This window comes from Euleptes europaea, chromosome 1 (assembly GCF_029931775.1).
Source record: "Euleptes europaea isolate rEulEur1 chromosome 1, rEulEur1.hap1, whole genome shotgun sequence".
NCBI classification, from domain to species: Eukaryota; Metazoa; Chordata; class Lepidosauria; order Squamata; family Sphaerodactylidae; genus Euleptes; species Euleptes europaea.
Window position 1 is genome coordinate 1298069 of NC_079312.1, and position 70500 is coordinate 1368568.

Sequence of the window (70500 nt, forward strand, 5' to 3'; positions counted from 1 at the left end):
TGGGACTCCTTTGCATCCAGCGGCTCCATCCTAACTCCCTCTCCTCCTGAACCTCAGGACCCCTCCTCAGACTCATGGAGACCAGAATGAGCATCGGCTAGGATGGGGAAGAGTTCGAATCCAGTCTGCCCTTTGCTGCCCTTTGCAATTAAAGCGGAGTGAGGCTCCTTGGGGAAAACGATGCAGCCTCTGGAAGGGCGAAGCCAGCAGGGGGGAGGGGGTCCCTTTTTTTGCCCTGTGCAGAGAGTCAGCCTAAGGGTTAAGGGGGGGGGGGGAGAAAAGGAGTCTCCATTCCTAGAGGGGCATAGAGAGAGAAGGCCACGTGACTTGCTAGGGCTTTTTCCGGCGAAGAGGAGACCAGTCGGAGCATGAAATTTTGGAGCCAGAGGTGAGCCGTGGAGTGGGGTTTCCTTTTGCAAAACGCATCTCCTTGGTTTCCAGCGCGGAACAGCCCGGAGGGGGAGTTGCATTGGGGGGTCTTGCAAACAGGCCTGCAGGGCTCACCCCCCCCCCGCAGACCCCAAAGTGCAGCAAGGATATCCCCCCCCCTTAAACAGGCTGCCTCCGTTTTGCAAAGCCCTTTCCCCTCTTGTGCTCCCCGGGACCGCGCGGAGCCTCTCCTCCTTCCCTCTGCAACCCGGCCTCTCTGCACGGGCGGCGGCGGCTCTTCTTGCTTCCGCCCATCCTGATGCTCTGTGCAAAAACGCCTGCAAAAACCGCCTCCCTTTGGGCATTTTCTTGCAATCCTGCCCATCCGCCTGGCTTCGTTGTGGGGCAGGTATGGTGCCCAAAAGGCCTGCAGGGGTTTCTTCTGGCTGTTCTGGGAGAGTAACCTTCTGTTTTTGGAGGGTTCATTTCTCCACTTCTGCAGCTTGGCACCCTTCGGGTGGCCTTTCCTAATGCAAAATGTTTCCTTGCTGGAAACCTGCCTCTCTTCTAGGGTGGGTGGTCAGGGACATCTGGGACGATCCAGCCTTTTCCCGATGAACCGCCAAGATCTCCAAAGTCAGCCTTGGGTTATTCAGATCAGCCACAAACTCTGAAGGATCTCCGGCTGGCTTCTTGTAGGGCAAAAATATTGATTTGCAAATAGGAATTATGGGAGGCATCTCATTGCCCCCTCCCCCAGTATTTCCTCTTTCCTGAAAGCCCCCATAGCCGCTCCCCTTGTCCGGCTTCCTTCTTGCCTTCTGGGGTTGCCGGCCTCCAGGTGGGGCCTGCGGATCTGGCATCACGAGAGATCTCCCAACTAGAGAGATCAGTTTCCCATTAGAGTTGCAAGTTGTGGGTTGGGAAATTCCTGGAGATTTTGGGGGGGACCCTGGGGTGTGCGTGGTTTGTGGAAGGGTGGGACCTCAGTGGGGTGCAATATCTTAGAGTCCACCCTCCGAAGCAGCCATTTACTCCAGGGGAACTGATCTCTGTAGTCTAGAGATCAGTTATAATTCTGGGAAATTTCCAGGCCCCACCTGGAGGTTGGCAAGCTTAGTTCCCCTGGAGGAAATGCGTGCTTTGGCGGTTGGAGTCTATGGCATTATACCCCTCTCAGGTCCGTCCTCAATTAAGTGGTAGTAAATTGCAACAGACAAATAGCCACAAATATCTAGGTTTGAAATTTCAATCTAATCTGATGTGGAGTAATCATTTAAACCTTATGAAAGAAAAGGCCTTAAGATCATCCAAAAGAATTCAGAGTTTTTTTCTTTTCTTTTCTAGAGGCAGACAACATATTCCTTCTGCTATTACGCTTGCTGAAACAAAAATAGTTACCCGGCTTCTTTACGGTATTCCTTTGTAGGCGAGCATCTTGATGCTATTCTGCATAGGTGTCTAAGAAAGCTAATGGGTGCTTCCTCACTGCATGGCTGGGATTGCTGTGAGAGCCGAGTTGGGGATTTGTTCCCTGGAGGCAAAAGCTGCAATTTATTACCACTTAATTGAGATGGGGAGGGACCTCAGAGGGGTATAATGCCATAGTCTCCAACTGCCAAAGCAGGCATTTCCTCCAGGGGAAGTAAGGTTGCCAACCTCCAGGTGTGGGCTGTGGTTAAGAGTGGGGTTTGGAGCAGTGGAATCTGATCTGGAGAACCGGGTTCAATAACCCACTTGTCCACATGAGCGACAGAGGCAAATCTGGAGAAACAGGTTACTTTCCCCACTCCTACACACGAAGCCAGCTGGGTGACCTTGGGCTAGTCACACTCTCAGCCTCACCTACCTCACAGGGTGCCTGTTGTAGGGAGGGGAAGGTGATTGTAAGTCGGTTTGATCCTTCCTTAAGTGCTAGAGAAAGTTGGCACATAAAAACAACAACTCTTCTTCCACCAGGTGGCCAGGCCCCCCTCCATACAAAGTTAATGGTCATTGACCAAAAAGGAAGGGGAGAGGAGGTAGGGAGGCCATCTCTGATGGAAACCACTACAGGGATGGCGGAACAGCTCCATTTTACAGGCCCTGTGGAACTCTTTAAGGTCCCGCAGGGCCCTGATCTCATTTGGGAGGGAGTTACACCAGGCTGGGGCCAGGACCGAAAAGGCCCTGGCCTTAGTCGAGGACAGCCAAACACTCTTTGGACCAGGGACCACTGACAAGTTGTTATATGAGCAACATAATGCTCTCGGGGGGGGGGGTACCAGGAGAGTTGGTCCCGCAGGTTGTGTAAGGCTTTAAAGGTCAAAACCAACACCTTGAACCTGAACCTGCTGCTGTCGTACTGCCCTTGTACAAATCTATGGTGAGACCACACTTGGCATACTGTGTACAGTTCTGGTCACCACACCTAAAAAAAGGATATTACAGAGCTTGAGAAGGTGCAGAAAAGTGGGACATGATATTGTTTTAAATAAATGGGAAAGATTATGGTCCAAAGATCTAAAAGGAATAAAAGCACAGTCAGTGCGAGAAAACATTTATAAAATGATGTATAGATGGTACCTAACACCCAAGAAAATTGCAAAGATTTATAAAACGATGTCCCCTACTTGTTGGAAATGTAACAAAGAAATTGGTTCCTTTTATCACATGTGGTGGACCTGTGACAAAGCCAAAGACTTTTGGGACATGATTTATAATGAATTGAGATTAATACTACAAAAGAATATACCCAAAACACCAGAAATGATGCTATTGAGTATGATTCCAGACGACTTAGTAATACAAAGAACTTTTTTGATTTATGCCACAACAGCTGCGAGACTGCTTTATGCAGCGAAATGGAAAGGGCTAGAAACTCCTGAGAAAAAAGACTGGATTGTCAAAATGTTTGAAGTGGCAGAAATAGCAAAACTCACAGCCATTCTAAATGAAGAAAATGACGTTCGGTTTTTGGGGGAATGGGGGGCGTGGATGCATTATTGTGAATATGAGTTAAAAATGGGAAGAATGGAAGAATACTTTCTAATCTGATCCAGAGGATTATTTCTGATCTTTTTTATAATGATTAAGTATAAGTATATTTACTAATAGACTATGATTTTTTTTTCTATATATAGTATTGATAGTTTATTAAGATTAGATTACCTACGACGGGATGAACTTTTTATTAAGAGGCAGACAGAGGTGAAGGGGAAGTCTAAAAACTTTTCCATTTTTCTTTTTTCTTTTTTTATTATATGATATGGAATTATAACAACTTTAAGTTAGAATTGAAATTTGATATTGTTATAGATGTTGTTCAATGTAATGGAAAACTTCTAGTATAAAACCTAATAAAATTTATATAAAAAAAAAAAGAGAAGGTGCAGAAAAGAGCAACCAAAATGATTAGGGGACTGGAGCAACTGTCCTGTGGGGAGCGGTTAGGACGCTTAGGGCTGTTTAGCTTGGAAAGAAGGCGGCTGAGGGGAGACATGATAGAGGTCTATAAAATTATGCATGGTTTGGAGAGTGGACAGGGAGAAGTTTTTCTCCCTCTCCCATAATACTAGAACACGGGGTCATCTGCTAAAGCTGGAGGGTGAGAGATTCAAAACTGATAAAAGGAAGTATTTCTTCACACAACACATAGTTAAGTTGTGGAACTCCCTGTCCCAGGGTGTGGTGATAGCTGCCAACTTGGAAGGCTTTAAGAGGGGAGTGGACATGCTCATGGAGGAGAGGGCTATCCATGGCTACTAGTAAAAATGGATACTAGTCATGATGCATGCCTATTCTCTCCAGGATCCAAGGAGATTGCCTATTATATTCGGTGCTGTGGAACACAGGCAGGATGGTGCTGCTGCAGTCGTCTTGTTTGTGGGCTTCCTAGAGGAACCTAGTTGGACACTGTGTGAACAAACTCCTGGACTTGATGGGCCTTGCTCTGATCCAGCAGGGCTTTTCTTATGGTCTTGAAGGTTTCTCACTGGCCCAAGGTCACCTAGCTAGCTTTTGTGGCAGAGTTGCGATTCGAACCTGCGACTCCCAGATGTAATCTGACATTCTCACCCCTATACTGCTAGTCCACTCCTCCTACTCATCCACTCATTTCTGTGTTTGTCTATCTTAGCAAAATAAAACTAAAGTCCAGAAGACTAACACCCTTGATTCTAATATGAGCTTTTGTGAATCAGAGGTCGCTTCTTCAGTTGCAGGTATCACATATATGTGTGGATGTATCTACACACACAATTTCAATCCAAAAATCAGTCTTTGCTTTGCAGGAGGTGGGAGATTTGGCACTTGCCTTCATTGAAGGATCTGGCAGAGGAGGAAGGTGATCTGTTGGTCCAGGTGAAGGCTGTTTGAAGAGGAAGAGAGGATGAGAGAAGAGCCAGACTCAGCTGTCTCAGAATCAAGGAAGGATCCTGATGCCTCTGAGGCTGGGAGCAAAAGGGAGTTGTGGGAGGGAACCGTGCAGAAGAGCCTGGACGACAACCTCCTCCCGCCAGATGTGCAGCTCCATTACCAGGAGGCAGAGGGCCCCCGAAAGGTTTGCAGCCAACTCCACCATCTGTGCTGCCAGTGGCTGAAGCCAGACAAGCACAGCAAGGAGATGCTGGACCTGGTGGTCCTGGAGCAGTTCCTGGCTGTCCTGCCCCCAGAGATGGGGAACTGGGTTAGGGAATGCGGGCCAGAGACCAGTTGCCAGGCGGTGGCCCTGGCAGAAGGCTTCCTCTTGAGCCAGGCAGAGGACCAGCAGGTGAGAGGAATTCATCATTGTAGTGTTGGGTGGGGGGGACAAAGGATATGATCCAGGATACCCTCGAAATCAACATGGGTTACCCCACATTTTAGGAACCCGTCTTAGCTGATTTCCTGTTCCTTTTCTCATCAGCCTTCCCTTTCTGGGATCCCCACTTCTGTTTCAGGTGCAGGAGAAGATCGCTCAGGAGTGTTACCACATAGCAGCTTTTCTGGGTAAGATCAAAAGGGGTGTTGTTCTCACTGGATGGACTACTCGAGTGTAGGTGGGCTGCTTTTATGTCTCCTGGTCATGTGTGGGAAAGATGCTCCACTCTTGTGGGTGGAAGGCGACAGTCGGGTGCTTTCAAAACTACGTTCTATCTGACTAGGTATTGAGTGTCAGTGTACGAAAGTTTTCTCCAAAAGTCGTTTGGCCATTTGACATTTCTGGCCTTATCATTCTCAATTTGTGCTCCTTATCAATAAAATGATTATATATTTATTATATATATAATATGTATAATAGGTTCCTTTATACTCTGCCTTTTTAACTGGGACTTGATGCAGAATATATGAATGATTAAAAGACACGTCAGTCAATAAGTAAGCAGATTAGTACTATAATGTTGGGTAATCAGCTGATTAGAAGATGAGATATTTCAATTTAACAAAGATTCTTAGTAAGATGCAATAATGTATTTGGACTAGGATTGTAGATGGGGAGGAAATCTTGAAGGCGGCTGGGAAGTGTAATAAAGAGGATGTGTCAGTGGCCCCTCTCACTGTCGCCCAGCAGGGAAGTCAAGAGGGGAAGTCCTTGGTACTCCACCAGTCGCAAGGCTGCCTTTTCCTATATGTCCTGTCCTTGCCCACCATTGTGAGATTTAGTACCTGTGGTTCTGCCAGTGGGTTTAGAAGGGCCTGTTAGTTCTTCCTTGTGATTTCTGGACCGATCACAGTTTTGTATATGATAACCGTATTAAGACTAGATTTGTCAAATAATTATCCAAAATAAGGATGCAAAGATAGTTGCGACCATGAGCCAATACAGGGAGAATCTTATTTCCCCAAGTGGAATTAAAATGCAAACCAAAAACGACCTTTTTATCCTCCCAGGTGGTGCCATGAAAACAAAAATGGCTTCTTTGTCGTCTCTTTCTGGCAGAGAGAAAGCAGCTTCCATTCAGCCTGATCGGGTAAGTTTGGAAATCTGGATCCTGCCCCTGGGTGCTTCCCCCGCCCTCCCTAGGCCTGGAAGAACATCTCTCTGTTTCTTTCCCCTGGCTGCTATCTGTTCTGCTCACTGGATAGAAAATGGAAATGTCTGATGGAGGTTTGAGTCTTGAGTGTCAACATCTTATATTCCTTTTGGATTGCACTTAAAAGGGGAAGAATTCTTACATTATTTCTGAAGACAGAAGAATACTTATTTGTTTCTCTTTTCAGGGCCTGGTGACCTTTGAGGAGGTGTCTGTTCATTTCACCGAGGAGGAGTGGGCTCTGCTGGATCCGGACCAAAGAAGGCTTCACAAGGAGGTCATGGAGGACAATTTTCAGAATGTGGCCTCTCTGGGTAAGGCTCTCCTTTCCCTTGATTCACAGATGCTGAAGGCAAAAGCCTTTCCTTCTCGGAAGGACCCCAGCTCTAACCTGGATGGCCCAGGCTGGCCTGATCTTGGAAGCTAAGCAGGGTCTGCCCTGTTTAGTATTTCGATGGGAGACCGCCATGGAAGTCTAGGGTCACTATGCAGAGGCAGTTAATTGCAAATCACCTCTGAATATTTCTTACCTTGAAAACCTTACAGGGTAGCCATAAATCAGCTGCAACTAGTCAGAACTTTCTACCACCATCAGTAAGGGACCGTGGTAGAGCCAGTGTGGTGTAGTTGTTAAGAGCAGTGGACTCTAATCTGGAGAGCCGGGTTCAATTCCCCACTCCTCTACGTGGAGCCTGCTGGGTGACCTTGGGCCAATCACAGTTCTTTCCGAAGTCTCCCAGCCCTCGTGGAGTCTGGGAACGGCAAACCACCTCCAAGTGTATGTTGCTTTGAAAACCCTATGGGGGTCACTGTAACTCAGCTGTGGCTTGATGGTACTTTTCACCACCGTCCCCTGGGCTCTTCCAATAGATACTCTCAGAGGGGATATGTGGAAGGTCCAAACGCAGGCAAGGGAGGGGGTTCTGCATCCTTACTGGAGTCCATATGTATCAGTGTGAAAGCTAAAATATTGGTTTGTAAAGGAAAAGGAAGAAGGCTCACCCCCCGATTGCCCATGGAGGACTGAGTAGCCTCATTGTTCTTCAGTGGGAACGAAAGCGAGAGTACCGGTGAAAATCCCCTGAAAGCAGTGCAGGAGGGGGATTGTCCTCAATAACTGTTTATGGGGAGTCAGGAGGAGGATATTCCTCAGTAACTGTTTATGGGATGTCAATGGGTCATCCTCAGTGGCCTTTCAGAGCAGCCATGAAAATGAGCATTTTAAATAATAACAATAATTAAAATAATAATAATATTTGCATTTGCACAAAACTTTCCGTATGCATTCTATGAAGTTCTAAAAGATATTTGCTTGTCCCGAGGACATTGCAGATATCCATAGGACTAGAGGAGGATAGGTGTGGGGCAGAGTGGGCTGAGGGGATGAATGGTGGTTTTTCTGCTGTGTTCATTTACCATATTCCAGTGTAGGCTTAGGCATGGCTCACAAGCTCAGTAAAATGTGACGGCAGAGCCCTGAAGAACAAATGAAGAAGAACGGAATTTTAGCAGGGGAAGTTTGGCTCTATGTCATGATGAGCTTGACTTCCTGAATTCCTGCCTGGCAGGCTTCTCTGGAATTCAGTTGGGCAGGTGCTGTTTCCCTGTTCTGGGCTGGAGAGCAAAGAAAGAGAGTGTATTCTGCTGACCATTTTTCAGGTAGAGTGGTCTAAAAATGTTCTCAATACAGAAGACAGATTTATAAGTCCTAAAAATAATGTAAATAGGAGTTTTAGGGCTCCATCACCTTTTCCCATCTTGGAGGGACTGTGGGGTCTCTTCAAAGGGACAGAAGCCCCCTTAGACAGTGGCCCTTCATCAGAGCCACAATGGATGGGGATATCGGATCCTGCTTGCCTTGGGAGGGGGCTAAGAAACCGTATCCTGGTGGCTTTGTCTGGGCTCAGGCTTGGTTTAAAAATATGAATATTTCTTGGAGTTAGAATGTGTGAACAACACTGATATGTTTCTTTCCTCTAAAGAAGGAGTTCTGGTTCCCATACCTGATCGCATATCCTCAGTGGAAGAAGCAGGAGATCCGCTTTTCCAAGATTCAGAAGAAACCGAGAGATCAGCAGGTAGGTGTATACTTATGTGGTGGAAGCGGGTAGGACTCCTCTTGGGCTAAATTTCACTAGGTGGAGAACGGAAGGATTTCTCAAGAGGCAATAGCCTGAGAATGGCCAGGGAAACTTTCTCAAGGATGAAAGAGAAATTAAATGCTGACTTGTCTCTATGTTCGCATGGCGGGAAATGTTTATAGAGTGCTTGGCTTGATTTATTTGCATGCTGCCTCTCCACAGTCTTCCTCAAGTTGTCTCAAAAATCAAAATCCTATATTCTGCCTAAATGATTCAATTTGTGAAAGGCAGAGACACAAGATCATCAAAATAGTCACTCATCTGCCTCAAAAAAATCACAAGCACAGTCCTCAGGTCAGAAGAAGTCCATAAAGGAATTAAATTGATAATCCCCAACGTTAAAAACTGGCTAGAAAGACATGTTTTGGCCTTGCTCTGAAAAGATAGGAAGGTACGCTCCAGTAGACAAGGGGCCACCGCTGAAAATGCCCAGTCTGTAGGCATCACCTGCCTCCACTCTGCAGGCAGGGCCCCAGAACACAGGGCTTGGAAGGCTGAACATACCTGGAGGTGGAGAGTATGATGAGCTTTATGAGTTTGGAGCTCAGATTGGGAGCTCTCACCACACCAACAACTTACAGCATCTTATCATTGTGCTCAGTCTATTAGCTTTGGATGAGTATTCACAATTCCTGATCACACCTTGCCTATTTTGCCAAGACATTTCATTTCCAGTTTGCACCTCCCAAGTCAGTGCAAAAAGGTTAGGGGGGAGTGCGGGGAAGTACCACGTCAGCTATAAATCACGGATGCTCCCCGCCTTTCCCTTTTTTTGTTTTTCCTGGATAGAGTCATTTGTGACGTCTTGCTGTAAGCTCTTCCCCTCTCCGTTGGTGTGCTTTCATTGGTCGCTGTCCCTTCGTGTACCTCTCTTGAAAATGGATGCCACAACCTGAACTGCAATGCAGTTTTTCCTCCTTGCCCTACCTTCCCCTGAAGGGAAGAGCATGTGAGGGTTTACTGGCTGCCTTCTGCTCTTCCTCCCCCATGCTGGAGTTCTCCGCAGTGTCGCTGCCTGTTCCCATTGTCCAGAAGTAAAGGAGAGCAAACTCTCAGGGCATGTTAGAAGATCTTGCATCATGCCTGGTGAAGCTAGGCTGGGAGATCGCCTCGAGCACCACCATCTCCACTCCTCTCCCCCCAAGTGTTGAGTCCCAATCTTCCATGGGAACCGGACCACATTCTCTGGCTCAATGGTCTCCCCTTCTTCTAAATCACCCGGGGAGGTGATTATCCCAACTTTGCCTCTTTTTTGCCGCCTGGCTCCAATCAGCTGCCTGGAATTGCTCTATCAGTTGGGCGCTGGCTACCGGAAATGTCCCCCACCTGGCCACTGCTGGCTGCCTAGAGAGCCAAGCGAGCCAGAGCTCAGCAAAATCTTGACACCGGCAGCGGGGGTTGGTGGGGGGCCCTGCTATTTCTCTCCTTCCCGGTAGGTTTTTTGTCCCTCCTTCCCCTCTCTCGTGTCAGGTTACTGTTTCAAGCCAAGTGGGAGAGATTTGACTGAGGACAATTGACCAGAACTTGTGGGAGGAAACCCCACACTCCCCCCGTGAGTGCAGCAAAGTCCCTTTGTCACCGGAGGAGACTCTTTGGCTGCTGCCTGAGTAAGGGATGGAGCTGAAAGCAGGACCACAGGCAGAGAGCTTATTTTCTGGAGTGTAGGAACCGAGCTGAATGGCTGGGGAGCTTCCTGCCTTTCTTGGGGGGGGGGTGGTGCAGGATTCTGCAGAGCCCGAAGTTGGGTTGCAAGACCTGCTGCTGTTCTGTAATCTAGGGAGGAATAATAAATAATAATAATATACGCTCCAATGTGTAAACATCCAAGCATCTCAACGTTCCTGCGCTACTTCAAATAAACAGATTTTTAAAAATTAAAAAGCAGAGAAATGGTTTGTTGAAGGAAGGAGGATAGAGGGGAAGGGCAACAAAGAGAGTGTGGACAGCAGAGAGATGGACAAATGAATACCAATGAAAGTAACATCTCCAGCTTGTCCGCACCTCAGGCATAGCCGTGTTTGAAATGGCAAAATAAAACACTTCATCATATATGCATTAGTTGATAAGATGTACACAATTGAAAAATGACTTCAACACCAAACGGGAGGAAAAAAGCACAAACATGAATCAATAAAACGTTGCGTTAAACTATTCAAAAAGTTGCTGTGTCCTGGATCTCTGTAGCTCAGGAGTATAGTTCTTCTGCAAACGCACTCTCTAGTGAACGCAGTAAGTTCTGTGTCCAAATCCAGGAAGAGATTGGCCAGAGATCCCTGTAGTCCAGCCTCCCATTTCACTCTGTGGTCAACAAGAGTCCCTGGAAGGTTCTCAAGAAGAGGAACACATCCAAAACATCCTCCTCAGAGAGAGAGAGAGACTGCCTCTAAACACGGAGGTTCCATTGAGCCACCTTGTCTCCCATGGAAGTACCCTCCAAAAGAAGAATCAACAGCAGATTAACACAGGGCAGGATTTGTCTCGCCTTCTAGTGATTTCTGTTCTGTCATTATCAAGAGCAGTGAACGGCTTTCTATTCTTGATTCCGCTTTGCTTGAAAGTCTGACCAGTCTTTTCTCTTTATTCCAGAGGCTGATTGTCCGCAGACGGAGTCCGAGGGAGAACCAGAACATCTCCTGTTGGACACAAAGGAGCAGAAACACAACAATGGAACAAACCAGAAGACGGAAAATGAGTGCTCTGCCTCTGAGGGTGTTGACTTCCAGGTGTTTGATATTCACCAAAGAATTAACACAGGGGAGAGACTTGATAAATGCTCAGAGAGTAGAAGGAGCTTTGGCTGGAAGGGAGACCATACTGGCTATCAGCGACTCCACGGTGGGGAGACACATAAATGTCTGGACTGTGGAAAGAGCTTTGCTTGGTGTTCACAGCTTACTGTCCATCAGCAAACGCGCACTGGAGAGAGGCCATATAAATGCATGAAGTGTGGAAAAAGCTTTGCTTCAAGTAGGCAGCATACTAAACACCAATGTCTCCACACTGGGGAGAAACCGTATGAATGCTTGGATTGTGGAAAGAGCTTAGCTTCGCATTCGCTGCTTATTATCCATCAACGTGTCCACACTGGGGAGAAACCATATAAATGCTTGGATTGTGGAAAGAGCTTTGCTCAGAAGATACATCTTACTAGACATCAACGTATCCACACTGGGGAGAAACCATATAAATGTCTGCAGTGTGGAAAGAGCTTTGCTTGGTCTTCACAGCTTATTGAACATCAGTGTATCCACACTGGGGAGAAACCATATAAATGCTTGCAGTGTGGAAAAAGCTTTGCTTTAAGATCACAGCTTACTAAACATCAACGTATCCACACTGGGGAGAAACCGTATAAATGCTTGGATTGTAGAAAGAGCTTTGTTCGGAGTTCACAACTTATTATCCATCAACGTATCCACAGTGGGGAGAAACCATATAAATGCTTGCAGTGTGGAAAAAGCTTTGCTTCAAGTTCACATCTTACTAAACATCAACGTATCCACACTGAGGAGAAACCATATACATGTCTGCACTGTGGAAAGAGCTTTGATTGGTCGTCACAGCTTAATGAACATCAACGTATCCACACTGGGGAGAAACCATATAAATGCTTGGATTGTGGAAAGAGCTTTGTTCGGAGTTCACAGCTTACTCAACATCAGCGTATCCACACTGGGGAAAAACCATATAAATGCTTGCAGTGTGCAAAAAGCTTTGCTACAAGTAGGCAGTGTACTAGTCATCAACATATCCACACTGGGGAGAAACCATATAAATGTCTGCAGTGTGGAAAAAGCTTTGCTTGTTCTTCACAGCTTATTGAACATAAACATATCCACACTGGGGAGAAACCATATAAATGCTTGCAGTGTGGAAAGAGCTTTGCTTCATGTTTACGGCTTACTCAACATCAACGTATCCACACTGGAGAGAAACCATATAAATGCTTGGATTGCGGAAAGAGCTTTGTTCGGAGTTCACAGCTTACTCAACATCAACGTATCCACACTGGGGAGAAGCCATATAAATGCTCGCACTGTGGGAAAAGCTTTGCTACAAGTAGGCAGTGCATTAGACATCAACATATCCACACTGGGGAGAAACCATATAAATGTCTGCATTGTGGAAAAAGCTTTGTTACAAGTGGGCAGTGTACTAGACATCAACATATCCACACTGGTGAGAAATCATATAAATGCTTGCAGTGTGGAAAAAGCTTTGCTTTAGGATCACAGCTTACTAAACATCAACGTATCCACACTGGGGAGAAACTATATAAATGCTTGGTTTGTGGAAAGAGCTTTGTTCAGAGTTCACAACTTATTATCCATCAACGTATCCACACTGGGGAGAAACCATATAAATGCTTGCAGTGTGGAAAAAGCTTTGCTTCAAGTTCATATCTTACTAAACATCAACGTAGCCACACTGGGGAGAAACCATATAAATGTATGCACTGTGGAAAGAGCTTTGATTGGTCTTCACAGCTTAATGAACATCAACGTATCCACACTGGGGAGAAACCATATAATTGCTTGGAGTGTGGAAAGAGCTTTACCAAAAGTTCAGACCTTACTAAACATCAGCGTATCCACACTGGGGAGAAACCATATAAATGCATGGATTGTGGAAAGAGCTTTCCTCAGAAGATACAGCTTACTTACCATCAACGTATCCACACGGGGGAGAAACCATATAAATGCTTGGAGTGTGGAAAGAGCTTTCCTCAGAATTCATATCTTACTAGACATCAACATATCCACACTGGGGAGAAACCACATAAATGCTTGGATTGTGGAAAGAGTTTTGCTTTGAGTTCACACCTTACTAGACATCAGTTTATCCACACTGGGGAGAAACCACATAAATGCTTGCAGTGTGGGAAAAGGTTTGCTTCAAGTAGGGAGCATACTACACATCAACGTGTCCACACTGGGGAGAAACCATGTAAATGCTTGGTGTGTGGAAAGAGCTTTCCTCAGAGTTCACATTGTACTTACCATCAACATATCCCCACTGGGGAGTACATGTCACTGACACCAAGGAGTAATACATTATCTTATTCAGGAGTAGGTTCTCTGCTCCTCCTGTTCCCTGCGCCATATTTAATGATAGTTTGATTACTGAATGTGAGGTTCAGCCTCCTGCAGGAAGAGCAGTAGCTATGCTAGATAAACTAATGGACAGAGAAATCATCCTTTTCGCCAAACTACCCAAACTTTTATTTATAACTTCATACCCTCGCCTTTTTTCCCCGTGGGGAGGTAAAACGGCTCATAGAATTATAGAGTTGGAAGGGACCCCCAGGGTCATCTAAACCAAACCCCTGCACAATGCAGGAAATTCACAACTACCTCCCCCTCACAACCCCAGTGACCCCTACTCCATGCCCAGAAGATGGCAAAAAACCCTCCAGGATCCCTGGCCAATCTGACTTGGAGAAAAATTGTTTCCTGACCCCAAGGTGGCAAACAGCACTACACTGGGCATACAAGAAAGGGCCACGAGAGCCAAACACAGATGCAAACTTTCCTGCCCACCTTCTCATGATCTGCCTAAAGTCATAGAATCAGCATTACTGACAGATGGCCATCTAGCCTCTGCTTAAAATCCTCTCAGGAAGGAGAAGCCACTACCTCCTAAGGAAGCCTGTTCTACTGAGGAACCACTCTAACTGTTAGAAAGTTTTTCCTAGTGTTTTGCCAGAAACGTTTGATTTCATTTCAACCCATTGGTTGTAGTCCGACCTTCTGGGGCAACAGAAAACACCTCAGCACCCTCCTCTATATGACAGCCCTTGAAGTACTTGAGGATGGTTATCATATTACCTCTCAGTCTTCTCCTCTTCAGGCTAAACATACCCAGCTCCTTCAACCTTTCCTCACAGGATTTGGTCTCCAGACCCATCACCATCTTTGTTGCCCTCCTCTGGACACGTTCCAGCTTGTCTGTATCCTTAAACTGCGGTGCCCAAAACTGAACAAAGTACCCTAGGTGAGGTCTAACCCCTGAGCCAAGTGACACCATCTCTTGGTGCTTTTTTCATCCACAAGTGATAATGTAAACCTTCTTTCAAGTCAGTTGAAATAACCCCCCTTAATAAACAAAGGGGATTTAAGAACCTCTCTCTGTCTGACATTGATGCCTATGTAACACATAGGGTTTCTTTGTTTGCCTTAGCAGCAAAGAAAATAAGATCTAAGGTATCTGAAGTTACTAATTAAGTTTAAAACAGTGAGGGAGTACATTCTGGTATTTGTTATAATATTTTAATTGTTGATCTGTTTTATTTATATTGCTGTTTTACCATGTTTTATCCAATTTGTATGTTCTTACTATTTGTTGTATTACTAAGTTTTAGTTATTTGTGACGGCCAACGGCCATATACAATAAATTCTCTTGGCACTCTTGAAAAAAAGAACCTCTCAGGTATCAGAGGCAGTGTGGTGCAGTCATCAGAAGGTCTGACTAGGCTCTAAGAAATCCAGGTTCAAATCCCACCTCTACCAATGAAATGTCCTGCCTGAACCCTGTGCCAGCCACTCATTCCCAGCCTAACCTACCTCTCAGTATGGTTGTCATTAGGATAAAGAGGAGGAGAGAAGAACAGCATGCCAGAAGATTGGAGACGGGCAAATGTTGTCCCCATCTTCAAGAAGAGGAAAAAGGAGGATCTGGGTAACTACCGACCCATCACCTTAATGTCTATACCGGGAAAAGTTTTAGAGCAAATCACCAAATAGTCCGTCCTTGAGCATTTAGAAAGGATGGATCTGATTACCAAGAGCCAGCATGGGTTTCTAAAGAACATGTCAGACTAATCTCAGACTAATTGAGAAAGTTACTACCTTGCTGGATCGAGGAATGCTGCAGACATAGAATCATAGAGTTGGAAGGGAACATCAAGGTCATCTAGTCCAACCCCCTACGCAATGCAGGAAATATCCAACTACCTCCCGCCTACTCCATGTCCAGAAGATGGCCAAGATGCCCTCCCTCATCATCTGCCTAAGATCACAGAATCAGCATTGCTGACAGATGGCCATCTAACCTCTTCTTAACCTCCAGGGAAGGAGTGCTCACCACCTCCCGAGGAAACCTGTTCCACTGAGGAACCGCTCTAACATTTATAAAATTCTTCCTAATGTCTAGACGGAAACTCTTTTGATTTAATTTCAACCCATTGGTTCTGGTCCGACCTTCTGAGGCAACAGAAAACTCAGCCCCATCCTCTATATGACAACCTTTCAAGTACTTGAAGATGGTTATCATATCCCCTCTCAGCCTTCTCCTCTTCGGGCTAAACATACCCAGGTCCTTCAACCTTTCCTCATAGGACTTGGTCTCCAGACCCCTCACTCACCATCTTGGTTGCCCTTCTCTGGACACGTTCCAGCTTGTCTACATCTTTCTGAAATTGTGGTGCCCAAAACTGAACACAGTACTCTAGTTGAGGCTCACCAGAGCACAGTAAAGCGATACCATCACTTTGCGTGATCTGGACACTATACTTCTGTTGATGCAGCCCAAGACTGCATTTGCCTTTTTAGTTACAGCATCACACTGCTGACTCATGTTCAGTGTTTGGTCTACTATAGGTTGTTTATAAGTTATGTTGTTACTGCTGTAGTACTGTGCTGGAAGACTACCTTCTCAGTGGGTCAGTCTAGATGTCCTCAGGAGGTCCTGAGTGGTAACAGTGCTGTTCTAAGGGTATGACTGAAAGACTGATGTGGTAACCATGGAGAAGCTCAGCATGTCTATGTCTGGTTTGAGTCTGGCTGGAACCCAATCTAAGACCGGGTTTGTTTCCCCACTCCTACACACGAAACCAGCTGGGTGACCTTGGGCAAGTCACGCTCTCTCAGCCTCACCTACCTCACAGGGTGTCTGCTGTGGGGAGGGGAAGGGAAGGTGATTGTAAGCTGGTTTGATTCTCCCTTAAGTGGCAGAAAAAGTCAGCATATAAAAACCAACTCTTCTTCCACAAACTGCCTTCTCCTGCATTGACCCGGGAGCTGGACTAGATGACCTGGAGTGTTCTTTGCCATTCTCTGTTTCCAACCCTGCCTGTGACTGGAGAAGCCCCTGCTCAGGAGCTTGTGGGCTTGAGTAAACCAGGGATGTCTTTGGTGAGGGAGTTTCTTCGATTGCGAAATGGTGTCTTAGAGCCATGAACTAGAAATTAACTGTCTCCTACTGGAGATACTCCTTTGCCCTAAGAAGGTACCCAGGAAGTCGTCTTGATGTCACATTGTAGAGGGTGCCCCAAAGAGTGCAGGAGCAGTAGGGGGGTCTTGGGCTTCAGATATCTGCTTCAGGCTGGGGGGGCTGGATGATCTCTGGAGGGCACTTCCAGTTCTGAAGCTCTGATTCTGTCTCTGCAGTAAAGTGACAAGAAGGCAGCTGCCAAGGAGCACTGAGAGAGATTTCTCCTCCCCCCCCCCCACTGAAATACTGACCTGATGCAAGGGTGTGGGGGAGACGGCTTCTGTGCCCAGGCATCAGGCTGGCCATGGCATCTCAGAGGGCAGCTGCTTCTTGCCCCTCCCTAGTCAAAGTGACCTGGAAGGGAGGGGCACTCTGTGTGGCACATGCAGCCAGCCTGCTGCCAGACTGAGGGGTGGGCTTAGGAGAGTGCATCCAGCTTTGCCAAGCCGAAAAAGCTGCCTTTTAACAGTAACCAAAAAAGCTGGAGAAATTTAGTTTTGTTTTTTTCCAGATTTTTATGGGTCGCCAGCTATTATTATTGGAGGCCAATAAAACTGGACTCCCTCACCCAATCTTTACCAAACTTGCAGGTTCGTGTAAGGAGAGTCTCTAGCACCCACAAAGCCATGACGAGGGTTGCCAGCTATGGGTTGGGAAATAACTGGAGGATTTGGGGTTGAAGCCTGAGGAGGGTGGGGTTTGGGGAGGGACTTCATTTGGGTATAATGCTATAGAGTCCACCTTCCAAAGAGGTCATTTTCTCCAGGGGAATTTATCTCTGTGGCTCTGTGGATCAGTTGTAATTGTGGGAGATCTCCAGCCACCACCTGGAGGTTGGCGACCCTAGCCATGACCCAGGTCTGTAGAAGGGGAGGGGAATGGGGGGGTCTGCCATCTGGCACCCTGGGAATGTGAATGTGTGAAGCGGTGCCATTCGCTGTGTCCCCTACTTGAAAAGGAAACTGGCAAGCAGGCTCTACCTGTCCCCAGACAGTGAAATGGATGGATAGATAACTGGTTCCCTCTTTGCAGCTGGCAGACGTACACCCCAAAATCCAGCGTTAAAGGCTGACATTTAAGGAGCTATACAACCCTCACACCAACGGCTTGGAAACAGATTTGGGAGGAACCTCAGAGGTCATCTAGTTGAGCCCCGAGGTCAGTGAGGGTGGGGACAGTTCTCAGGCCGATGTAGGATTGCCAGGTCACTCTTTGCCATCGGTGGGAGATTTCTGGGGTGGAGCCTAAGGAAAGCGGGGTTTGGAGAGGTGCGACACTTCAATGCCATAGAGTCCAATTGCCAAAGCGAGCATTTTCTCCAGGTGAACTGATCTGTTTTGGCTGGAGATCAGTTGTAATAGCAGGAGATCTCCAGCTAGTACCTGGAGGTTGGCAACCCTAGGCCGATGCCTGGAAACTGCCCTGGATGGCTCAAGCCAGTGAGCCCGGCCAGAAGCAATTATTGGGGAACAGAAGAGGGCATCTTCCTGACCCATGAGCAGTTGGGACTCCTTTGTTGGCGTATGTTAGAAAGCGTTGCAGCTCTACAGGCGAGTAAGCACAGAAGACTCAGCACGTAGTACAAAAGTGCTCTTTTATTCACAGTGACAGAATGCTCCGCTTGGTCATCAACTCTCCACAACCCACACCCCAATACATATATAACACACCTATATACATATCTGGCATAGTCTCTCAGCCAATCACCTGTTGGCTGCCTTGTCTCCAGGACTATCTAGCTCAGTCCAGTACAAGCCAGTTTTTCTGCTCAGTCATTGAGCTGTCATGTGACACCACCAATCACCTGGCTGTCACATAGATCTTTTACATCTGCTTGCCATCTGCTTGCCATGTGCAGTCTCATATTCCAACACTCCTCCTAGACTGACATTGCAAGCCCCAATTTGCTTCTAAATAGTTCAAACTTTTCAGTAGATAAACATTTGGTAAAAACGTCAGCAATATTTACATTTGAAGCACAATGTTTCAGAACCATTAAACCATTGTTTACCGCTTCCCTGACATTCTGGTATCTTATTGTGATGTGTTTACTTCTTGTTCTTATACCTTGATATCCAGCCAATTGCTGTGCTGCAGTATTATCACAGTAAACACTTACAGGCATTTCATATTCAAGATTTAGGTCTTTAGCCAGTTGACACAGCCATTCCAGCTGAATCTCACTGTCGCTTAATGCAGAATATTCTGCCTCACATGTGCTGGTAGCTACATGAGTCTGTTTTAAAGACTTCCACATAACCAGTGCCCCATGTAGAAATAACACGTACCCAGTGGTAGACTTTCCTTCTTCTCTTTCCCCCCAACTGGAGTCACTATACACTGTGATTGTTTCCTCTGCATCAGCCTTTAAACACAACCTGGCTGAAGCTGAGCCTTTTAAGTATCGCAGCACCCTTTTTGCTGCATTCCAGTCTTTCATGTATGGACATGCACATTTCTGGCAAAGCAAATGTACTGCCATACAAATGTCTGGTCTTGTCCAACATGACAGATATAACAATGAACCCACCAACGATTGGTATTGATTTTTATCATGGAATACCTTATCATCCACCTCTTTCACATACCCTGTTGTCATGGGAGTCTCAGTGCTTTTGGCCTCTGTCATTTTAAATTTTTCTAGGAGCTGTTCAATCTTTTTCTCCTGGCACAATTCAAAATATCCTTCTGGGTTCCTGGTAATTTCTACCCCCAGATAATTTTGAATGTCACCAAGATGCTTCATTTTAAACAGTTTTCCAGTTGCCTCCTTAAACCAGTTTAGTTGTTCTTTTGTATGACACAACAAACAAAGATCATCAACATATAAAAATACAACACAGTCAGAGCCCTTTACACATTTGGTAAACATACAAGGATCAGCAACACCTTGCTTAAACCCAAGATTTGCCAATGCTTCACTAATGCATTGGGACCATGCACGTGCACTCTGCTTTAATCCATACAGAGCCTTATGCAATTTTAATACTCCTTGTTTACCCTTGCATTCAAACCCAGGGATCTGCTCCATATATATTTCTTCACTTATTGATGCATTCAGATATGCAGTGGTGAAATCAAAATGGTGCACTAACATGTTATCTCTGACAGCTTTACACAATGCAGCTCTTATAGTATCAGCCTTCACAGTGGGAGCAAATAATTCATCAAAGTCTTGCCCTTCAACTTGGGAATAACCCTTAGCCACAAGCCTGGCCTTACGGAGTATCTTCCCTTCTGGACACTGTTTGACTTTGTAAAGCCATCTGCACCCTATGGCTTTTCTTTGAGCTGGCAGTTTTGTTACAGAGAATACCTTATTCTCTTTCAGGGAATCAAACTCAGTTTGCATGGCTTCTAGCCAGGCCTCCTTTTCCCTGCTTTCCAAAGCCATTACCTCCTGAAAGCTCTTTGGTTCTTTGACTTGTACATGATTTACATCAGTGGTCTCAAAACCATACCTCTCCGGGGGAATTCCTTTAGTGCTCCTGCTTGACACCCTAGGAATCTGTCTCCCCTCTTCAGCCCTTGGCGATGAAGCCCTTTGAGGAGACCCCTCCTGCTTCACCCCATCTGCATCCTGTGAGAGATCTGTCAATGGTAGCCCAATTTCTTTTGGCTCCTCCTGTCCATGAATTCTGGCCCAGTTATTACCCTCACAAAAATTCGCAGCTCTGCTGTAGCTGAGAGAATTATGTTCATCAGCAAACCTGTATGATTTCATGCCAGACTGATACCCAAGGAAGGTTAGTTTTTTAGCTCTCGCTCCTCCTTTCCTTCTCTTGGATATTGGCACATCAACCCAGGCTTTTGTACCAAACACTCTGAGGTAACCTAAGCTAGGATCCCTCTGGTACAAAACCCTATAAGGTATGTCTTGTATGGACCTGGTCCAGATCCTGTTGGAAACATAGGAGGCGGCCTTTATTGCTTCTGCCCAGTATGTCATTGGCAACCCTGCATCCTGCAACATGGAATACATTTTTGTTTGTAGCATTCCCCCATGTCGCTCAGCAACACCATTTTCTGCTGGCACCGCCACGTTGGCAACTCTGTGCCTCACACCTTGCACCTGTAACCACTTCTTAAACTCATTTGACATGAATTCTCCCCCAAAATCTGTTTGGAGAGAATCCAAGGTACATTTAAGTTGTTTCTGCACTCTTTTGGCCCAATACTTAAATGTTTCAAACACCTGTGACTTCTTTTTCAAAGGATACACCCAGGAGAATCTGGTGCAATCATCCACCAGAATCAACGCGTAATGGTTACCTGAGTGACTCTCCCTGTAGGGGCCTATGACATCTGCATGCACTACCTTTAATGCAGTGTCTGAGAGTCTCTCACTATGCTTAGCCACTGGGTAAGCCTTAGATTTGGAACTTTTGCATACCTCACAATCCAGGTAGTTCCCACACTCTTTAACTTTTTCCTTCCCCAGTAAGGCTAGCGTTTTCTTTATGGTCTCATAATTTGCATGAGCCAACCTTCTATGTAGCAGATGTATGCAATTGTCATGGGGGCTCTTATTAGTTATCATCTTTGCCTCCACATGCCTATTTTCTACCACATACACATTATTACACATTTTCCCTGTAAGAAGCACTTTCCCACCTTTGGATATCTTACAAGCCTTGTCTGTAAATGTTACAGTATATCCAGCCCTGTCAAGGGCACTTACACTTAGCAAATTATTCTCCAGTTCAGGGACACATAGCACCTTTTTAAATGTATAGTTCAAAGCTGGGAACCACACACTCCCCTCACGTGTCACCTCAGAATTCCTTCCATCAGCGAGGCTTACGTGCGGCAAACTTGAGTCCCGTGTGTCTTTTAAAAGTTCCTGATGCCGGCAAATGGTCTGTGACGCACCAGAGTCTAAAATCCAGACACCGGCTGTGTCACTGTGCTCAGTCAGCACCAATGATGCCTTCTGACCGCTCACAAACTCACGTGACGACTGGTCCCTTCGGCTTTTCTTCCTTGCTTCTGGGCAGTCACGCTTTAAGTGATTTGTAGCCTTGCAGATGTAGCAACGTCTGACCCTCAGAGCCACGTGCTGCTGTAAATCACCCGGCTTTCTCTGCTCCGCATTCCTTTCTCCGCCGGCAAACCTCCGCGTCTCCTGGCTTGGCAGGTTTCCCTCCGGCTTGGCAGGCTTCTCAGGATTTCTTGCAAGCAATCTCTTTTCATGTTCCAAAATTCTTCCAATAACATACTGTAACGTTAGTTTATCAATTTCAACCGACTCCAGAGCTGTAATTAGCATGTTATACTGCTCAGACAGAGAGCTCAGGAGTATATAAACTTTATCATCCTCCGGTAGAGTTTTCCCCCTCTGCTCCAGCATTTGGAAACATTCAGTCAGTTCATTTATATGGTTTCTCACAGGAACTGACGGCAAAAGAAAAGTTCTGTACAAACGCCTCGTTATGGCTATCAAAGAGCCAGCTGTTTTTTGGACGTAGACCTGTGATAATGAGTTCCAGGCTGCTTTCGCTTTCAAAGCTCCCGTCACATGGACAAGCTGGTCGTCAGCCACGCTCAGCACTATACTTGCCAGTGCCTTCTCATCTTTCACCACGTCCTGCGGCGTCTCAGGATCCGGTGGGTTGGAGACATAAATCCACAGTGCCTCTCTTTTAAGGTAGTGTTGCATTCGTAACGCCCACACATTGTAGTTGGTAGAAGTGAGCTTCTCCACAAGCAAGGACATTGCAGCTTGAGCCATAATTTCTCCCGCTCCCTGCTGCTCCTGCTCCGTGTCGCTCTCCTCCTCCGCCTCAGACGCACTGCTGCTGACAGACCTGCTGGGCACCTCCTCTGCTCCGTCTGACTCAACCTCAGACATCCACTCGCCTTCTGCTCACTACAGCCCTTGTTCCACAGATAGTACCTCTGCTCAGAACCTCCAGGATGTAGCGCAGTTGAGCTGTTCTGGGCCCATAACCCTGTTGGCGTATGTTAGAAAGCGTTGCAGCTCTACAGGCGAGTAAGCACAGAAGACTCAGCACGTAGTACAAAAGTGCTCTTTTATTCACAGTGACAGAATGCTCCGCTTGGTCATCAACTCTCCACAACCCACACCCCAATACATATATAACACACCTATATACATATCTGGCATAGTCTCTCAGCCAATCACCTGTTGGCTGCCTTGTCTCCAGGACTATCTAGCTCAGTCCAGTACAAGCCAGTTTTTCTGCTCAGTCATTGAGCTGTCATGTGACACCACCAATCACCTGGCTGTCACATAGATCTTTTACATCTGCTTGCCATCTGCTTGCCATGTGCAGTCTCATATTCCAACATCCTTTGCATCCAATGGCTCCATCCTAGCTGCCTTCCCCCTCCCCTTCTGAACCTCAGGACCCCTCCTTGGACTCAAGGACAAGAATGAGCATCAGCCGGGATGGAGAAGGGTTCGAATCCGGTCTTCCCTTTGCAATGAAATCGAAGTCAGGCTCGCTGGGGAAAACGATGCAGCCTCTGGAAGGGCGAAGCAAGCAGGGAGGTCCTGCCTTGCAAAGTGAAGCGTCAATCTAAGGGTTAAGGGGGGGGGAGGAGTCTCCATTCCTAGAGAGGCATAGATTGAGAAGGCCACGATTGGCTAGTGCTTTTCCGGTGAGGTGGAGACGAGCGCGCGCCAGAGGTTTTGGAACAGGAGGTGAGCCGTGGAGTGAGATTTCCTTTTGCAAAACGCCTCCCTGGTTTCGAGCGCGGAACAGCCCAGAGGAAGAGCTGCATTGGGGGTCTTGCAAACTCCCCCTGCAGGATTCACACACACACCCCGCAGACCCCAAAGTGCAGCAAAAAATACCCCAACCCCCATGCACCAGCGGGCTCCGTTTCCCAAAGCCCTTTTCCCTCTTTTGCTCCCCGGGAGCTCCTCTTTCCGCGGAGGAGGCCGAGCGGAGCCTCTTCTTCCCTCTGCACTCCGGCCTCTGCTCTCTCTCTGCACGGGCTGCGGCTCTTCTTGCTTCTGCCCATCCGGATGCTCTGTGCAAAAACTCCGGCAAAATCGCCCCTCCTTTTGGGCCATTTCTTGCAATCCTGCCCGTCAGCCTGGCTTCGTTGTGGGGCAGGCGGGGGTCCCTAAAGGCCTACAGGGTTTCCTTCTGGCTGTTCGGGAAGAGCACGCTTGGTTTTTTTGGGGGGGGGGTTCCTTTTTCCCACTTCAGCACCTTGGCACACTTTGGGTGGCCTTTTTGCCTGTGCCAGATCTCTGCCTTGCTGGAAACCTGCCTCTCTTCTGGGGGGGGGGGGTCAGGGACACCTGGGGAAGATCCAGCCCCCCTTCTCGATGAGCCGCCGAGATCTCCAAAGTCAGCCTTGGGTTACTCAAACCAGCTGCAAACTCCGAAATGTCTCTGCCTCTCTTTGCTTTGTTGTAGGGCAAAAATGTTGATTTACAAATGGGAGCCCGCAGGGAATGGTGGGAGGCGTCTCATGGCCCCCCACCCCCAGCATCTCCTCTTTCCTGAAAGCCCCCACAGCCTCTCCCCTTTTCCTGCTTCCTTCTCACCTTTTGGAGTTGACAACCTCCAGGTGGGGACCGCAGCCCTCCTGGCGTCACGTCAGATCTTCCGGCCTTTGTTTTTCCCCTAGTAAGTTCATGCTTGGATGGAGTGAGTGACTCTATGCCGATTCACAAGGAGAAAAACAACAGACATTTGAAAAGACATTAGCAACTATTTATTGTACTATGAAGCAAACTAGAAAGAGAAATGCATAGCAAAGACAACCAAAGAAAGACATTAATACTACATTAAACACATTAATAAATACATATATAATTATAGAGAGCCAGCATGGTATAGTGGTTAAGAGCAACGGACTCTAATCTGGAGAGCTGGGTTGGTTTGGGGAGGGGCTGTGGCTCAGTGGTAGAGCATCTGCTTGGCATGCAGAAGGTCCCAGGTTCAATTCCTGGCATCTCCAGTTAGAGGGACTAGGCAAGTAGGTGATGTGAAAGACCTTTGCCTGAGACCCTGGAGAGCTGCTGTCAGTCTGAGTAGACAATGCTGATTTTGATGGACCCAGGGTCTGATTCAGTATAAGGCAGCTTCATGTGTTCATGTCTTTCCCCACTCCTCCACACGAAGCCAGGAAGGGAAGGCGATTGTAAGCTAGTTTGATTATCCTTAAAAGGTAGAGAAAGTCAGCATATAAAATGAATTCTTCTTCTTCTACCATTTCTCTTCTTCTAGAATGTATTTTGTCTCCATACCAAGGCACGAGCAAAGCACTTGCGACTTTTGGCATGGAGCATTAAATAAAGCAATAAACCAAGTTTTTATACCTTTTGCAGTCCATAAATGAGATAACAAATGTCAATAAAAATGCACCTAGTTGGACAGTATCCATGTCTTCCAGGGTAGGGTGGTGTGGGGGATACATACGTCATACAAGAATTATGTCCAAGCCCCTGGCCCTATCTCAAAGGTCGTCAGGTCCCTGTCAGGTCACCATCAAGAATAATCTCTGATCCCGGTGGTGTCTCATGAAAGGTATGTGACACTCTATATAAAATGCCTTTACAAAGTAGGACAAATTACGCACATTTTATAATAAACTTTATTCCAATTATTTTAGGTGAGAATTGCCTTAACACCAGTTCAACAGCTGTATTATAAGGACCCAATGTAACAAAAACAACAACCACCAGCTCTAGATGATGGCACCTGGAAAGATGGTGCTTGAGGATGAAGATCTTGCAATACTGAAAACGTGTATGGTTTCTTCCCTGGGTGAATTCTTTGGTGTACCTTAAGATATGCCTTTTGAGCAATGGTCTTTCCACACTCCAAGCATTAATATGATTTCTCTCCAGTGTGGATTCGTCGATGAACAGCTAGGTGGTCAGTCCGAGCAAAGCTCTTTCCACATTCCAGGCATTTATATGGCTTCTCCCCAGTGTGGACGCGTTGATGGATAATAAGTTGTGAACTGTGAGCAAAGCTTTTTTCACACTGCAAGCATTTATGTGGTTTATCTGCAGTGTGGATACGTTGGTGGGAAGTAAGGTGTGTTTTGTGAGCAAAGCTATTTCCACACTGCAAGCATTTATATGGTTTCTCCCCAGTATGGATTTGTCGATGAGCAGCTAGGCGGTCAGTCCGAGCAAAGCTCTTTCCACATTCCAGGCATTTATACGGCTTCTCCCCAGTGTGGACGCGTTGATGGATAATAAGCTGTGAATTCTGAGCAAAGCTTTTTCCACACTGCAAACATTTATGTGGTTTATCCCCAGTGTGGATATGTTGATGGGCAGTAAGGTGTGTCTTGTGAGCAAAGTTTTTTCCACACACCAAGCATTTATATGGTTTCTCCCCGGTGTGGATTCTTCGATGACCCGAAAGGTTGTCACTCCGAGCAAAGCTCTTTCCACATTCTATGCATTTATATGGTTTCTCCCCAGTGTGGACACGATGATGGATAATAAGCTGTGAATTCTGAGCAAAGCTTTTTCCACACTGCAAACATTTATATGGTTTATCCCCAGTGTGGATACGTTGATGAACAGTAAGGTGTGTATTATAGGCAAAGCTCTTTCCACACTCCAAGCATTTATATGGTTTCTCCCCAGTGTGGATACGTTGATGAGCTGCTAGGTTGTCACTCCGAGCAAAGCTCTTCCCACATTCTAGGCATTTATATGGTTTCTCACCAGTGTGGATATATTGATGAATAATAAGCTGTGAACTCTGAGCAAAGCTTTTTCCACACTGCAAGCATTTGTATCGTTTCTCCCCGGTGTGGATATGTTGATGGGCCCTCAGATTTGTTCTCCAAGCAAAGCTCTTTCCACATTCTAGGCATTTATATGGTTTATCCCCAGTGTGGATATGCTGATGGGCAGAAAGGTGTGTACTGTGAGCAAAGCTCTTTCCACACTCCAAGCATTTATGTGGTTTCTCCCCAGTGTCCATTCGTTGATGAGCAGTTAGGTTGCCACTCCGAGCAAACCTCTTTCCACATTCCTGGCATTTATATGGTTTCTCGCCAGTGTGGACACGTTGATGGATTGTAAGCTGTGAACTCTGAGCAAAGCTCTTCCCACATTGAAAGCATTTGTATGGTTTCTCCCCAGTGTGGATACGTTGATGGATAGTAAGCTGTGAACTCTGAGCAAAGCTCTTTTCACAATGCAAGCATTTATATGGTTTCTCCCCAGTGTGGATACGTTGATGGATAGTAAGCTGTGAACTCTGAGCAAAGCTCTTTCCACACACCAAACATTTATATGGTTTTTCCCTCATGTGGATACACTGATTTTGAGTAAGCTCAGAACTCTGAGCACAGCTCTTTCCACACTCCAGACATTTGTGTGTCTCCTCTCTATGGAGACGTTGATGGCCAGGATGGTCTCCCTTCCAACCTAAGCTCCCTCTGCTCTCCCAGCAGTTATCAGATATCTTCACGGTGTTAATTCTTCGGTGTGTATTAAACACCTGGGATTCAGCACCCTGAGAGATAGAGCATTCATTTCCCCTCTTCTGTTTTTTTTCACTTTTTCTTTTCTGCTGCTTTTCTTCAAATAGGTATTGTGGTTTTCCCTTGGACTTCTGGGGACCGCACGTCTCTGGAATAAAGAGAAAAGACTGGTAAGATCTTCAAGTAAAAGTGAAATCAAGTAAAGAAGGCAGTTAATGGCTCTTCATAATGACAGAGCAGGAATCATATGAAGGGGAGCCAATTCCTTGTATTAATCAGCTGTTGATGCTTCCTTGGAGGGTACTTCCATCAGGGACAAGGTGGCTCAGTAGAATTTCCATGTTTAGAGGCAGATTCTCTCTGAAAAGGGATGCTTGTGAACATTTCAGGGACTCTAGTTGACCACTGAGTGAAACAGGAGGCTGGACTAGGGCGATCTCTGGTCAATTGCTTCCTGTGGTTGAACACAGAACTGATTGCATTCACCAGAGAGTGAGTTTGGAGCAGAGCTTTACTGCTGAACTACGGAGACCCAATCTGAGCTCCAAATTCATAAAACTCACTGAACTCTCCACCCCCAGGTAAGTTCGACCTCCCGAGCCCTGTGTTCTGTGGTGGTGGCCCCTTGTCTGGGAAATGACCCTTCCCTTTCAGAGCAAGGTCAAAACATGTCTTTGTAACTGGGCTTCAACTTAGGGGGTGTCAGGATCTCAGGGTTGGTTAACATAGTTAGGTCTTAGGCGCTTGCTTTCCAAGTAAAAGAACAACTGTTTTCAGATCCGAACAACAGAATTCTATAATATATGATAATAATAGAAAAAATGCAGAACTGACTATAGCAGAACTGTCCTTGTTCTTACTCTATATATTAATTCAAAGTTGCAATCTTCTGAAGCTTTTCTGCCAGCATTCTCATGGGGAGGGGAATCTTCTCTTCTCTGCACTTCAATGTAGCAGCTCCCTTCATGGGCTCCCTTGAGACTGGCTGGAGTCAGGCTGTTCAGGCCTAGCTCTCTCCACACCTATTCCGCCCTCCCTGCTCTACAGTTCTCTCAGGTCTCCAGCTCCTTCCACCTCCTGAGGGAATTTTCTGGACTTCAGCTCTGTTCCGGTTTCCTGACATCCTTCAAAGCTCTTCCTCTGTCTCTGCTTTCTGGCTGACTAAACTAGTTATAGTTTGAAGGGGGATTGAAAACTCTAACTAGTGATTGGCTCTTATCACAGTTTGCTAAAAGGGCCAATATGATCACTACATTCTCCCTGCTGCCTATTGGTCCCTTAGCCTGATAAGAAAAGAATCAATGTGACTGCTCTTATTTTCCTTCCTTCTCTAATTTGTTAGCTTTACCAATCCTGATTTGCATGATTGTTCAGCTTTCTACTACACATAAAGACCTTAAATTAATTCTAATACATATACACTTCTGTTCACAATTATAAATGTACAAATGTATGCATGGGGCCTTTTGATTTCCTCACGGGGGGTTACCAATTTAGCTCTTTTATGGTCTTCTTCAGACCTGAGGAGTGGTGTCGGGATATTTTGAGGCAAACCAGTGGCTATTTTGATGCTCTTCTTGACCAAGCCAGCATTTTGTTCCATATTTTAACTTCTCTTTCACACTTCTCTGGCTGTTGCCACTTGAGAAATCCCTCCAGCTGGTGAAATTTAGCCCAAGAGGAGTCCTACCCACTTCAACCACACAAGTAAGCAGATACCTGATGAACTCTCTCGTTCTTCTGCATCTTGGGTAAGTGGATCTCCTGCTTCTTCCACTGGGGAAATGCAATCAGGTTTGGGAACCAGAAGTCCTTCTTTGGGGGAAAGAAACAGATCAGTCACTTCCAGACATTCCAACTCCAAGAAATATTCAGATTTGAAAACCAAGCCTGAGCCCAGACAGAGCCACCAGGACACAGTAGCTTAGCCCCCTCCCAAGGCAAGCAGGATCCAACATCCCAGTCTACTGCAGCTCTGACGAAGGGCCAGTGTCTAAGGGCTCCTCTCCCTTTGAGGAGACCCTACAGTCCTTCCAGGATGGGAAAAGCTGGTGATGCATCCCCAAAACACTTATTAATTGAGAAACTATTGTTAAGACTTATAAATCAGTGGGAAATCGGGCGGGGGGGGGAAAGCCTTCCTCCGCTGCTATGTTCTTTTAATTTACAAACCAATATTTTAGCTTACACACTGACACTAATGGACTCGATTAAGTACACAGTACCCCCTTCCCTTGCCTGCCTTTGCACCTTCAACATTCCTCTACTGAGAGTATCCACCACAGAAGAGCCCTACCAGGGTCCATATTGGTGGTGGTGGAAAGCGCTGTCAACTCGCAGCTGACTTATGGTGATCTCGTACGGTTTTCAAGCCAAGAGATGGATAGAGGTGGCTTCCATTGCCTACCTCTGCACAGTGTCACTGGACTTTCTTAGTGGCCTCCCAGAAAAGTACCAATCTGGACCAAACCTGCTTAGCTTCTGAGATCAGACTAGCCTGGACCATCCAGGTAAGAGTTGGGGTCCTTCTGAGAAGGACTGACTTCTGCCTTCAATAGCTGTGAATCAAGGGAAAGGAGAACCTTATTTACCCAGAGACGCCACATTCTGACAATTGTCCTCCATGATTTCCTTGTGAAGCCTTCTTTGGTCCGGATCCAGCAGAGCCCACTCCTCCTCAGTGAAATGAACAGAGACCTCCTCAAAAGTAACCAGATCCTGAAAAGATAAACAAATATTCCTCTGTCTTCACAGATAATGTAAGAATTCTTCCCCTTTTAAGTGCAATCTAAAAGGACATAAATAAGATGCTGATATTCAGGATTCAAACCTCCATCAGATGTTTTCATTTTAAGAACATGAGAAAAGCCATGCTGGAAAGACCAAGGCCCATTTGGAGGACTTTGTCAAAAGCCTTTTGGAAATCCAAATACACAATGTCCACAGGCTCATTCCTGTCCACAGGCTTACTGACGCTTTCAAAAAACTCTAACAGGTTAGTGAGACAGGACCTACCTTTACAGAAGCCATGTTGGGTTTGCTCAGCAGGCCTTGCCCTTCTATACGCTTGACAATTCTATCTTTAATAATGCTTTCCATCAATTTACCTGGAACAGACATTAAGCTAACTAGTCTGTAATTTTCTATTCAGTGAGCAGCACCGATACCAGCCGAGGGAAAGAGATAGAATTTTTCCCTGCCCGGGGGAGGGGAGAGGCACCCAGGAGCAAGATCCAGAGTTGCACACTTACCCAATCAGGCTGCACGGAAGCTGCTTTCTCTCTGCCCCAAAGAGATGGCAAAGAAGGTATGGCACCACCTGGAAGGATAAGAAAGTAAGTGGAAGGCATTCGATACTTTCCAAGTACTTTGCATTTCAGTTCCTTGAGGGGGAGGGGAATACGGTTCTCTCTATCTTGGCTCATGAGGGCAGCTATCCTTGCATCTTTTGGGGGGTAATTTTTTGCTTCCACACGTTTGCCCAATCTAGTCTGTCAGTGAAGTACCAGCAGTTCCTCTCTTGACACCACAGCAAGGCCACACATGGGGAGATGCCACTGATACATCATCTGTCCTATATTTGCATGCCCTCTTCTTCCCAGTCTGCAATCCAAGCTCATCTGCATTATTTCATCTGACTAGGAATCTTTGTAGTTAAATTCGAATGTAGCCACCATATCTTGTAATCTGCAAATTTCTGTATCTCCTAATCAGCCTAATGATGGACTGAAGAGTCTTTTTATCATATGCATTCTGCACTGAGTCCCAGTTAGAATGGCAGAGTATAAATGAAAATATTATTACTATTATTAATGAATATAGAATAATTATTAACAAGTGTGGACTCATGAGATGAGTGTGGAAGAGGATCCCATCCCCCCACTTTCTCCCAGCTACCGGCCTCCTCTGCAGCCCCCAATGGGGGGGGGAGGTAAATGTGTTTTCTATGCTTGCACAGAGAATAATCTTTTATTTTGAGGGCAGTTCAACCCACCTAATTTTTTAATTTTTTTTTTTACTATTTCAGGTTTTTCTGGAAACCTGGGAGGTCTCCCAATTTCACAGGAAAACCTGCGTAGTGTCAATTTGGATCCAATCCATGGATTCAGATATCTGTAGATGGGAGACACACTTTACTATTAGATATAACTTCTATACTAATAGCAAAGTCAGTAAAACCTTTTTGGATTCTTAAATCCAGCAACTAGAGCTGTGATCGAGCAAGACAGATCTTTCTACAAACTTGAAAAAGGCCCCCAGGTTTGTGGGGAAATGTGAAATCTAAGAAAAAATGCATTGGTTTTTGTTTGTTTTTTAAACCCAAAAATGATAAAAGGAGCACCTGTAGCTTTAAACAACAGATTTGTTTAGTGGCTGTTGCTAGGCAACCAGTGTTCCGAGGTTCTGCCAGTAAAAGCAAGGGGGAGGGAGCAGAGCCCTTTCCAGGTCTATTTTGGCCTTTGAGGGAGGGCACCTCTGGGCCAGGCCGGACTAGGATTGCCAGCTCCAGACTGACAAATGCCTGGAGATTTTGGGGTGGACTCTCAGGAGGGCAAGGTTTGGAAAGGGGAGAGGCCTCAGCTGAGTATAATAACATACAGCCCACCCTCCAAAGCAGTCATTTTCTCCAGGAAGACAGATCAGTTCCTCTGGAGAAAATGGGGGAGGGTGGACTCTATGGCACTGTACCCCACTGAGGTTCCTATGCTCCTCATGCTCCATTCCCAAATCTCCAACAGTTTCCCAACAAGGAGTTGGCAGCCCTACCCCACCCAAGCCCCACCAGTAGCCATAGAGTCCATCCTCTGAAGCAGCCATTTTCTCCAGAGGAACTGATCTCTGTAGTGTGGAGATGAGGTGTAATTCCAGGGGATCCCCAGGGCATTCTCACTCCCACAAGTCCTTGCGGGTTCCCACTTATAGAAAATAATAACCACAGAATATCATATTCATAGAGAATGAGACCAGTGATGTCATACTGCCAAACAAGGGTATTTACTAAATGATCCAAGACCATTTTTTGGCAAACCTTTTTGTACCCTGGCACTAAATACCTAGTCAGATAGAACATAGTTTTCAAAACACCTGACTGCCACCTTCCACAACCATCCTTTTGAGGTTTGCCAACTCTAGATGCACCTTCCCCTGTTGAAAACTGGGTAGCAAAAGGCTCTTGACTTACAAGTACTAGAACACTGTGCTTTGGTTACTGTGGCATAAGGATTCCTGAAAACCTATGACTTCAGAACTGTTTTTATTGGTCATATACACTGTTTTTGCAATTTTTGCACTATTTTCTCGATTTTTGACATCATTTGAGTTTGGAGGAAGCTTTGTCCTCAATTCCCTGATTGTGTTGGTCCAATTATCTTGCAGTAAAATTAAATCAATTGTAAGTTTTACTTCCCCAAACAGAATTTCTAAACGGAGAAGTTGGAGTGGAGCATCTTTCCCACACAGGACCGGGGGGGGGGGGGGCTAAAACAGCCCACTGACACTCAAGGAGAACATCCAGTGGGAACAACAATCCTTTTATTCTTACCTGGAGAAGCCACTCTGTGGAAACGCTCCTGCATGATCTTCTCCTGCACCTGAAACAGAAGTGGGGATCCCAGAAAGGAGAGACTGATGAGAAAAGGAAGAGGAAATAGGCTAAGGTGGGTTCCAAAAAAGTGAGGCAACCCATGTTGATTTTGAGGGCATCATTGATCTTATCCTATGCCCCCCCCCCCCACTACCTAGGTGAAAACTTCTCACCTGCTGGTCCTCATTCTTGTCCTCTGCCTGGCTCAGGAGAAAGCCTTCTGCCAGGGCCACCGCCTGGGAACTGGTCTCCGGCTCGCATTCCCTGACCCAGTTCCCCATCTCTGGGGGCAGGATGGCCAGGAACTGCTCCAGGACCACCAGGTCCAGCATCTCCTTCTTGCTGTGCCTGTCTGGCTTCAGCCATGGGCGGCAAAGACAGTGGAGTTGGCTGCAAACCTCTCGAGGGCCCTCAGCCTCCTCATAGCGGAAGTGCCTGAATTGCTGCCGCTGCACATCTGGAGGGAGGCCATAGGCATCTCCAAGGCTCTTCATGGTTCCTTCCCTTCTGCTCCCAGCCTCGGATGCATCAGGACCTTTTCTTGATTCAGGGACAGCTGAGTCTGGCTCTCTTCTCATCCTCCCTTCCTCTCTTCACCTGGACCAACAGATCACCTTCCTCTTCTGTCAGATTCTTGTATAAAGGCAAGTGCTGTATCTCTGACCACCTGCAAAGCCAACAGTGATGTGTGGATTGAAAGTTGATGAGCGTGTGTACATACATGCATGTGTACATGTGACATCTGCATCTGAAGAAGAGAGCTCTGATTCATGAAAGCTCATACTACAACCAAGGGGGTTATTTTGCTACCATACAAAAATTCTGAAATGAGTGGATAAATGACAGGGTGGGATAAGAAGCGTAATGGTGAGAATGTCAGACTGGATTTGGGAGATGCAGGTTCGAATCCCCACTATGCCACAGAAGCTCACTGGGTGACCTTGGGCCAGCCACATGCCCTCAGGCTGATATATCTTACAGGGTTGTTGTGAGGATAAACTGGAGAAGGGGAGAGCCCTTTCCAGGCCTATTTTGGCCTTTGAGGGAGGGCACTTTAGGGCCAGACCTGGCAAAGGTTGACAGCTCCTGGTTGGGAAAAGCCTGGGCATTTTGGAGTGGAGTCTCAGGAGGGTAGGACTTGGGGCAGGGAAAGCCACAGCTGGATATAATTCCATAGAGTCCCTCCTCTAAAGCACCATTGTCTCCAGAGGGACAGATCTCTGTCATCTGGAGTTCAGCTGCAATTCTGGGAGATGTCTAGGTCTGACCTGGAGGTTGGCAACCCTAGGGAGAACTGAGCTCTGTAGTTGGGAGATCAGTTGTGCTGCCAGGAAATCTCCAGGCCCAATCTGGAGGTTTGGGAATTCAAACAAAAGACTCGTGCTGAAATCACGTATTGAATGGAGAAAACCAACACTGAATGGCTACCTACAAATCAATATCAATAAAAAAGTATTTAAATAAATATTTAAATAAATATTTGAATATTGAAACTATACCTACAGTAGTTTAATTATTTCTATGCTATTTGTCATCGTTTGTACCTCTGAATATAACCAACTGCTGTAACTACTTCAGATTCCTAGAACCTGAACTTATGTGAACTGTATCTATTATCAACAAATTTCTTAAAGTTCTTATGATTATATGCAATTCCAAAGTTCACATGTAAGGTTATGCCAAAAAATGCCACACACAACAAATACATATGTACACATATGGGTGCCAGTTTAAGCTTCCCAAAATAACATAAGCAGTTTTACAATTATGTTGCAAATAAAGCTGCTGTGATGGGAAAAAATATAAATGTCTGGCAAGGTAATTTTGCAGTCCCCAAAAATTAATATAATCACCAAACCAAGGTGACAAAAGCGAATTGCGTTTCGAAATGCCTTGGGAGAAAGCTGTAAAGTCATAGTTGTATTCACAATGATGAACGATGCTTGTTTCTCCACTGGTAATGAGGAAAACTGACAAGCCGAGTGAGTGTGAAAGCTGTGCTGCGGCAGCTCTTTTGGCCGAAGATTCGCTTTGGTCACCTTGGTTTGGTGATTATATGAACTTTTGGAGACTGCAAATTTACCTTACCGGATGTTTATATTTTTTCTCATTGCAGCAGCTTTATTTGCAACATAACTGTAAAATTGCTTATCTTATTTTGGGAAGCTTAAACGGGCACCCATGTGTGATTGTGTGTACTTGGTTGTATGTGGCATTTTTTGGCATAACCTTGTATGTGAACTTTGGAATTGCATATAATCATGAAAACTGCATAAAATCATAAGAACTTTAAGAAATTTGTTGATAATAGATACAGTTCACATAAGTTCAGGTTCTAGGTATCTGAAGTAGTATCATCATTCCTTTATTGGCATAAAAACATAATACAAAAGGGTACAAAAGGAATGGAGATATTAAAAAGTGCCCTTTATGGCATAGTTAAAAGACAGTTCCTTCAAATAGCGCTGTTTGTTGATACTGCCATGTAATAAACCGTTTGGCAGGCTTTTAAAACAAACTTTAAAAACTGCCACCGTCTCCAATATATGAAGCTGAAGTAGTTACAGCAGTTGGTTAGATCCATAGGTACAAATGATGACAGAGATAGCACAGAAATAATTAAACCACAGTAGGCATAGTTTCAATCTGCAAATATTTATTTAAATATTTATTTAAATATTTCTTTATTGATATTGATTTGTAGGTCCCTATCTGGACCTACAATGGGGGGGGAGGGGGCAATGAGATGTTTCCCCGAAGTCCTTGCGGGTTCCCACTTGTAAGTCAACATTTCTGCCCTACAAGAAAGCAAAGCTTTCTTGGGAGGGGCCATGACTCAGCGGTAGAGCCTCTGCTTGGCATGCAGAAGGTTCCAGGTTCAATCCCCTGCATCTCCAGTTAAAGGGACCAGGCAAGTAAGGTGATGTGAAAGACCCTTTTCTGCCTGAGACCCTGGAGAGCGGTCTGAGTAGACAATACTGACTTTGATGGACCAAGGGTCTCATTCAGTATAAGGCAGCTTCGTGTGTTCATAGGCTACCAGTAACCATGAAACATCCAGACCTTGAGAAGGGGAGGGGCCGTGGGTCAGTGACAGAGCATCTGCTCGGCATGCAGAAGGTCCCAGGTTCAATCCCCGGCATCTCCAGTTAAAGGGACTAGGCAGGTAGGTGATGTGAACGACCCTTTTCTGCCTGAGACCCTGGAGAGCCATTGCCAGTCTGAGTAGACAATACTGACTTTGATGGACCCTCAAGGGTCTGGTTCAGTATATGGCAGCTTCATGTGATCAAGCCAGGCAGAAATTTTTCAGAGTTTGTGGCTGGTTTGAGAAACCCGAGGTAGACCTTCGAGAAAAACGTCTTCGCTAAAGCCACGGCAGAGGGGAGAAGGGAGCCCTCCAAAAGCCCAAGGTTGCTCTCCCGGAGCAGCAAGAAGAAAACCCTACAGGCCCTTTGAGACCGCCTGCCCCACAGCCATGCCAGGCTGGTGGGCAAGGGGGGGGGGAGCGAACCCTGCAGGGCTCTTTGCAAGACCCCCCAAATGCAGCTCCTCCGCGCCCGGAACCGGGGAGGCGTTTCGCAAAAGGAGGCACCGACCTGCTTGTTTATTCCTCAAACCCGCCGTCCAACGGCCCCGCCCCCCTGCCGGCCCCGCCCCCGCCAACGGCATTAGCAACCGCCAACGGCATTCGCCAACCGCCAGGTACCTCAGACAGAGGAGCCGGAAGTGACGGCGGCGAGTCACGCGGCCTCTTCACGCGCTCTCCCTCTCTAGGAATTCGGACACCTTCCCTTTAACCCTTCGATGGCCTCTCTGCGCCGGGCCGAACAGGACCCCGCCTAGGAAGGAGGGAGGCTTCAAGGCCTCGGGATCCAGCTCTCCTTCCCTGCTCCTTCTTGCCATGTGGTTTTAAGGGTGTGTCTGAAAGGCAGGTGCAGGAGAAGCTCAGGCTCTGTCCAGTCCGAGTCTGGCTGGCCGCCCTCCAGAGAATGCTGTGGTCCTTTATGCCTGGGGAATTGGCCACTCTCTAGAGGCACATTTTCCCCATGCAAATTCTCAAAGCTCAAAAATAATGGGGAAGATGTGCACCTAGACTCGAGAGTGGCAAATCCAAGGCAAAACCTCCCAGGTGTGAGCTGCCCCCGCCTTCATCGACGGGATGTACTAAAACGAATGACAAGTCAGCCCATTGGAAGCAATGGGAGAGGCTGCACAGCCCATTGAAGATAATCTTGTCGGGGCTCGACAAGATGAGATGAACATGTGAAACTGCCTTCTGCTGAATTAACAGGTTAATATGGTCACCACTTTGGGGACCCCTTTTGGATGGAAAGGTAGCATATAAATATTTTAAATAAGTACATATGGAAGTAGGTGGTCCTTAAGCTTCGCAAAGGTTCCTACACCATTCATCTTCCAATTGTGCTGTCAGAACAACGCACCAAGAAGAAGTGGCATGTAAGAAGGAACATGAGTATGTGTTGCCGGAAGGGGGGGCGTGGGTTGTCAAGGGTGGAGTGTCCCCTTCTAGTGTCAGAGATATGTCCAGGAATATAGAGGAACAGTTGCTGGTCTTGACAAGAAAGATCATGGAGGATGTTTCTGCTGGCCAGAACTGGCCTGGTTTCACAGCTAAACAGGCCAACGAGGGAGTCTAGAGACTCAGAATACAACAGCCTTGTAGAGGAGGAATGAACCAAGGAGTACCGCAATAATGCGGCCTTTTGTAGATTAGAAACCTAACCGATATCAATGGATATTATTTGTTGAGGCCCAGATGCAGAAGTGTCTGCAAACGGCAAGAAGGTCCAAACTTCACAGAAGTGAAGATAACGTTCAAAGATGGGTGTATTGGTTGAGGGCCAACAGATATTCATAGGTACTAGAAACTTGTAATAACTATTTTTAAATAGACTCGATTATGATAAAAAAGTAGCAAGAATTATAAGTGTTATGTATTTTTAAGATACCCAAGTACAGTTAACTTTGTATGGTGTTTGAAGTTGTGAGATTACCAGGTAGTAAAGAATGGAGACTAAGCCCTATGAGGAAAGGCTGAGGGAGTTGGGAATGTTTAGTCTGGAGACGAGGAGTTAATGGGTTTAAATTGCAGGCAGAAAGGTATTGGCTGGATATCAGGGGGAAATATACAATAAGAGTTGTTCAACAGGGCAATCGACTACCTAGGGAGGTGGTGAGCTCACTGGCAGTCTTTAAGCAGAGGAGAGACAAACATTTGCCAGGGATGCTCTAGGCTGATCCTGCATTGAGAAGTGGGTTGGAATAGATGGCCTGGATTGACCCTTCCAACTCTATGAGTCTATAATGTGACCCTTATCAAGTGGGACAGCCAAACAAAACAAAGAAGACTTTGTTTAGGAGATGATGTTAAAAACCTAGAAAGATGAGAAACTGAATTGATGGGGAGCTTCTTTGGGCATTTTCCTTGTGACCTTTGGGTAAGATGATTTTATGGACTCATGTAATGGCTCTCCTTTATTTATCTATGTAACAGCAGTGGACGCTGTAGTTTTCTTTTGAGTTAGTCACTGTTTTTATAACTCTTTATTTTAAGTTTAAGTTTATTATTTTAAGTTTAGTTTATAACAACAAAATAACAATACAACAGCAGAAGGTTAAACATCCTTGTACAGTCGAGATACGTTTCAATACTTGGTTCCAATATATGTTCCAATATTATACATCAGTACTTTTTACAGAAATCATACCATTAGTTGTATTCACTTGTGTGTGTTAAGTGCCGTCAAGTAGCTTCCGAATCAATTCATCTTTTGTTGCATCTTCCTCTTTTCCTGACTGTCTTCTCCAGTAACTCGTTTTCTCATAATGTGACCAAAGTACGACAACCTCAGTTTAGTCCTTTTAGCTTCTAGGGTCAGTTCAGGCTTGATTTGATCTATAATCCACTGATTTTTTTGATTTTTTTTTAGCGGTACACGGTTTCCATAACACTCTCCTCCAATACCACATTTCAAAGGAATCTACTTTCTTCCTATCAGCTTTCTTCATTGTTCAGCTCTCACACCCATACATAGTAATAGGGAATACTATGGCATGAATTAACTTGATATTGGTTGCCAGTGACACACACTTCAAAAACGTTTCTAGCTCCTTCATGGCTACCCTTCCCAGTCTCAATCTCCTTCTGATTTCTTGGCTGCAGTCTCCCTTTTGATTGATGATGGAGCCAAGGAATAGAAAGTCTTGAACAATTTCAATTTCCTCATTGTCATTCTTAAAGTTGTGTAATTCTCCTGTAGTCATTACTTTTGTCCTCTTGATGTTCAGCTGCAGTCTTGCTTTGGCACTTTCTCCTTTAACTTTCAGCAGTAGTACTTTCAAGTCCTCGCTGTTTTCTGCCAGTAATGTTATTGACAGACTAACACAGCTATTTGTACTTGTCTTCTGTGCTTCCCCAGTAGCTGATTGAGTGCCATACGACCTGGGAATTCCATCTTCCAGCACTAGTAGATGATGCCCAGTAGATACCCTTCAAAGATTCCCCTGCCCCCATCACCACTGGAACTGTCTGCTCTCTTCTGCTGATGTGGCCGTTGGTCCCTGAAAGGGTCTGTGTATGGTCCTAGTCTCTCATCAATGTGAGAGGCAGAGAGAGAGACCTAGACCTCCTTTATTTTGGGCCTGTAATTTCCCAATACTCAGGCTTTTCTCCTCCAGCCTGCAGGTTCGTTCTGGGCAGGGAAGAGCCACACAGGGACGAGACTCACACCTTTGCTTAAATAATATAAACAAGATTATTGGTTTCTGAGAGAGCAGAAAAGAAAATAAGCTCTCACACCGGTTACAGGCAATTTAAAAAGGAAAGTAACAAACTCAAAGCAACTAGAAATCTACTCTACTTACAACGCAGAGCTAGTCTTATTCCTCCTTACTATTAGTCACTGTAGAACAAACAAAATCCCGAACCAAGACCCCACCCTCTGGAGCAACCTCCCTTTTTCACTTAACCGCCGACCTTGGCTTCATGCCTCCTCATTAGCTCCACCTGTTCTCAAAACTATCCCAGCTGTGATTCCCTGGGGGGTGAAACTCTCAAGGCTGGGTTACTCAATGGCTTCTTCCTTACAGGGTTGTCGCATCTTCGTCTGGTTTCTCAGCTGTGACCGTTCCGCCTTGAGTGACTCTGCTAGGAGTTAACTTCTTGACAGAGTATAGACTCCCTATGGTATTGCTCTTGGCTTCGCTGACACACACAAATTCCTCATCATGTTAAGATGTGCATCCGGGGAGGGGGGTAATCACGCTGCAGAAACCAAAAAGGATAGAGTGAAATTCTAAGCCAGCATCATAGAAGAGGGAAGGAAAGAGAATTTATTAGAAACATAGATCTGGAAAGGACCTCAAGGGTCATCCAATCCAACCCCCTGCACAAAGCAGGAAATTCACAACTACTTCCACTCCCCCAGTGACCCCCAGAGGAAGGCAAAAAACCTCCAGGAACACTGGCCAATTTGGCCAGGAGGAAAATTCCTTCCTGACCCCATGGTGACGATCAGCATTACCCTGGCCATGTAAGAAAGGGCTGTCACGGTCTCTGACATAATTATGGTATTTTGTGAACATGTGCAGAATTAATTCCATATAGAGCTTAAACACATCATGCAAACTGAGCCACTGCAGAGGTTTGTGTAATGTATAATGAAAGCCTGTGTAATGCAAATGTCCTTAGAACAGGCTGACAGAATTCTCTCAAGGTCAGCTCTATCAAGAGCTAACTAATTATGTCACTCTGGTCTTGTCCTTGAAGGGGAAGAGCAGAGCACCTTTCCTTATCTATCAGTAAGATGTAACTAAAATCACCTTTCTGATTCAGCTGCCAGCTGTCAGAATCTCAAAAGCAGAACACTTCTGCCCTTCTCAAGGTTTCAAGATATCTTAATGTACTAAGAGTGCATTAATAGTTTAAACTGTGCTTTTTATAACTTAAAGGCATTAAAGGTTCCTGCAGTCCTATCAAGTAATATGCTTTCTTGCTCTCTGTAATCTTGCTTAAGGCTATGTGTTACTAACAGATGTTCACAAATTGACAATGTAAACAATAATTGTGTTTTATGAGTTATATAGTTAAACATTGTGCTACAGATTTCTAAGTAGTCTCATTTAATGCGTATTGTCCTAACGAAGAGGATGGTATAAAAATTAAGTATGTAACATGATCATGAAACTCAGAAATAAGTGTTTATACTTTAAGCAAAATAGACTGAAAGGAAAGGAAGCCCATATATGGTCATGGAGACATGAGCAGCTGCTACTAAAACAGTTCTGCACTGCTCATCATATCTGACAGAGGGAATAAAAGGTATCCCTCTTGATGGATAAGAAAGAGGGGATAAAAGATTTCTCTTTACTCTTAATGAGTCTAGAAACAGTATAAATACAGCTACATTTAGAACCTTCCAAAAGGCTCTCAGAAAAGGCTGAATGGTATGTATGGTTTAAATACTTTACTCTAGACTTTGTGAATTAGATACTTTGAACTGAATCAGAATAATTTGATTGTTATATTTTAGAAGTTGGATTTTGAAACTGAATAGTATGTAAGACTTGCTTGCTTTTACTGCATACATTGCTTTTACTGCATACATTGTACATACATACATTGTATTTTTATAAGAGTTTTTATAGAAGTGTTAAAGACTTGATAATCTGCATTTATACATATTTTACTAGAAGTATATCAATAAAAAGACTTGCTTTTAAAAAGTAAGTAAAGTTGTTGAGTACTGCTTAATCAATGACTGGCTGAATAAGATACCTTCACTTCTCAGTAAGTGAAACATTCTAAGAGCCTGTCATCTGAACAGCACGACCCGCTTCAGAGCCACAAGAGGCAGGAACTGACTCATCCCTTCCTGCCTTCCCTCTCATAATCTGCCCAAGTTCACAGAATCAGCCTTGCTGTCAGATGGTCATCTAGGCTCTGCTTAAAAACTTCCAAAGAAGGAGAGCCCTCCACCTCCTGAGGAAGCCTGTTCTGCTGCGGAACTGCTATACTTGTCAGAAAGTTCCCCCTAATGTTTAGCTGAAAACTCTTTGTATGTTACTATTCTGTGTTTTTCATTTGTAATCTATTTCCTATTCTGTTTTTTATACTTTTGTTCTTTCAATTATTAAAAACTAATAAAAATAAGTTTAAAAATTTAAAAAAAATTAAAGCTGAGGGCCAAGGAAGTTTGGGGGGGGGCAGCATCCAGGGGACATATCTGGATCTGACCCCCACTCCAAGAAATAGAGGGTCCCACAGGGAGGTCTTCCTTCCTCCTCTGCCCAGTGTGCTGCTTCTCAGATCCTGGCATCAGGTTGGCTGGATGTGCCACAAACTCCCCCCTCCCAAGATCACTTCAGCTGGGGAGGAATGGTGGGCAGTACCCCCTCCCCGCCCCGGGTTTCAGGACCAGCCTGACACCCGGGCTCAGCTGCCTCCCATATACCCCTGGGGGGCTGCCTTTTGTCAAGTCACTATTTCAACATGGGGGAGGTCACTCACTTGGTGTTGCCCTGTAGCTGTCGTCTTGTTTTTCTGCAGAGAGAGAATCAGAGCATCAGAACCTGGAGGAGCTGCCAGAGATCATCCAGCACCACCCCTGGCCTAAGAAAGGGCTCCCGAACCCTGAACCCTCCCCTGCAGTCTCTTTCAGGACTGTGGACACATGAATACACAAAGCTGCCTTACACGGTATCAGACTATTGGTCTGTACCAACAGCTATTATTTCACCCACTTTTTCCTGTTGATTTTGCATGTTAATGGAGAGTTTACTCGCACTTCTGTTAGTGAACTCTGCTGAAAGTGACTTTAATCTTTGACAGCTAATTGAAACAGTTTCAGAAAAGTTAAATTAACTGCTTTTTAACAGAGGTTAAGAGTTGAGAGTGGCTTTCTTGTCTTGCTATAATGGATGTAACTCATATGCACCTGCTTTGATTATCTCATGCTTAGTTAGGAACCAATCACTTTTCTATGTAATAATCACATGGTCATGCTAGAACAGATTTATGCAAAGATAAGACTGATATTTTCCTATAAATTTGCACTCCTGTGACAAGCAAATCAGATTTCTCTGTATAGAAGTATCAGAAGAACACTAGGTGAGATTTCTTGGTGTGTGTTAACTTGGGCTTTTGGTTAATCCCTAAAAGCAGTGAGCCATAAATCTGAAACCTGATTTGCTTTTTAAAGTATTACTCACTAAAATATGAATAAGCAATGTTAGGAAGTTTGACCATCTTACCACTTATTTTTATAGTAAGTGTAGGATTAATTTTTATTTGCTTTTATTTCTTACTGTCTTGCATTATTAAGAGAAATATTTCTTTTCAGAATAAAAAATAAAAGCCTCTACACAGGTTTTGGTCTGGTTTGCTGGTTACAGTTCAAAGAACAGAACTCACCCCCTTACTTGTTTGTATTACCAGATTTAAAGGTTGATAGTCATCCTTTAATAGATAAGTCTTGAAGAATGCTGCAACTAAAAGGTTGCATAGGCAAAGCCTTTTGAAATTGTTTAGTCCTGATCTAAATGGGTGTGGAAATAGAAACCTCTCCTTACAGGCCCCTGAAGGGCCACTAACTTCTCCTGAGACTGGCAGCAGATCTCCACTGTCTCATATTACTCCTACCTGATCCTCGTTTTAACTGGAGATGCTGCTGGGGATTGAACCTGGGACCTTCTGCATGCCCTGCAGGTGCTCACTCACTGAGCCACGGCCCCTCCCAAGTGGCATTTTACTTACTGATGTGGAAGATGACCCCAGCCCCCACTAGGATGACAGCAGCCACGATCCCCAGGAGGACTCCCACAATGAGCCCCACTTTGGATGCTGAAACAAGGAAAAAATGTGTCTACTCAGGCTGTCTCCGTATCTTCAAGGCCTCCAGGCAGAAGCCTCCAACAGACATCTGCATGCAAAATGTGGCTGTCTGGGTGACAGATCACGAAAACAGAGATGTGGTTTCAAGTCACTAAACCCTAGTTTTTTAAACACAAAGTTTTCCCCCAGTTTCTGTGGATGGGGAGGAAATTTCACTCCTGAAGATGACCTCTAGGGAAAGCTGGGGCAGAAGTAGGGAAAAACAAAATCACTCCATGAAATGTCCTCCTCTCCCAGCCAATCTCTCTGTGCTGTGGTAAAGACCCATCTGAGGGAGGCGCTGGGGAACTGGAGAGTTGACCATACTGAATTGCAAGGGGAAGGGGGTAACCAAATGGGACATCCCACATCACCACCTGTTGTGTGCTGCAGCTGAACAGAAGGAATCTCAAGAACGGTGGTGGTGGGGAGTCTTCCTACAGGGAGGTGCAAAACAAGGACTGGTCCCAGTTATGAAGCTGGTAGCATGCCAAGCAGGGCCTTCTCCAGGGTGGCCCCAATGGAATAATCTCCCAAAGAAACTCAATTAAGGATTATTCACCCCCCAAACACACACCGACATTTATCTCCCACCCTTTCTCCAAGAAGATCAGGGTGGTGTGCATGCATGACATTGTCTGTTTTGATCCATACAACACCCTTGTCAGGTGGGCTAGGCTGAGGCGTGGGAAGGTTGCCTTACTGGATCAACTTATGTGCCAGCTCCAGTTCCTTCCAATGCTCCCAAACCTCACTAGCTAGGCCTGAGGGTGCTACGAGGAAGCAGAGGAACGCACAAGCTGGCACAATAAACTGGGATTCAAGTACATCTCCCCCCCAAGAGTGCCCACAGTCTCTTCTCCCTGCACCACAAAAGAGTACAAAGTCCTCTCGGGAGGGCCCCCAAAGCTCACTCAGGAGTCAGGGCTAACTCGTGCAGCTGCTGGAGGGGATTCTCTAATTTTGTCCCTCCTTCCACTATGCATGAAACTCCCATAATCTACCATTTCCCCCGGGGCTATCCCTTTCACCCCCCTTCAAACTCTCACCAGGGTCCCCCCAGGCCAAGTCCAGGGGCTCCAGCAGACCATCGTGTTCCACATGGCACCGGAAGCGGTCCCTCTCTTTGGGGTCAACATCAATGCTGAGCCAGGTATAGTAGGTCCCGTCCAAGTTGGGGACAACGCCCCCCGTGAAGGTGTCCGGCCTCTGATCCTCCTCATCTTTCATCCAAGTGACCTCGATCTCCTTGGGGTAGAAGCCGTAGAGCTGGCAGATGAGGGTCTCCTGGCCATCGTAGTAGCCCTTCTTGCGTGCCACCATCACTGTTGGGGCCTCTGTGGAAAGGGCAACATTGCTACTAATATAGTGCCTTGCCAAGAGCTTGTAAAATGCATACTGTGGTTTAACAGAAGGAAGGGTCCTTCTATGGTCATCCAGTCCCACCCACAGTTCTGAGACTGAAGGTGCAACACCTGAAAGATCCCAAGAGATGGAAAACTCCTCTGAAGGGAATTCTCCAGCCATCCCCTTTCTTTACTGCAGAACGACAAAGAGGGGGCCAGAGTCAGGGTCCTCAGCCAGCCCAGCCAGTGGTGATGGTTGTGTGGGGAAGTGAAGGCTAATTTCAAGAATTGGTGTGTTTTTTAAAAAGGTGGATGAGGCATTGGCTGTTGATGCTTGGTAATTAGCAGCGCGTTCTAGGCTGAAGTGCCCTGCATATATTTTTGAGTTCTTCACGTTGAACCGTCATTCCAGAAGTCACTGTAAAATCAGTGCATACCTGCTTCGCATTTCTTAAGAGCCTCTTTAACACGACCTTTTTTATTTGCTGCTCTGTCCCTGCCTCGAAGCATCCACTCAAGGAAGCATGAAGAATCACAGCTGCTGGTTAACTATGCAAATATAAATTTCTAATGGCTATGCGAACTAAGGAATGAAGGAGCAGGAGAGTGGAGGGTGGAATTTGTTTGACTTTTTCCTTTTGCATCAGGACCGTGAATAGGCATTTTAAAGGTTGGATTTAAAAAAGGAGCTTTGAGCGAGTGTCAAAATCAACCCTGCATAAATGGCCGTAATCTTCATAGGGGGCACTTGACACATGCTCCAAGGCATTCTGCCCTTAAACCCACTTCTCACAAAAAGAGAAAGGGCCCTCTGCACATGCTTAGATGCACTCATCTTGACATACCTTTATACTGGATAGCCAAAGCTGGGAATCCCAAGTAACTTGAATGATAAAATATATGTAGAGAAACCAATAAATTAGGAAAGTGTGAACACTCTCCTCTTCTTCCCAAGACTCTGGAGCCTCCATTTCCATGTTTCCTTTTCCCCCTCTGTCCAGGTGGGCAACTCAAGGGGTGCAGATGGGGCAGACAAGGGGGTGTCAGTGGTTGTGACCGGGGGCGGGGGGAGAGGAAGCGTACCTTGCCAGTCTTAGGGAGGTTGATGGAGGTCTGAGAAGAGGGCTTAAGGTTTCCTTTCAGGCAAAACCAAAATGGCGCACAGAGAAGGTGCAAGGAAACGTTTCCACTTGCATCGAGAGGTTTTCTTTTAATGAGGAGGAATATCCCCTGGAGGTTTTTAAGCAGAGGCTAGATGGCCATCTGTCAGCAAAGCTGATTCTATGACCTTGGGCACATCATGAGAGAGGGAAGGCACTTTGGCCATCTTCTGGGAATGGAGTGGAGGTCACTGGGGGTGTGGGGGGAGGTGGTTGTGCATTTCCTGCATTGTGCAGGGGGTTGGACTAGATGACCCTGGTGGTACCTTCTAACTCTATGATTATATGATTTGCACAGGAAGCCCCCACCCTAGCAACCTGGAAACACTTTCCCAACCAGTCTGCTCCAATTCTGTGCTTGCAGCTTTCCAATAAGGGGGGTGCCACAGGAAGGGGGAACTGCCCTCCTTCTTTTTGAGTGCAGGATCCAACCCCCCCCATGTTAAAGGTTCTCCCCACCTGGAAACAACACACAAGCGAGGGAGGAAGAGAAGAAGGAAAAGACTAGACCAGCAACATGCTGACGATTGGCTCTTCAGACCTCCCACCCACCCAGGGGTCCCTCCTCACCCGTCCTCTGCAGACTCTCCTTGGCATAGTCCAAGAATTTCTGGAGCCATGCAATGCAGACCACCTCCACAAAGTGTCTGCGGTCCTGAGTCCAGGTGATGTTCGCGTCCCACATCCTCTTGGCCCGGTGGGCTGCACCATTGCCTCCGACCCAGGTGAGGGTCTGCAGGTCGAGGCTGAGGAAGTCACTGCCATCATAGCCAAAATGTGTGTGCCCTCCCTGGCTCCTGTCCTGGCTCAGCCAGCAGCCGTGGGTCCATTGCCAGATGTGAACTCCTGGAAGAGAGGATTGGGACACGTCCAGCTCCCCACTATGGTAAAAGCAAAGCTCCGCACCCCGGGCTGGGATTGCCAGAGATTCAGGGGTAAATTGTGTAAAGGGCAGGGGTTGGGGGGGGAAGGACCTCAGTGGGGTGTAATGCCAGAGAGTCTACCCTAGAATCATAGAGTTGGAAGGGACCACCAGGGTTATCTAGCCCAACCCCCTGCACAATGCAGGAAATTCACAACTACCTCCCCCCACACCCCCCCAGTGACCTCTACTCCATGCCCAGAAAGATGGCCAAGATGCCCTCCCTCTCATGATCTGCCTAAGGTCATAGAATCAGCATTGCTGACAGATGGGACATCTGAAGCTGCTGTTAAAGATTCTAGGAATTGTCTGACTGGGACTTACCAAAGTAGACAGTTGAATTTGCCAGTGTGTTTCTTTCGACTTGCCATTTCTACTTAATCAAATTAATCTAGTTTAAGAAAAGCAGCTCTTTCTTTTTCTGGGGACTTGCCATACCTATCTGCAGTCTTTGCATGCATAGGCCTTCAGTTGCAAATGCTCAGGGCTGGGAGGGGGCTGCATGTGTGAATGGCCAACCAATGGGTTCCTCCCAGGTTTTCTGAATAAAAGTGCAGACTCTTTCGCCCTCTTTGCTTGTGGACTAGCAGCAGCCGGTCCTTCCCAAAAGTGGGGAGGGGAGACACTCTCTGTGGGGGCTCCCAGCCTCATAGGTGGTCTTACATGACCCTCGTGTAGGTTTCCATCCCAAGGCTGAATTGTGTCTTTGGATTCTGCTGCTTGCCCTAAGGTAAGGGGCAGAATCCTTCCCCCAAAGGATGTTTTGCCTGCAGAATGAGGACATCAGGGATCAGGAGCCACAAGGGGCAGGGCCTGCAAAGGTGCCCAGGGGTGAAGAAGCCCGTCTCCCACATCTTCCTGGTTCCAGCCCCTCCCCTCAACTCCATATTGCTACCGAAGGTTGCCAGCCTGTAGGAATTCTAACTGATCTCCAGATGACAGAGCTCAGTTCCTTTGAAGAAAATGGCTGGTTGGAAGGGTGGACTCTATGGCGTTCTACCTTGCTGAGGCCCCTCCCATTACTCTCCCCAGGCCCCACCCACAAATCTTCAGGAATTTCCTAACCCGGCGCTGGCAACTTGGTTGCTGCAGAGAATGGTGCCCTCATTCTCCACACAGCAAATCACCTTCCCTTCACCGGGGGATCCTTTTCCCTGTTTCCTCACCCCAGCACCTCACCCGCTCCCTTCCCTCCTGCTGCACAGGTTCTTTGCCTCCCAGGATCTCACTTTTCCCACCTGATTTACTCCTACTCGGTGGCAATCACAGTCTCTGTAAGAGAAAGTCAGGTAGAGAAAGTCAGCATATAAAAACCAACTCTTCTTCTTGTTAGAGATGCTCTAGTCTAGGCTGATCTTGCATTAAGCAGGGAGTTGGACTAGATGGCCTGTATGGCCCCTTCCAACTCTATGATTCTAACTTATCCCCCCCCCTCCCCACGGCTTACCCTTGCTGTGATTGTGGTAACTCCGCAGGTCCACTTGGAAAAAACGCTCCCAGTTCCTTGATAAGCGGGTCTGTTTCTCCCAGTAGCTAGAGTCTTCCTGCTCAACCTTCCTGACCCATGGGACTTGAGGCAACATCTTCTGGGTGTTGCTGTCATACCGCATAAAGAGCTGGTCGTCCAAATATGCCACGATGATGAACTGGGGCAGCCCCTGGCCGGGTTCAGAGATGGCCACTTTGAAATATTGCAAGGTGTGGGCGGAGGAGCCTGCAAGGGAAGAGGCGGGAGCGGAGTTAAGGGTGTTGTGTATGCAGATCCTGAAACCAAGGCAAATGTTTATTTCCACAAGGAGGGTGCAATAAAATGTTCCAGGGAGAGTCAGGAGAAACAGGAGCTGGGTTACTGCTGGAGAAAGTCCAGTTGGGGGAGATGCTAAATGGGGAAGATGAATGCCGGTCATAAAAACTTAATGGGGGTGGGTGGGGGTGGCATACGGAGATGTGCCAGGTAATTGATTGGAAGAGTTTGGGGTATCCCCTAGGAGGGGCAGGATTCTTAACTCTGGATTGGGGGAGGTGTTCACCAAAGCAGGCAGAGAGGTTTAAAAGATGCTCTGCCATTGAGCCACAGCCCCACCCCAATCTGTGGCTAAGGACACAATATGTGATTGGATAGTGAGTTTGGGGTGAGCCTATGCAATATTCCTGAGGATCCATTAGGATCCGTGCTTTGGAACTGTGTTTTTGCACTGTGGTGGTGCCACGAAGTGGTGGATCCATGGTTTTTGTGGTGGTGCCAACAGACCTGCGCTCCTCAGCCTTGGCTGGTTCGGGTTGCCCCTCCAACCACTGCGCATCGAAACCAGTAAGCGCCTGGAGCCCCCGGACTGCCTCTGCCTCCCGAGGAAGGGTCGGCCCCCTCCCTCGCTTCTTCAGCTGGGCTGATCCCAGGCAGAGGTCTGCTTTCCAGGCAGGCAGGCCGGCCGGGAGGGGGTCCCCCCCCGCCCCCCAAGCCCTCGGAGGGGCCGCAGGGCCCTTGGAAGGGGCAAGGGATGCGCGCTCGCAGCCCCGGCCAGGAAAGCGGGCCGAGAAGGGCTGCGCCGGGCGGGGCTGCGCGCAAAGCCGGGGCGGGCGAAAAGCCCGGGACGCGCCAGGGGGGTCGGGCTGGAGATGCGCCCCCGGCCCTCTCCTCCCCCCCCGACCCTCTCCTCCCCCCCGACCCTCTCCTCCCCCCCCCCACTCACCGGCGTTGCCCCCGCCCAGCAGGACGGCGGCTCCCCCCAGGAGCAGCAGCAGCAGGTGCCGCATCGCGCCGCGCCGTCGGGACCCAGGTGCCCGGGGACGGAGGGAGGGAGGGACCCCGGACGGGACAGCGGGGCCGAGGCCGGGCCGGGGTTGGCTGAGGGGACTGCGTTGCGGGGGGGGGAGGTCCCCGGGTGCCTGAAAGAGATAGCGAAGGCGATCTTTTGCGCTGCCCCGCCCCGGGGGGAGGAACTTCTTCCTGGGGGGGGGGCACCTCCCGGCTTGCCCGCCCTCCCCTCCGCCCCATGCAACAGCCTTTTAGAATGAATGCAGTGCTTTTTAAAGATAATAAGCTGAAGACACAATGCAGATCTTAAATCCAAGGTGCATCACTTCCCAAGGTTTGCTGGGCGTTTCCAGAGGTTGTAGCAGTCCCGGGGGTTTGCCCTGCGATCGTTTCACGGCGGCACAAACAGGACAGCTGCGGATGAAAGAGTCAATGTCCGAACGCATTCCCCCCCACCAGAATTGTCTACGCAATAAGTGAAGGGTTTTCAGAAACCCAAAGTGCCCAGCTGTTTTGGCTCCATGAGCTAAATACAAAACGTCCTTCCGGAGAGCTTTGGGTACATACAATTTCGAGTCCTTGTACCAGGATCCCCCCTGTTCCAAAACACCAGGAGGTAGGGTATGAGCGGAGCGTTCTAAAAGGCACTGGTCCCGAAGGACACTTAAAAAGGACTCGGAGATGGGAACTGTGGAGGGGGCCCCCCCTTCGGTCGTGGCGGTCTTAGAAAAAGTTATGGGGCTAGTGCTTACGTGCGGCGGCGTGCAGACTGCAGGCGGCTGGGCGGCCGGAGGGGTAGGAGGGACGGGAACGCCGGTCCTTTGCGGTGGCGGCTGGGTAGCCGGTTGGGCTGGCGGAGCTTGCAAGTTGGGTACGGTGTGTTGATGCTGGGATCGGGTTTGCACAGCCAGCACAGGTAGGGCCCCACGTTGCGTAGGGGTGAACAGAGAGTTGGTGGGTCTCTCGAGTTTTACTGGGTATTGTGGTAAACGGGAGAGGGCATCCGCGAGAACGTTCTGTTTCCCAGGGACGTGCTTCAGGGTGAAACGGAACTGAGCAAAGAACTCCGCCCACCGTTGTTGTTTCGCCGACAGTTTATGGGAACCCGTGAGGGCAGCTAGATTTTTGTGATCAGTCCAGACCTCAAAGGGGACTTTAGACCCCTCCAAGAATTGTCGCCATAGAGTCAGTGCATGATGAACTGCTGAGGCCTCTTTCTCCCAGATGGGCCAGTTTAATTGAGCGTGCGCAATTTTTTTTGAAAAGTAGGCGCAAGGGTGAAGAAGACCATCCGGTCCTTGCTGGAGGAGAGCCCCTCCCATAGCTACATCGGAAGCATCGACTTGCACAATGAACATTTGACTTGGGTCTGGGTGCCGTAGCACCGGCTCCGAAGTAAAGAGGCGTTTGAGGGCCAGAAAAGCGGCTTGGCATTGCTCAGTCCACAGGATTTTCGCGGAGGGCAAGGCAGCCGAGCTCACTTTTCCCTTAGTTTTAAGCAGGTCCGTAATGGGTAGGGCCACCTGGGCGAAGTTAGGGATGAATCCCCGATAGAAGTTTGCAAATCCCAGAAATTGTTGCACTTGTTTACGGTTGGTGGGGGGAGTCCAATCGAGGACGGCCTGGACTTTGGCGGGGTCCATGCGAAGACCTTGGTGGGAGATGATGTATCCCAAAAACGTGAGTTTGCTTTGATGAAATTCGCATTTAGCTAGTTTTGCGAAAAGTTGGTGGTTACGCAGGCGTTGCAGGACTTCCCGGACCAGAGCCACATGCTCGTTCATAGTTTTCGAATAAATGAGAATGTCATCTAAATAGACCACCACCCCACGATATAGTAGGTCACGTAGGATTTCGTTGATGAGTTGCATGAAGACCCCCGGGGCCCCTTTTAATCCGAACGGCATCACGAGGAATTCATACATTCCAAAACAGCTAGAGAAGGCAGTGAGGTGCTCATCCCCTTCGCGGATACGGACCCGGTAGTAGGCTTCCACCAAGTCTAACTTAGAGAACACACGGCCCTCCTGCAATTGTCCCAAAATATCCGATATTAATGGGATAGGATAGGCGTTGGTCTGGGTAACTGCATTGAGTTTTCTGAAGTCAATGCACAGGCGAAGGTCGCCCTCTTTTTTCCGGACGAAAAACGCAGGGGCCGAGTTTGGGGCATTCGATGGGCGAATGAACCCTCTGGCGAGGTTTTTGTCCAAAAAGTCTCGGAGGACAGTGCGCTCAGAAGCGCTCATAGGGTAAATCTTACTCTTGGTTAATGTGCAGTCCTTTACCACTTCAATTGCACAGTCTGAGGCCCGGTGGGGGGGTAAGGCATCACATTCTTTAAGGTCGAAGACATCTTCGAAGTCCCGGTATACGGCCGGTAGGACCGGAGGTGCTGGGGCCGTGGAGGTTAATGCTGGAACGGGCGGGTATAACAGAGCAAAGTTTTGCCGGTGCTGGTTGCAGGTGGAACTAGCGAAGGAGATAGTGTTCGTTTCCCAATCAATACTGGGACTATGTCCTTTAATCCAGTTAATTCCCAAGACCACTTCGAATCGGATAGGGGCTATGGTGAAGTCTATTTGTTCCCAGTGGGAACCAATTCCCATCGCTACCCCTACGGTTCGGTGATCAACTGGACCCCCCTGGAAATCGCTCCCATCCATTTGGGCAAATTGGACAGGGTTTGGCAAAGCCTCAGATTCGGCTTTGAGAGCAGCAAAAGTGGACTCGCTTATGAGAGTGCGACAGCAACCAGAGTCAATGAGTGCTTTGACGGGCAATTGGGGGCCACCTTTATGGTGTTGTAGAACTGCGTCCACGTAGACAGTGGTGTCCACTTCCTTGATTTTAGTGGGAGCATTCGGTCTAGCAGGGGTATCTGCAGAGGTCTGTGGAGATGCTCCCTTTACCACAGACCGAAGCCGTTTTTTGACAAGTCGAGGGGGGATTCTAGGTTCAAGGCTGGGGAATTCCATGGGTCTCCTTCATCCGAGGAAGGATTGTCCCCCAATGGGGCACTTGTAATCCGAGACCCGGCAGGGTCATCAGTAGCAGGCAGGGAGGTCGGGTCTCCGACGTGAAGTGCAGAGGGTGTGGGTCTTCCCGGCGCTGCGCTGCGGGTGGCCGCGGTGCCTCTGCGTGGTGGACGACCTCTGGCTCGGGTTGTCGTGCTGGGGCGAGATGCTTCCGGGCGATACGGGCAGACCGCTGCAAAGTGACCCATTCCTCCACAGTTAAGACAGGCCCCCCTCAGAAATCGGTCTTCCCGTTCCTGGGGCGGGCGTGCGGGATTCCGTGGAATGGGTGGTGGCGCCTTGGGCTGAGGCTTTTGGGTGCCTTTGTCCCTGTGCTTTTGGCGGACAAGGGAAATATAGCGTCGGCGGCTTTCCACTTCCTCGGCTAATAGGATCCATCCTTCAAGAGTATCAGGATCCCCTCGCATGTATGACCAGTTCAGAATATCAGGGTGTAGGGATTCTCTGAAATGGTGAATTAGGGTGGCCTCGGGCCAACCCACAATTTTACTCGCCAGTCTCTGAAACTCATCGGCAAACTCTCGAACCGGAGTGGAGCCTTGCCTGAGTTGTAACAGTTCCGCTTTGGCTCGTTCCCCCAGGAAGGGGTCCTCAAACCTCCTTCGCAAAGCAGTCATAAAGTTGTTGAGGGTGCGGATAGAGCGGGAACGGGTGTCGAATTGGAGGACCATCCATTCTGCTGCTTTACCCGTTAGAAGGGAAGCCACGTAGCGCACCCTACTATCCTCTGTGGGGAATAATTGTCCTTGTTCCTGCATATAGCTGTCCACTTGATGCAAAAAACAAGGTAGAGTCTCGAGGGACCCGTCGTAAGTAGTCCTCAATTTGAGTTGCTTCCAAGGTCCGGGTGCAGGCTGAACCGGTTGAACAGGCGGTCCAGGTGGCGGTACAACGGGAGCTCCGGGAGGTGGAGGCAGAACAGGCACATTAGCGGGTGGCTGGCCGGGAACCCCTGGCCCCGGGAGTGGAGCGGGCTGCGCCTGGGCTAAGAGAGCTTGTTGTAACTGTCTATTGTCCTGAAGCATACGCTCCATTAGTTCTTGGAGCTGATCGACACGGTCGGAGAGCTCCCGATTTTGGGCACGTAAGAGGTAAACGTCCTCACCTGGGCCGCCAGTGCGCTGAGGTTTACTTGTCCGAAAACTCGTGGCCCATTGAGAGGTGTCTTCGTAAAGGTTCTCTTCCTCAGACTCCTCTGGGTCCTGACGTCGGTCAGCAAGACGGCGTGCGCGTTGGGTTGTGCGCGACGGAGCAAAAATTGGGGGAAAAGAGAGACCTAACGGGCCCCCTGTTCTGTCTTTAGGACGGGTGTCCATTAGTGCCCGCTCCCTAGCCCTGGCAGCCTGAGCCTCGGCCTCCGCCTTAGCTGCTGCAGCAGCGTCCTTTTCCGCAAGAACCTTGGCGTCCTCAAGTCTCTGGGCTATAGCTGCAGTAACGCACGGTAATAGCTCCGTTTCCAGAAGTGTAAGTATGGGATCGGGTCCCCCGCCCAGTAGTGGCTGTAGCCGAACTGCAATTGCGGGCGCGTCTGCCTCGAATGTTGAAGTCAAAAGTTGGGCCAAGGTGGCCACCGGGGTGTCCTTTGTACAGTCCACAAGGAGGAGAGCTGTGTGAACGGCAAGCCGCTTGGCTTCAGCCTGACAATCGGCTGCATTAGGTACCAGGGAAGAACCTGCCGGCGCGGCTCCTGCCATCGTAGCTCTCCTGGATGGGAGAGACTCCCGAGAGATAAGATTGTCCAAAAGTTCGGTCAGTACTTGTAAATCCTCGGTTGCCAACCGGGCATCATCCAGTAATTGATCAAAATCCTGAAGGTCTAAACGAGTATTAGTACCCTCCGAAGTTAACATCCAGAGAACCCCCTTTAGAGACTGCCACTGGGTCTGCACCAGTTCCCGCAAGCGGCAAACCTCTAGAGTAGTCCGAAAAATTTCAGCGATTATGTCTTGTGACAGAGTAGGATCCTCAGAGAAGGGCTCCAGGGTAGTAGATCACCTGGAGAGCTACACAGCTCCCATCCAAGTGGCAGGCGAACCCTCCTGGGCTCCAGCCTGGCTAGTAGAATGGTGAAGATATAGCTGTCATAATGTAAGCCCTTGGCCCACAGAACCAGAAATCACCACAAAGTCATATAGAGTCCAAGCAGATGGCTTTTACTGGTCAAATAGGCATACAGTGCAAACGAATAGAATGACAGCTATGAGAGCCTCACTAGCTGGGAGATAATATAAAGCAAGAAAAGGCGGGAGATTACAAAGCATAGACCGAATACATTTTCCCAGGAGCTGAGTTCCCAGGCCTAGGTATGTGACCTTGACGGCCAGACAGTACAGCACAGAGACAGAGGCAATAACGAAACCGAGATAGCAACCTGACAGCACGTCGCATCCCACTTGACTCTTCCCTTGTGGCTGACATTTTCACCTCTCCCCCAACCACTGTGACACATATACCCACAAATTGGGGTAACAAGTAACTTATTGCCCTACCTTGAGGGGGGAGAGATCAGATGTTTCTGCCTCTTCTGAAGGAGGTGGGGTAGAAACTGCTGCTCCGACCCCTCAGAGGAAAACTCTGACCCTTTGATTGAGAATTCAGATTTCTCTAAGGAAATAGCGAAAATTAAGTATGTGTTCTGAAACACCATAGGGTGCAGGAGCTTGCAGTTTTCTCTCAAGTATTGGGCATATTTGCAATTTTGCTGGTACAAAACTAAGGCATTTATAACTTTTAAATACCATAAATATGTCAAATATTGCCATTTTATATGCTAAGAAAATCATAAGTGATGCATTTATGTTGTTAAAGCAGTAAAATTAGTTTAGGTTTGATAAGACAATTTCCCGTTAAAAAAACCAAAAACTTAACCCCACTTCCTGTGGTTTTAAAATGTATTATTTATCTGCTTCTTCCTTCCTGTTTTAAACCATCTCTCAACTGCAAACCTTGATAAAATTTCAAGAAAGCAAACCCCTCTTTGCTTCCTGGAACAAGAGGAAGCAGGAAACCAACAGAAATTTCAACTTGAGAAGGGTCTTGAGTTTTAATGAACATATTTATATGTCTAACTAGTCTGAATACAGGGAGATTGCATGCATGTGCTTTGCATGGGGCTGCCCTTGAAACTGGAAACTTCAGCGTCTCCAAAATGTGGCAGCCAGGTGGGATGGAGGGGTACAGATCTCACTCCCCTCCCCCAATGAAGGATCAGCAATGAAGGATCAGCCCATTGGTTCCCAGGCACAATTTTTAAAAAGGGAACAGGTAAAAAGAAATTAAAAGCCAGTCTAACCCCCTGCTTCTTCTTCTGCCAGCTGGGCATTCCCGCTTTGCCCAGACTCCGAGATGCCCCCAAAGGTCTCTGGAGCAGCTCTGTTTTGTAGATGGTAGGACTCCCCCCAACCTCTTCCAGGAGGCTGCTCCAGAAGTGGGGTAGGTATAGGTGGGGGGCATCAAAATGTCAGACCACCTTTCCCCCAGCCAATCAGCTGTAACTCCGTCATGAACATCAGCCATTCACAGCTCAAACTGAAGGGGATTTTAAGCTCAAAAGAGGGATTTAGAGGGGTGTGTGAACTGACTAAAAGAGCACAACATCTGGATGTGCTGCCCCTCCCCTTTCCCATACTCATCTGGGAGTCAACCCCACCAAGACGGCTGCTTTCCTCACACAGCCCCTTTTGAAATGTTCTACCTGACATAGGTGGATATCCCTAGATGGGTGGGGAGGGGGGTCTCCCTCTGCTTATTGACCCCTCCTCCCCCTTAGGGTTGCTGACCTCCAGGTGGGACCTGAGGAATTACAGCTTATCTCCAGACCACAGAGATCAGTTCCCCTGGAGAAAATGGTTGCTTATGTCTTCTTGCAGGGGACAGTCTCTGGAGTGTGGGGATTTGTAATGTGGGGTGTAATGTGGGATGGTCCAAATATTGTTTTGGGGTGAAGCTTGGCACCAGTGTCTGTATGTGCATTTGTGTGGGGCACACCCCACTTGGGAGCAGCTGGCACAAGAACTGGACTTTGGACCAGGAACTGGGAACAAACTTCAGCCTCCTGACTCTATAGTCATTTATGCAGGGTTGAATCTGCTCCTCGCTCAATGCTGATTTTTAAAATCTGACCTTTAGAATGACTATTCACAGTCCATTGCAAGAGGAGAAAGTCAAACAAATTCCATCCCTCAATTTGCCTGCTCCTTCATTCCTTCGTTTGCATAGCTATTAGCAATCGTCATTTGCATAGCTAACCCAGCAGCTGTGATTCTGCATGCTTGCTTGAGTGGATGCTTCATGGCAGGGGCAGAGCAAATACAAAGGTCGTGTTAAGGGGGCTCTTAAGAAATGCATGCGCTGGCTTCGCAGTGACTTCTAGAATGATGGTTCAGCATGAAGAACTCTAAAAAATATGTGGGGCAGTTCAGCCGGGAATGTGCTGCTAATTACCAAGCATGAACGGACTATGGCATTGTGCCCCACTGAGGTCCTGCCCTTCCCAAAACCCCACACGCTCCAGGGTCTACCCCAAATCTCCTGGAATTTCCTAACCCAGAGTTGGCAACCCTTCATCATCCTCTCATACACAGTGCCGGTGGGGGGTATCCTGGCCCTCAGATTCAACACTAGGCTGAGGGAAGGATTCTTACTGTTTTTTTTTCAGGTTTTCGGGGGGTAGGGGTGCTGGTCTCAGTTTCCCAGCAAGGCCAGGAGCCCTGTGGGTTGGGAGGAGGGTTTCCTTGAGGATCCTTGACTCCACTTTTGATCATCCCAGCAGGGGGATATTAGGGGAATTTTTTTTTACCAGTAAGAGTTGTTTGTCAGTGGAATCAGCTACCTAGGGAGGTGGGTGAGCTCCCCCTCACTGGCAGTCTTTAAGCAGAGGCTGGACAAACATTTGTCAGGGATTCTCTAGGCTGATCCTGCATTGAGCAGGGGGTGGGACTAGATGACCTCTATGGCCCCTTCCAACTCTATGATTCTGTGAATTCAAAGGGTGGACTGAACCTGAATATGAAAATTCCCAGGAAACCTGCCTGATGGATGCCTGGAGCCCCTGCGCTGTATCAGCAACCACAGCAAGAACAGGAAACCCCACAAGCCCCTTCCCCCTGCGGGAAACTCCCTAGTGCTCTGCCCCCTTAAACCCCCGCAATGCCAGGGACAGGAAACCCAGGAAAGGGAGGCTGCAGCACCAAGAGGGGACCATGCTTGTCTTGACGGCTGGCAGAGAACTGGCAAGGATTTGGGGTGCCCACCTGCTTCTCTGCCATCACCCACCTCTCCTCCCTCCCCACTATTCTACCCATACAGTTGGCCTGGAGGAGGCTGTGCCTGGCCCCTGGCGTCCCCCATTCCCCTCTGCCATCGGGGTGGGCAGAAGCAAAGGCGAGCCATGCTGCGGGGGGTGGGGGGCGCAGAAAGGTGGGTCCTCTCCGGGCTCCTTCAGAGCCCACAGCCCACGTGAGCCTCTGACCGAGTTTCGGGCTGGCTTTGCAATTCCCCCCCTCCAAGTCCCGGCTCCGGGTCTGCCAGGCTCGGTCTGTGCAGCAGGTGCGAGGTGGGGCAGGTGTGTGTGTGGGGCGAGTCCCTAAAGGACGCTTTCGCTTTCCCGTCCGGATCTCTCCTCCTCGGGCACCTGGGCCCCGAAGGCGCGGCTGGGCTGGCTGCGGCTGGCCGATGCGGGTGGGGGGGAGCGGCTGCTGCTGCTGCTCCTGGGGGGGGGGGGTCGCCGCCCTGCTGGGCGGGGGCAGCGCCGGTGAGTCGGGGCTGAGAGAGTTCAGAGAGAACTGTGACTGGCCCAAGGTTACCCAGCAGTCTTCACGTGGAGAAGCGGAGAATCTAATCCCATTCTCCAGATTAGAGTCCGCCGCTCATGTGGAGGAGCAGGGAATCAAACCTGGTTCTCCAGATTAGAGTCCACTGCTCTTAATCACTGCACCACGCTATACTATTTAAATATTTAACACTGCAGAAGCAATAGAGGATCCATAGAAAATCATTGCCATGCAAATGCCACCCAAACATAGGACATTTTGGAGGACTTTCATTCATAGGGTTGCCATGAGTCGGAAGCGACTTGACGGCACTTAACATACACACAAATGCCACCCAAGTCACTCCTCCGTCTCTCTGGCTTTGTGTGTCGCATCTCCCCCACCACCTGGTTTCCTGTGTTTGATGATGTCGCGGTTATCTTATTCAGTGAGACACCACTAGACGGTTCCTAGAAACTTGTTACAGTTCCTAGGACATCTCTTGAACACACCAATAAATTTATAATACTGGACAAGAGTATAAGAATAATAAAAACACATTTATTTACATTATATAATATATGCTTTTGGTTGCAGTCTTAAAATATTATATAAGGCTAGACATCATTAATGTTAAACATGTTTATGTAACAAGAAGTAGCAAGTAATCATTCACAATCTCTATGCCTCCATAAAGGAGTATCTGATTATTCTTCATGAATCAGCATTTCTAAGATGTGCTGTGCACCCCTTACCCTTTAAATCAGCATATTTTGGGGGGAAATTGTATTTCACATTGAGGTGTGAGTTGCAACCACAGCATTGTCCTTTCTCAGATATGTAACCATATCTGATGCTTGCCTCTTATCTCTATTAGAAAAGGTTTTCCAATACTACAATACTACTGTCCCCTTCTGGAGCAGGTGTTGTTTTATCTATTCCTCTAGCAATGTTCCCAGAGTACTGTGGAATACAATTCTGTATTCTTCTAAAGCAAGTTTCTTCTCAACCTTCTAAGGCAGGAAACCTTCTCAACACTTGTCATGATTAATCTTTTATAAGGTTTCTTATAGGGTTCTAAGGGGTTTCTATAGATTTTCAATGGCAAAACTATCAAAGGCCGTCACAATGACAGTTTCTGCAGATGCATGAGAGGTGGGTAGATGTTTGCACATAAAAATCAGGAGAACCCAAGAAGAGTCCTCCCCCTCCCCAGGGTCACCAGTTTGGAAGTAAAGGCAGAGGAAAACCTCCACGTGGAAGCAGCTTTTGGTTCTTGTTTTTTCAGTTTGGGTTGAAAAAAAAGTATTATGCCTTGTGCAGGAGGAAGGTGATCTTTTCTTTTACAAGAACCCCCTTTTTACTCAGGTTCCTGTTTATTTCTTTATTTTATCTATATGCCACCTCTCCAGAGGTCTGCTCAAAGCAGCTTACAAAAACACAACCTTTACCAAGAGGACGGAAGTGTTAAAAAAACGATAAAAAACAAGCCAGTGTATAAAAACAGTCATTAGACACAAGGCTGCTGCTCCTGGGGGAAAGATGTCGACAAAGCTGCTGCTCCTGAGCAGAAAGATGTCTACAAAGCCAGAAACTGCCCATGGCGCATCAAAGTGATAAAACGCAGCAGTCCGGTTGACTGGGTCAACAGAAATCTTCTAGCCTGCATGTGAAGGAAAGAAAAGTAGGTGACAGGGAAGTCTAGTCATGGGGGAGGGCATTAGCAAGAGAGAAGATATCTTGAAGGAATTTTCCAGTTCAAGATAAAACAGTCTCTGAAAATGTGGGCAAAACACGGGGAAACGCAGTGGGGGAGCGAGGCAACCTCTGACGGTAGGAAATGGCATGTAGAATCAAAACAATGACCCAAAGTCACTGGAGGGGTGACCACGAGGGAAACAGCAAGAAGAAGAAGAGTTGGTTTTTATATGCCAACTTTTTACTACCACTGAAGGCAGAATCAAACTGGCTTACAATCACCTTCCCTTCCCCTCCCCACAACAGACACCCTATGTCATGAGGTAGGTGGGGCTGAGAGAGCTCTTAATAGAACTGTGACTAGCCCAAGGTCACCCAGCTGGCTTATAGAATCAGAATCATAGCATTGGAAGGGATCACCAGGGTCATCTAGTCCAACCCCCCACACAAGGCAGGACTTCCACTACATGCCAAAAAAGAAAACTTTGTCTTATGATTGATGCACTTCTTGTAGTTTTGTTCATATTGGACAATAAATGAGAAATCTCTTTCCTTCCCCCCCCCAGTTCGAATCAGATGGGCTTAAATGAACATAACATTGCTTGTGGTTCTATACCTGGGTCTGTCGTGGGTACTGCCAAGCAGGCATGCCCTGAGAATTCCTGGGTGAAACTTGGGGTGCATGGACAGCAGGCTTGGGCCTTCTCCCCCACAACATCTTCCCAACTTGAAACGGCACTGGGTAGTCGCTATTTGCTCCAGTGGTGGCTACACAGTTTCCCTAGCAAGGCAAACACCTGCTCTCTGGGGCCATTTTAGCTTGGGGGGAAGGAGGTCGGGGAAGGTTTAAGCCTCTCCTGATTATGCCACATTACTGATCTGAATCAAGTCCCTGTGTACCTGGACCCAGGAACAGATCTGAGAACAATGAAACTGAATTTTCATTCTGTGTTCATGGAGGGTTTGGATTCACATGAAGCATCCACTGATTTAAGTACCACCCAGAAGCTGCCTGTGAAAACCCCACAAGCAGGGCACAAGGGCAGAAGCCCTCCCCTGTCTTCTGTACTCTGCCCTTGGTACTCTGAGATAGACTGCTGCTAAACATGGAGGGTCTATTCATGTCCTTGATATTCCATTCTCCATGCCTGTGGGTGTAGCAGCTGAAGGATCATCTATCTGGGCCTGCATAGAGTGCAGAGATGGATTTGTGGGATTTCAACGTTGGGCAAACTTGGACTAAGCAGATGGACCCTCCTCCTTCACCCTAGTACTTCTTCCTGCTGTGGGGCTTTCCTGCTCCAGACAGCTGGTCAAAAACTGGAGAGTGCTCTGCCTATGAATCCCTGCCCCCAAATCAGCGGTCCACAGCTGGGAGGGGCATCCTGTCAAGCACCTAGGACATCTGTGTAAGAGGTTGTCCAGAAATTCAGCAGGAGCCCAGCAATGCACTCCCGCGGGATCCTGGCCTGGTTGTAGCTGTTAGAGCATTGGGATAAGATCTCTCTGTGTGTGTGTTAAGTGCCATCAAGTCGCTTCTGACTCATGGCGACCCTATGAATGAAAGTCCTCCATATGTCCTCTCTTTGACAGCCTTGCTCAGATCTTGCAAATTGAAGGCTGTGGCTTCCTTTATTGAGTCCGTCCATCTCTTGTTGGTTCTTCCTCTTTTCCTGCTGCCCTCAGCTTTTCCTAGCATGACTGTCTTTTCCAGTGACTCTTGTCGTCTCATGACGTGACCAAAATAAGATAGCCTCAGTGTAGTCATTTTAGTTTCTAGGGTCAGTTCAGGATTTGATCTATAACCCACTGATTTGTTTTTTTGGCAGTCCACGGAATCCGTAACCCTCTCCTCCAACACCCCATTTCAAAGGAATCTCTTTTCTTCCTATCCGCTTTCTTCACTGTCCAGCTTTCCCACCCAGACATCGTAAGGGCTAAGATCTGGGGGACGGAAATCCGAGTCCTCGCTCTGCCATGGGAGCTCCTTGGCCGGCCTTGGGCCCGCGACCGCTCTGAACCGACCTTTGCAAACCCCTCCCCCGTCCAAAGCTCACTCCGGCCCTGCAGCAGGTGGGGGAGGAGGCGCCGAGAGAAGCGTCCCACGCAGGGGAGGGGGGGGGCGGGGGATTCCCCAAAGGGAACTTTGTTGACCCTCCTTCCACGCGCTCCTCCGGCTCACACGGGACCTGCCTCCCCCCCCCCCCCCGCCCTCGACGGCTTGCACCTGCTTTCCTGCCCGGGTCCCTCCGCTGCACTGGAGGTGCGGGCGATGAGGGCGGCCGGGCGGCGCCTGTCTCTGCTGCTGCTGCTGCTCCTGGGGGGAGTCGCCCTCCTGCTGGGCGGGGGCAGCGCCGGTGAGTGGGGAGGGGGAGTGCTGGGGTCTCCCGGGGCTGCGCGGACGGCGCTCCCGGCTTCCCTCCCGACGGGACTATCCCCCCCCCCGCGCCTGCAGCCCACCCTCGCCGTCCTCTGGCCGCTTTCCAGGCTGGGCTCGTTTGCCGTCCAGCAGCGACGTGGCTCCTGGGACCCGAAGCGCCCTTGGGGGGCGGCAGCGGGGGCTCCCGGGGTCCGCCCGCCTCCGCACGGCCGCCCCACAGCCGGCCCCCTCCCGGCTCGGAAAAGTCCGACGTCCAGACCAGGCGGGGGAGGGGGGGCGGCGGAATGAAGGACCCTCTATGCAGGCAGCGATCCGACCGGGAAGGGCCCGACTCCGGCCACAAAGCCCCTCCCGCGCCAGGAAAAAGAAGAAAAACGCCTCTTTCATAGCTGAAACGCCAACCCCACCCCTGCAAAATGCTCCTGTTCCATGGGCCAGGCAGTGGGGGGGGGGTCGCGGTTAGAGCGCCAGGCAGAAGTTCCAACATGCCCTTTTCATTGGGCACCAGGAGAAGCGAGCAGTCATGGGCAAGTGGGTGACCCAGAAGAGGGAGAGAAAAGCCCCTCTGAAGGTTGGGAAAAGCCGGGCGGGTGGCACATGCCAGGCGGAGACTTGGATGGCCCCCGGGCACCAGTGTCTCCACTCCCACCGGTGTCTCGCAGGCCAAGAGGTCAGTGGGGCTGTTCTGCCGCAGGTTTCATCTGAGTGGGTGGGTGGGGTTCCTTCTTCCTCCTTCCCTCTCCTCCCTCAGAGGGATGCTTGTAGGCAAATGTTCCCTGCACTAGAGCATATCAGAGTTGCAGGTGGATTGATTTCATGGTGGCACTGTCATGGGCTGGAGCAATAATTAACCTGAGCATATGGTTTTCCTATGGATCTATATGAGGAAAGGCATTTCGTAAGGTTCATATGAATAGAACTGATGCAGTAATGTGGGGTAAAGTTCATGCTGACTGAAAGCTGTTTTAAGATAAACGAAACTGCACGGCCACAAGGTTAAAGACATTTAATGCTGCTCGCTTGATAGTTGAGTCTAAAAAGTATCCGCAATTGCTTATCCGGGGTGTTCTTCTTGGCATAAACGAGAAGGTCATCTCTGTCTGGGGATTTTTGGTCTCTGTTCTGAGATACAGTGTAAAGGAAGGAATTATGCCACTGTCCGATAAGTCAGAATTGGTCTTTAAGCAGTACCACAGCTGGTGACCTTGTACTGGTGACTTAATGCCCCATTAATACATAGTAGAGCTTTCTCCACAGACCAGGTAGAAGTGACAATGCCAGTCACTATCAAGAGTGACCAATTTAGACCCAGGACAGAAGCTTCTAGCTTCTCAGCTCAGATAGCCACTGGTCTGAGAGAATATAAGGAAGCATCAAACAGCCAGAAAGCAGAGAGTTGGTGGAGGGCAGCTGAAAGCTGCCTGGCCTCATTCTCCCAAAACATCTGCAAAGATGAAGAACTAAGCTTTCCTTGTCTCTTGCATGAGACACAAGAAATGAGTTACAGAGAGGGCAGCAAGTCTGTCTGGCCATAACTCATTTCTATTATTTCATTCTATTATTCCATATCTTGCGTGATATGGATGGCTTATTCTATTATTTCATGTCTTGCATGGCATATCATTTCACAAGCTCTCTGTGAGGATGGGAAATACTCTCCTTGACAGCAATTCATTTCAAGATGACCTGCTAAGGCTGGACATCTGAAATGACTGCTGGCAGACTAATAATTTAAATGGTCTGACCTGGCTTTCCTTGAGAAACATGGAAGCTGTGAAACCCAAGTTACAGAACTGGTTTCTCCAGTTCTCAGAACCGAAACAGGATTCTCAGATGCTCTTGGAGACTTCTCTAAACAAACAGAGAACTCTTTCAGGGTAAAGAGCCAGAGTTTTCCCAATATAAAAGGAAAGGCTTCTGCACGCAGAATAGGAGGCCAGAGATGTTCCTGGGGAAAAGGAGAATCTCTGTTCTCTGTGATGAAGCTTAAGACACATATAAAGTAATGCTCACATAAAACATATACAAAATCTACTAGGCCTACTCATGGAGTCTCTTAGTCAAGGAAACATATTCACTGAGATTGGCAAAGCCAGAGAATAACTGAGTCTTCCATAAGAATATAAATACAGCCCTAAGCTTACACATAATGAATTATATATAATACATAAGCTCTGCATTGCTGACTGTTAAGAAATATACATAACTTCAGCATGTATGAAGTATTCCTGATCTTAACAATGATCAGAAGTCAATAAACATAAATATAGAATATAAAGCTTATAATATCTTATCCTCTGCACACAGCATTGGATAAGAACACATATTGAAATATATAAATATCTCAAACACGAGTTAGGACCTTTACAAAGCTAAGCTAAGCATATGAGTTGGAGAGATTTAGAAATAATATAAGGTTGTACTCAATTTCCTACAACTTACAATTTATATTTCAGGTACTCTGGATTAAGATGCTCTTAACTATAACAGGTCTTTTCCCCATTATATCAATCATATCTTCTCTCCCATTGTATTAAATCATATTTTTATTATGTGAGAATTACTAACCATGTTTTTACAAGATTCTGTAACTGTAGTATTCTAAATGAATCTAGAGATACAAGTTAAAATCTTACAGTGAGAAATGCATTAAAGGTTTAAGGCTAGAAAACCTTACATAGAGAAATTGCTTATAAAGATTGTGTGAAACTGCTTGCATATATTAACATAACTGAACATGTAAAAGAATCATAATGTTTGTACTTTATGACATGTTTTGAGAGTGTGTAAATATTCACATGCATATATATATATATATATATATATTATGTGAAATAAATGTTATTTAAAGGAAGTCCCTTGTTCATAAATTTTCTGGCACTTCTCAATGGAAAGCCTACAGTCCTTGTAGGAATTATCATTGACTTCTGGCTGTGAGGTCTCGCTGAATAGATAGCTCCATTTCTCAGTAAGTAGTACATTCTAGGAGTGTAGACCCCTTAACGCCACAAGCGGTGACAGCACAAAGTGGGGTTGGGGGGGGTCCTTGGCTATAGCCCCCTCATCTCTACCCTCCTTTCTTTCCCAGGCTCCTCCTCACATTCCCTCCACTATTTTGAGACGGCCATCTGGGAGCCGGGCTGGAGGCTGCCCCAGTTCACCTCTTTGGCGTACGTGGATGACCAGCTCATTGGCCGCTACGACACAGACACTGACCAGTGCGTGCCTCAGTCGTCCTGGATAGAGAAGATCAGTCATGATGACTCCGACTTCTGGGCCAGGAGTACAAATTGGGACTTTACTTCAAGTTTAGTCATGGATCTGATGATACTGAAGAACCTTTACAACCAGAGCAGAGGTCAGTGGAGACAGGAGGAGCAGAGAATATCCTGTACATCTTCTTCTCTCACAGGGGAAGAGGTTATCAGGCACCCCAGAGGGAGAGGAAGGATGCCCCCACAAGGAGAAAACCTCCTTTTTATCTTTACATTTCACATCCTCCCTCCTACTCCCCATATTTTATTACCAGTGTAGTCTGTGCTGCAAATCGAGAGGCGTCTCCCTTTGTATATGCCTTAAGAATTCCCCAGATCACTGGAAAAGTATACAGAATACTTAACTCTGAGGCCAAGGAAGGCACTGGACATCGGTCACGAGTGCTGAGAAATGCTACAGATGGAGTTCCAAATACTGAACTGTAAATACGCGCAAATACTCATCTAGCGCACTCTTGTGAATTCAGCATTGTCTCATGTGCAGGTGCTTTCTTTCCCCAAACACCCCTTTTCCATTTGGGGTCTTGTTTACTTATTTTTTTAGTTTATATGCTGCCTGTCCAGAGACTGGGGCAAGGCAGCTTACGATTAAAACCAACACAAGCCGAGCCTTAAAAACAAACCACTAAAAACAAAATAGGGCATAAAAATAGCATCATATACAGACACAGCAGGATGAGGATGTCAACAAGACACCTTTTGGAGCTGGCCAGACAAGGAGGAGTTGAACCATGGGGGCATGGTGGGTGGCCCCCAATCCGAACTTGGTCAGCTTCTCCAGAAGGATGCCACAGTTGGTGGTATCATAAGCCACCAAGGGGTCCAGGAAAATCAGCAGACTCTCCCAAATCTGCACATATTCCTGGATCTGAGGCTTCTGTTTCATGTGTCTTCTTCAGGGATTCACACCCTACAAGCGCTCTCTGGCTGCGAACTGAGCGAGGACAATCATACCACCAGAGGGTTTGCAAAGTATGGCTACAATGGAAGGGACTTCCTTAGCCTGGACATGGATACACTCACCTGGACGGTGATGGACGCAAAGGCCAAGCCCATCAAGAAGAAGTGGGAGGCCGAGCAGAACCAAGGGAAATTCTGGGAGCATTTCCTGACTGACACCTGTGTGGAGTGGCTGCATACACACTTGCACTATGGGAAGGAGACTCTACTGAAGGCCGGTGAGGAGGGGAAACAGTGTGGCAGGTGTAAAAGAAGGGCGGAAGGATGCCTCTCCTTGCTGGAAACTCCCTTACAAAAGCAACATATAAAATAAAAGCAATAAATAAATAAAAGCAATAAAGTTGACCTACCTCAGCTAAGTACATGTTGCCTTGGCTGTAGTAGGTTCCTCAGGGCATGTACAGAGTTCCTTGCAGTACCAAGGTGCTGGAGGTGTCCTGAGCCCCCTACTCACCATCCTTGGGGGGGGGGCATCACCAGATTTCCCACTGCTCCAAATGGAAACTAAGAAAGATCCGGAACTCCCAGAATGTGACCTCATCTGAGAGCCAGCGCGGTGTAGTAGTTAAGAGCGGCGGACCTGAGGTGGGAATTTTCCTTTTCCCCCTCCCTTCTGAGTTCTTTTATCTTTGGTCTCCTCCGCCTGCTACTTACCAGAGCAAAGGCCAGAGAATTTGATAGGAAAGACAGACCTTTTCACACACACTACTCTTAAACATCACACCAAACATGTACCAGTAAAACATGCAGTTTATTGCACTTACAAGAAAATATAAAGCAAAGAAAAAGAAAAGCAATACTTGGGTAAATATATAAGACAGAAATTAACAAACCAACACACAAGTTGACGTACAGACAGACAGTTACAGAGGCCTCTGGGTCACTTCCAGAGAGAGAGAGACAGAGATGGCAACCACTCAATGGGTCTGTGGTCTCTCCGTGGAAGGACGAAGACTGGACAACCAGGACAGCCTTTTATAGGCTTACCCGTTAGAGAGGGTCTCAACCGGACATCCTCCTTCCAAATTCTTCAGAAGATGAGTGTTCACAAATCATGACTAATTTTGTTTGGAAATATCTTGTTCCATAATAAGTTTTCCGTGTCCCAGGGTCTCTGACAGCCGCCCATTCATCCATTACCCCGTGTACATAAACAATTCCCTCACTGCGTAAGCAGGCAACTTGTTGCCTGCCTAATTTGACCTTGCTATCACAAACAAACATCACTGTGTTTTGGGTGATTAACTCCAAGTAATGCCATCTCCTATGCCCTTTGAGGTCAGGATCCTAATTGGAGCTGGGGTCAGCTAAAAGTCAGGTCTTCATATGGATTCTAAACTACAGGTTTAAAGTATAAATGTGGTTCTTCTTAAGCCAAACTTAATCTTTAATATAAAACATTCTCACCACTACTCTGGTGAACCAGGTTGGTTTCCTCACTCCTACACATGACCTTGGGCCAGTCACTGTTCTCTCTGAACGGTCTCAGTCCCACCTCCCTCACAGGGTGTCTGTTGTGGGGAGGGGAAGGGAAGGTGATTGTAAGCCGGTTTGATTCTCCTTAAAAGGTAGAGAAAGTCAGCATATAAAACCCATCTCTTCTCCTCCTCCTCCAGCCTCCGGTTAGTCAGAAACTTATAAATATGAAGGTTTCACACACACACACCCAGGTGCTCTTAATGGCTGTGAACCTCCATGACAAATGGTGGGTGTTGTCCAAAAACAATTGGCCATTTATCTAAAAGGGATAAAGTTTGGCAAGGTGACCCAATGTGGAAAGGGTTATTCTGATGTAAACCCCCAGGGGTCCAAGATTCCAGATGCTCTTGAGCCATATTGAAGTTAACCCCCCCCCCCAAACAGCTGATACATGCTTGCAGTAGAAAGAAATGGTCTTCAGATATCTGGTGGGAGAGGATAGTTTTGACTGCTGTTGATTTATATATTTATTTGTAAATCACCTTTCGGCCCACTTTGTCGGCCCACTGGTTTGGAAACGCTGGACTACGTGACCCTGAGCCCCCCTTTTCTGCTGCTAATGCCCAGCATCTCTCCTGCCAGCAAGGGGGGGGGTGGAACACACGCTGCCATCATAGGGTCGAATACTGTGATGTGTGTATATTTAGTTCCTTAGAGTGTGGAGGGTGGGAGTCCTTCTTGGCAATTTAGATGATATGTCTGCCTCCCCAGTTGTGTGTGAACGTCTATGTGAATAAAGCTGTTTGGATTAATAGCTGAGGGCTCCTGCACATTCTTCCAAGAGGCGTCTGGCAGTGGAACATCACAAATACTGTTTATTTTTGCAGACCCACCAATGGTTCGCGTGACCCGCCAGGCAGGATCAGATGGCTGGGAGATCCTCATCTGCCGGGCCCACGGCTTCTACCCCAAGGAGGCTGACATAACGTGGCGGAAAGATGGGGAAGTCTGGCACCAGGACACCTTGCACGGGGGTGTCGTCCCCAACTCGGACGGGACCTACCACACCTGGCTTAGCATCAACGTTGACTCCAAGGAGAGGGACCGCTTCCGGTGCCACGTGGAACACGATGCTCTTCAGGAACCGCTAGACTTGGCCTGGGAGGTCCCTGGTGAGAGAGGGCAGGGGGGGACAGCTGACTTTTTGGGGGGAAGATGTCAGGTTATTGGAGCCTCACAGAGAGTGGAAGGAGGGACAAGTTGAGAGACTCCCCAACAGAACGAGTTACCCCCAACTCCTGAGTGTGCTTTGGGGGGACTTTTGAGCGGGCGTTCTCCTCCTTAGGGAAACAGGTGAAGGGGGATGTGGCCACTCATTGGGGGTGAACTTGACATCCCAGTTTAGTGCCAGCTTGGGTGTGTGTGTGAGGGGTAGCCACTGGCAGGGGCCTTCTGCTTCCTCACACTAGGTTCCCACAGAAAACCGAAGTCGCTTGCCTGGGAGACTCTTCCTTCAAGGGATGAATTCCCCCACCTATTCAGCCACACCCTTGATGGCTGTCTTGGGAAAAGGAGCTGTTACCTGGGGCTCTCGGGAGGGAGGGAGATAAATGTGTGTTTGTGTGTAGGGGTGAATATATTGTAATTGAGCTTCTTGGGGAGATAATTCAACAACATCGGGACCACCCTGGAGAAGGCCCTGCTTGGATACTGCCAGTTTCGTAACTGACACCAGCCTTTGTTTGGCACCTCCCCGGTAGCTCTTGAAATCCTTTCTGCTCCGCTGCAGCATAGAAGAGGCAGTGACATGGGGTTTCCCTTTTTGGTTATCCCCTCTCCTTGTATGGTCAACTCTCCGGTTCTCCAGTGCCTCCCCTAAATGGGACTCCTCCAGAGATTTGTTGCTGGGTGGAATTTCATGCAGTGATTTTGCTCTTTTCCCATTTCTGTCTCCTCCGTCCTACCCTAGACATAATAATCAGGAGAGAACTTTCTTCCCCATTCACAGAAACCAGAAACAATTCTGTTTTTTAAAACAAAAACAAGGTTTCATGACTTGAAGCCACATGATCTGTCACCTGGAGAGCCACATTTTGCATACAGATGTCTGCCGGAAGCCTTGCCCATATGGAGACAGCCTGAGTAGACACATTTTTTTTCTCATTTC

General features: G+C 47.5%; 4 protein-coding genes and 1 long non-coding RNA gene across 5 annotated transcripts in view; 2 read left to right on the plus strand and 3 right to left on the minus strand.

Annotated features, from left to right (window-relative positions):
• Nucleotides 1-4738: 4738 nt before the first annotated feature.
• Nucleotides 4739-13275, plus strand: LOC130493275 (zinc finger protein 420-like; the record flags this gene model as incomplete). Its single annotated transcript, XM_056866975.1, has 6 exons — nt 4739-4909; nt 5289-5337; nt 6220-6299; nt 6550-6681; nt 11512-12646; nt 12731-13275. Coding segments are annotated over exons 1-6 (2112 nt in total), but the record flags the coding sequence as incomplete, so codon positions are not given.
• A 12427-nt stretch (nt 13276-25702) lies between these two features.
• LOC130493276 (zinc finger protein ZFP2-like) lies at nt 25703-26977 on the minus strand (the record flags this gene model as incomplete). Its single annotated transcript, XM_056866976.1, has 2 exons — nt 26685-26977; nt 25703-26432 (listed from the first exon to the last, which is right to left on the minus strand). Coding segments are annotated over exons 1-2 (1023 nt in total), but the record flags the coding sequence as incomplete, so codon positions are not given.
• A 1923-nt stretch (nt 26978-28900) lies between these two features.
• On the minus strand, nt 28901-30474 carry LOC130480741 (uncharacterized). The gene is made up of 3 exons (XR_008933411.1): nt 30404-30474; nt 29744-29870; nt 28901-28967 (listed from the first exon to the last, which is right to left on the minus strand). It is a non-coding gene; the product is annotated as an uncharacterized LOC130480741 (long non-coding RNA).
• A 13031-nt stretch (nt 30475-43505) lies between these two features.
• On the minus strand, nt 43506-49812 carry LOC130493279 (major histocompatibility complex class I-related gene protein-like). The gene is made up of 5 exons (XM_056866990.1): nt 49749-49812; nt 48506-48772; nt 46707-46982; nt 44680-44967; nt 43506-43600 (listed from the first exon to the last, which is right to left on the minus strand). The coding sequence occupies exons 1-5, from the start codon at nt 49810-49812 to the stop codon at nt 43506-43508; spliced, it is 990 nt and encodes a 329-aa protein (XP_056722968.1).
• A 12759-nt stretch (nt 49813-62571) lies between these two features.
• LOC130493281 (class I histocompatibility antigen, F10 alpha chain-like) overlaps nt 62572-70500 on the plus strand; it is a 17597-nt gene continuing 9668 nt past the window's right edge. The window contains exons 1-6 of the mRNA XM_056866992.1: nt 62572-62656; nt 62787-62930; nt 63188-63349; nt 65768-66037; nt 66854-67132; nt 69221-69505. Of these exons, the coding sequence (XP_056722970.1) occupies nt 62572-62656; nt 62787-62930; nt 63188-63349; nt 65768-66037; nt 66854-67132; nt 69221-69505 (1225 nt within the window). The remainder of the gene's footprint in view (nt 62657-62786; nt 62931-63187; nt 63350-65767; nt 66038-66853; nt 67133-69220; nt 69506-70500) is intronic.

What these genes read in the sequence shown, in the direction of transcription:
- LOC130493279 (XM_056866990.1), bottom strand. Translation starts at nt 49,812, where the DNA reads ATGCGGCACCTGCTGCTGCTGCTCCTGGGGGGAGCCGCCGTCCTGCTG. An exon ending in GCTGGGCGGGGGCAACGCCG is followed by an intron (nt 48,773 to 49,748) that starts GTGAGTGGGGGG and finishes CTTCCCTTGCAG; the next exon opens with GCTCCTCCGCCCACACCTTG. An exon ending in TTACCACAATCACAGCAAGG is followed by an intron (nt 46,983 to 48,505) that starts GTAAGCCGTGGG and finishes CCTCTCTTCCAG; the next exon opens with GAGTTCACATCTGGCAATGG.